Source organism: Pan troglodytes, chromosome 11 (genome assembly GCF_028858775.2).
Source record: "Pan troglodytes isolate AG18354 chromosome 11, NHGRI_mPanTro3-v2.0_pri, whole genome shotgun sequence".
NCBI lineage: Eukaryota > Metazoa > Chordata > Mammalia > Primates > Hominidae > Pan > Pan troglodytes.
Window position 1 is genome coordinate 35,391,585 of NC_072409.2, and position 72,089 is coordinate 35,463,673.

At 33.6% G+C, this 72,089-nt stretch overlaps 1 protein-coding gene across 3 annotated transcripts; it reads right to left on the reverse strand.

Annotated features, from left to right (window-relative positions):
- Nucleotides 1-11,974: 11,974 nt before the first annotated feature.
- CYLC2 (cylicin 2) lies at nt 11,975-39,042 on the reverse strand. Of its 3 annotated transcripts, none has more exons than XM_054657871.2 (8): nt 38,962-39,042; nt 35,887-35,990; nt 29,680-29,720; nt 28,041-28,162; nt 26,452-26,608; nt 24,969-26,334; nt 19,275-19,390; nt 11,975-12,138 (listed from the first exon to the last, which is right to left on the reverse strand). In XM_054657871.2, exons 2-6 carry the CDS (start codon nt 35,901-35,903, stop codon nt 25,640-25,642), a joined length of 1,032 nt encoding a protein of 343 aa, XP_054513846.1. In that variant the 5' UTR covers nt 35,904-35,990; nt 38,962-39,042; the 3' UTR covers nt 11,975-12,138; nt 19,275-19,390; nt 24,969-25,639.
- Nucleotides 39,043-72,089: the final 33,047 nt, after the last annotated feature.

Genomic DNA, 72,089 nt, shown 5'->3' on the forward strand with positions numbered 1-72,089 from the left:
CTGCAATGTCATAGTTTCTGGAATGTCATAGGTTGCTTTTCACTCTGTTGGTTCACTTGTTGTACAGAAGCTTTTTCGTTCGATGTAATCGCATTTGATCATTTTTGCTTTCTTAGCTTGTGCATTTGGTGTCATATCCAAAAATATTATTGTCAAGACCAATGGCAAGGAACTTTTTTCTATATTGCGTTATGGAAGTTCTAAAGTTTCACATTTTACACTTAAGTCTTTTATCACCTTTGAGTTAATGTTAATGTATGGTGTAAGACAAAGGTCCATTTCCACTGTTTGTGTGTGTGGATATACTTTTCCCAACAGTATTCATTAAAAATACTTTTATTTTTTAATTGTGTGTTCTTGGTGCTTTGGTAAAAAATTAGTTGACCATGTACATGGGGTTTACTCTTTTTTTCTTTTTCTTCTTTCATGGAGACAGGGTCTCACTATGTTGCCCAGGCTGGTTTCAGACTCCTGGCCGCAACTGATCCTCCTGTCTCGGCCTCTCAAAGTGCTGGGATTACAGGCATGTACCACTGTACCCAGCCATGCCTGGGTTTATTTGTAGGCTATCAGTTCTGTTCCATCGGTCTGTGTGTCTGTTTTTGTGCTAGTACCATAATGTTTTATTATAGCATTGCAATACAGTTTAAAATATGAAAGTGTGATGTCCTCACTTTTGTGGTTTCATACAAGTCTTGGATTTTTTTTCTCTTTCCGTGAAAATGCCATTAAAATTGTGATAGGAATTGCAATGAATGATTAGGTTACTTGGGTAGCATGGGGACTTTAACAATATTAATTCCCTAAACCCATGAACATGTGATGTCTTTCCATTTATTTTTATCTTATTCAATTTCATCCATATTTTATAGTTTTTAGTATAAAGATCTTTTACCTCCTGGGTTAAATTCATTTCTTAGTATTTTATTTTTTTATTCCATTGTAAATTAATTTTTTCTTAATTTTCTTCAGATAGCTTGTTGTAAGTATAGAAACACAGCTGATTTCTTATGTTACTTCATATCTTGGAAGTTTAATGAATTCACTTATTCTTACAGTTTTTTGATACAGTGTTCTGTGCTTCTTATACGTAAGATCATGTCATCTGCAGAGACACTATTACTTCTTCCTTTCTCATTTGGGTGCCTTTTATTTCTGTTTTTTGCCTAATTGCTCTGGCTAGGAATTCCAGTATTATACTGAATAGAATTAGTGAGAGTCAGTACCTTGTCCTATTCCCGATCTTAGAGAAAAAACTTTCAGCATTTCACCAATGAGTATGATGTAGGTGTATTCCTTCTATACCTAAGTTTTTGAGAGCTTGTTTTCATGAAAATATGTTCAATTCTGTCAAATACTTTTTCTGCATCTATTGAGATGATCATACAATTTTATCCTTTATTCTGTGAAAGTTGTGTATCACATTTATTGACTTAAATATATTGAATGATTTTTTTGTACCTCAGAAGAAAATACTATTTGAGCATATTGTATGATTTTTGTAATGTGCTGTTCAATTTGATTTGCTAGTGTTTTGTTGACAATTTTTGTGTTATGTACATTCATAAGAGATAATGTCCTATCATTTTTGGTTCTTCTGGTGTCATTATCTGGGTTTAGTATGAAGGTAATGCTGAACTTACAAAATAAATTTGAAAGTGCTCCTACTCTTTATTGTTTCAAAGAGTTTGAGAATTTGTGTTCATTATTTAAATGTTTAGTAGAATTCACCGTAAAACCATCTGGTCTTGGGGTTTTCCTTGTTAGGAGGTTTTTGATTACGGCTTTATCTGCTTACTCTTTATTGATCTGTTTAGGTTTTCTATTTCTTCATGATTCAGTCTTGGTATATTATATGTTTCTAGGAATTTAACCATTTCTTCTAAGTTATCCAACTAATTGGCATATAAATTTTCATAATAGTCTTTTATTGTGTTATAATCTTTTGTATTTTAGTATCATCATTTGTAATCTCTTTTCATCCATTTATAATATTGAGTCTTTCTCATTCTTTTTTCCATTGGCTGACCTAGCCAAAAACTTGTCAAATTTGTTTACCATTCAGAAAACCAACCTTGTTGTCGTTGAGTTTTCCATTGTCTTACTAGTGTCTATTTCATTTATTTTTGCTCTGGTCTTTATTATTTCCTTCCTTTGATAACTTTGGTTTTAGTTAGTTCATTCTTTTCCTAGTTCCTTGAGGTATAATATTAGGATTTATTTGAGATCTTCCTTTTTGCTTAATGTAGACAATTATTGCTGTAAACGTCCCTTTTAGAACTGCTTTTTGCTGCATACCATACATTTTGGCATGTGTGGAGATTTTTGTTTACTTTTGTCTCAAGATACCTTTTGATATTACTTTGATTTCCTTATTGACCGACCCATTTATTGTTCAGGTTTGTGTTGTGTAATATCCACATATTTGTGAATTTTCCAATTTTTCTCCTATTATTGTTTTCTAGTTTCATATCAATATGGGTGATAAGATTATTAATCTCACTAAATATGTTGAGATTTGTTTGTATCTTATCGTATGATATATCCTGAAAAATGTTCCATCCAAACAGATACTCAACACTATCCCTGGGAATGCATCTTGTGAGTCATTTGGTGGGTCTCTGGGTGGGCAGAACTAGCCCCAGGCTACAGCTGAGAGGAGCTGAAACTGAGTCACAGTGTCACTTCTGGGGCCATGGTCAAACTGGTGTCTACAGGCCTACCTCCAGAAGTACAAATGTACTGCCTGCTATGTTCCAGGGTGGGCAGAATTTCTCATGGTTCATAAGTGAGCAGGGCTGAAGCTGGATCACAAGGGTGCTTCTAGATCTTCAGTAAGACTAAGGACTACAGTCCTGCTTTTGGGGCCACCAACAGGCATGTCTTCCACTGACTTCTTGGGTGGAAAAGACTGATCCTATACTGCTGCTTGGAGGGGCTAGAGCCAGGTCACAGTTTGCTTCAAGGTCTACAACCAAGATTAAGGTCGACAGGTCTGTTACTGGAGGCATGGGAGGGCATGACTCCTCTATGGTCCCTTAGCAGATAGTTCTGGTGGCAGGACCAAGGCCATATTAGGCTGTTTATTCATCTGTATCCAGGAATATCGTTGATGACCTTGACACTTAAGCATGGGTTGATCTTCTCAAAACACCAGCCTTAATATGGGCTCCATTATTGTTTTGCAAGATCCTACTTGAATCCTTGAAGTCTCACAAAGTCACTCTTGTACCTGGATGGCTGCCAAATTATTGTGGTTATGGGGAGGATATGAGTGGATGAACTTCTTATTCTGCCATCTTCTGATGTCACCTGGCTGCGTTGTTGCAGAACTCATTTCAAAAGTAGGTAAAGGGATTTGCAGCATGCTTTAGGCTGGCTTACCAAAACAGAATATTTGAATAAGAAGACAAAGCATTTTATTTAAATTATTTTCTATGTACATCACTTATCTGCTGTTAAATATCAAATTATACTAGCTCTTAATAGGTTTAAACAACAATGCACACTTACCATCGCACAATTTCTGTGTAAGCACTTGGTGTCAGCTTAACTGAGCATCACTGGCATTGACATGAAGTGTCTTCAACTCCACCAAAAATGTACATTGCTGGAACTTAATTAAATGACTGGTAGACTCAAATGATAGCTTTAGCCTAACTGGGAAAAATCTAGCTTGTTTTCCTTCGTTTGGATTAATTTAGAGACGACTCTAGATAGACCTATTGTTCAAACAGCAGCTTCAATCTTAATTATTTCTCTATGGAGTTTTAGTAAGTTGTGTAAGATATAAATTCTTAAAATTCAACACTGTCTTTTTTGAATATCATTTTTGAATGCTTGCACATTGTTTTTGGGAATGTAAATTAGTATAGCTACTATAAAAAACAGTGTGGAGCTTCCTTAGAAAATTAAAAGAAAACTATTATATGATCCAGAAATTCCACTATTGGGTATATATACAAAAAAATGAAATAAATATGTCAAGGAGATATCTTCATCCCCATGCTTATTGCGCCACTGTTCACAATAATGAAGATACAGAATTAAGCTAAGTGTCCATCAACAGACGAATGAATAAATAAAATGTAGTACATATTCACATAGAATAGTATTCAGTATTTCCAGAGGCAGTGCTCCAATCCTAGGTCCTTTAAATTGCTTTCTTACCTTTTGGCTTTGCAATAACTTCATAAATACTTTCACTATCTTGATTTAAGAATTTGTCAAACATTGCCCATAGTAAGAGCCACCATTTCTTTTTGTGTTTTAATAAAGTTTAATACCTTTTCGCGGGCAAACTTGTGTTTACATCTCAGACATTATTCAATCCTGGAATCAACTTGAGATTACATATGATGCTGATTCCTGCATTTGAGGACAACCAGGTGAATATTTTCTGCTTTATTTTTTGCTCCTAATCCCAAATATAATTTGGGGCAGCCTATCTAGTGTTGCCTAACTAAGAGCAGTAACAAGTTAAAGCTAGAAATGCAGACATAATTACTCTGTGTCATTCATGCAAATCAGCAGCTCTGCTATTAAAATATAGGAAATGTTTTATCCAGCAATGCATAAAGATCTCATTCTGCTTCAGAATTTTCTACCATATCTGGTAAAGTTACAAGTGTACAACTAAATGTCAAGATCATGCACTACAAAGATGCTACTGTTGTCTAAAGCTACCAGTGCAGTGCCCAGAATGTACATATAAAAATGTGTACATGTTATTCAAGGATACATATATAGTTAATTAATGTACATTATATACAGTTTCCTATACTTTATGTGACCCCGTTGTTGCTTGTTTTGGCTAAGAACACACTGACTCATTAGCTCCAAGATAAATATAATAAATTTCTGAATAAACTGTCCAGCAGTGACAATAGCCTTCTGTTACTTAAACTGCTAAAGTCACTGAAAATTAACTTAAATTCAGAGTGAAACACCATCCAAACATGTTTTCCATGTCTGTATCTGCCTCTGTATTTTCTGCCTTGTCTAAGGCATCTATTAAATAAACATGACCTGTCAAAATGTATGTTGTGGAGTTAGCCTGCCAATCCACTGTAGAAGGCTCAGTAGTGCAATAATAATTGCAAAATCTAATATAGATAGTATTACTCTTTTTTAGGCAATAAACTTTTAAAAATGGTAAAGAATCTAAGTGTCTATAGAAGATAAAACAATTAATTAGAAAATATTACATTCAACAATCCTGAATGAACAAAATCACTTCCACACCACCTCAAAAAGCAAATATATTGGGCTGAGATTACTATAAAATAGGTAAGTATAAATTATTTAAAAGTATACCATCTTATTGCTGCTGGACCATGAGAAATATACTACACTGTACCAAGCAATTGGGAGAAAAGAAAAAAAATGTGTGAGGTATGACTCATAATCTATTGCAAAAAAATTGCATTGCAGTGATTTTAAACTTCTGGTTACTTATTTTCGCATGGTGATTGAGAAAGTGAAAGGGATCCCAGTTAGTGTAATTCACATGTTATTTGTGGAAAACTGAAATAAGATTGAAATTACTTTTACATGTTAGCAAACTTTATTAGTCCGTTTTCACCCAGCTGATAAAGACATACCCCAGACTGGGCAATTTACAAAAGAAGGAGGTTTAATTGGACTCACAGTGCCACATGGCTGGGGAGGCCACACAATCATGGTCGAAGGCAAGGAGGAGCAATTCACATCTTACGTGGATGAGAGCAGGAAAAAAACAAACAAAAAACCAAAAACAACAACAAAAACAAAACAAAAAAACAAACAAAAAACAAGAGCTTGTGCAGAGAAACTCCCATTTTTAAACTCATCAGATCTCCTGAGACCCATTCACTGTCATGAGAACAGCACAGGAAAGACCTGCCCCCATGATTCAACCATCTCCCACCAAGTCCCTCCCACAATGCATGGAAATTATGGGAGCTACGAGATGAGATTTTGGTGGGCATACAAAGGCAAACCATATTGTTCCTCTGCTGCCCCCACCAAATCTTATATCTTCACCTTTCAAAACCAGTTATGCCTTCTCAACAGTCTCTCAAAGTCTCATTTCACCATTAACTCAAAAGTCCACAGTCCAAAGTGTCATCCAAGACAAAGCAATTCCCTTCTGCCTAGTAGCCTGTAAAATCAAAAGCAAGTTAGGTACTTCCTAGATACAATGGAGATACAGGCATTTGGTAAATACAGTCATTCCAAATGGGAGAAATTGGCCAAAACGAAGGGGCTACATGCCCCATGCAAGTCCACAGTCCAGCAGGGCAGTCAAATCTTAAAGCTACAAAATGATCTCCTTTGACTCCATTTCTCACATCCCAGTCATGTTGATGTAAGAGATGGGTCCCCATGGTCTTGGTTAGCTCCTCCCCTGTGGCTTTTCAGGGTACATCCTCTCTCCTGGCTGCCTTTATGGACTGGCATTGAGTGTCTGTGGCTTTTCCATTTGCATGGTGCAAGCTGTCAGTGGATCTATCATTCTGGGGTGTGGAGGACTGTGGCCTTCCTCTCACAGCTCCAGTAGGCAGTGCCCCAATAGGGACTCCACGTGGGGACTCTGACCCCACATTTCCCTTCTGCACTGCCATAGCAGAGGTTTTCCATGAGGGCCCTGCCCCTGCAACAAACATCTGCCTGGGCATCCAGGCATTTCCATATATCTTCTGAAATCTAGGCGGAGGTTCCCAAACCCCAATTCTTGACTTCTCTGCACTTGTAGTCTCAGCATCACATGGAAACTGTCAAGGATTGAAGCTTGCACCCTCTGAAGCCACAGCTCAAGCTCTACGTTGGCTCCTTTCGACCATGGCTTGAGTGGCTGGGACACAGGGCACCAAGTCCCCAGACTGCACACAGCTTGAGGATCCTGGGCCTGGGCCATGGAACCACTATTTTCTTCTAGATCTCCAGGCCTGTGATGAGAGGGGCTGCTGTGAAGACTGCTGAAATGCCCTGAAGACATTTTCCCCATTGTCTTGGCCATTAACATTAGGCTCCTTGTTAATTGTGCAAATTCCTGCAGCCAGCTTGAATTTCTCCTCAGAAAATAGGATTTACTTTTCTATGGCAATGTCAGGCTGCAAACTTTCCAAACTTTTATGCTCTACTTTCTTTGTACAACTGAATGCCTTTAACGGCACCCAAGTCACTTATGGAACACTTTGCTGCTTAGAAATTTCTTCCGCCAGATACCCTAAATCATTTCTCTCAAGGTCAAAGTTTCACAAATCTCTAGAGCAGGGACAAAATGCACCAGTCTCTTTACTAAAACATAATACATGTCACCTTTGCTCCGGTTCTCAACAAGTTCCTCATCTCCATCTGAAACCACAACATGTGGAAATTATGGGAGCCACAAGATGAGATTTGGGTGGGGACATGGAGCCAAACCATATCACAAACTAAGAATCAGTGCAGAGAGGTTCGATGACGTAGTGATTAAGAGCATGGGGTCTAGAGATGAAGAGTCATGGTTCAAATCTTGCTTTTACCCCTTATAATCTGTGGGATAGTGGGAAAAGCACCTCTCTGTGCCTCAGGTTCTCTATTTGTATGTTGATAGAATCTGTTTCAGTGTAGTTTTTTGTCATATATAATAGTATCTGTTGTATATTTAATATGATCTAGGCATTTCCTATTTTTTAGTGCTAGTTCTTATTTCATTTTCTCCAGCAAAGAAGTACAGGGAGCTTACAAATTTGGACTGAGTTCCTACTCCTGATGAATTTACCCAGTTGATAAACTATGCCACGCTCATTAGTTACCATGGAACTCCACCATGGCACACATCAGTCATTCTGTACAAACTTACAGCTTAAAAGCTTTGCCTACTTATTACTTTTAAGAGTATGGTGGATATTTTAATGAGGGTTACTGTATACCATTACCATATAACTACTAAAAGTTCACCCATTTTCCTAAAAAGTCTTTCTGCAATTCTTCCTAACCATCAATATGTATAGAATGCCAGTTATATCATCTTCTGTTTTTGCCTCTTTTTTTCTCTAAGGCCCCATCTACTCGTTCCTCAGATCCTTTGGAAAGTCTAAATTTTCCACTTAATTGTGAGGATTAATTTTGTTTTTTTGTTTCAATGTTCTGATTTATATCCATGCCCTATGGGACATATTTTAGGAGCTAATTAGCGGCTCAATAAGCTTTCCAAGTTAAAAATGAAGATAATTATTTTAGAGAGAGAAAGTGACTAAGATTTATTGAGAAAGTAAATTTTCAGGCACGTTTTTAGGTCTAAATAAATAAAAAATAAAAATAGTTAAGATTTGGAAACAAAATATTTCAATAATACACAGGTAGAAAATAGGAAATCTAGAATCTAGACACATGTTCTGTCTACCACATTACAATGAAATGTCTCTTTACAACTTTTAAATATAGAATATTTTTTCTCAGATTACATTTATAATATGCTTTCTAATTATTCAGGCACATATAAATATTGTCTTCAGAATAATATTAGTTCAATTTAATACAATAACAGTATTTCTTGAAACCATTTAAGAGAAAAAGAAATGTAATCAATGGCTATGGAATGTCTTTAACCTTCTGTGTTGCTATTGTTTAATTTTGTATTAAGCCATGTGAGGCTAGCATGGTGGCTCACACCTGTAATCCCAACACTTCAGGAGGCTAAGGCAGAAGGACAGCTTGAACCCAAGCATTCAAAACAAGCCTGGGAAACATAGGGAGAACCCGTCTCTTCAAAAAAAAAATAATAAGGAAATTTAAAGTAGCCGTGCGTGGTGGCACACACCTGTGTTTCCAATTACTCATGAGGCTGAGGTGGGAGGATTGCTTCAGCCCAGGAGGTCATGATCCTGCCACTGCACTCCAGCCTGGGCAATCCACAGTGAGACTGTGTTAAAACAAAACACAACAAAACTGTGTGAATATCAGGGGAAAAGAGAACTTCAATTACCTTAGAATAATTAGTATAGAATTAATCATTGACTAGATTGTTGCTGGGAGATTTATTAGAGGCTGGTCAACTACATAATTTGAGGGGCTCAATGCAAAATGAAAATGCAAAACTCTGGCCAGTGACAGGAAGTCAGTATCCCTTTCTCCCAAAGCTCACCACTCCAAACCATGGCAGCTTGAAAACCACCAAGGGATTGCAGATGCCATGAGAGGATGTTCTTAGTATGTGGATGGGAGTGAATGAGAGGTGCTAGCAAATCTTGTTGGATGGCCCAATAGAGCTGGCTACTTGAGTCAGAGATGGCTGCTACCTTTCCCATCTCCAGATCCTTCAGGGCCCTCACTTGGATCTGACCCTACCTCCTCCCAGCCCACGTTGTCTGGTGGGATTTCATTTGCAATACAGATGCTCAAAAATTAAAATATTAAGATTTTCAAAATGATGACTGCAGAATATTTACTCCAGGTGCAGGGCATTTTGAGCACTGGTCCGGACACAGCTTCACTGATCAAATTGCAATGAAGTCAACCTTGTTTAGATAAATTGATGGAGAATTTAAATACTGGTCCTAAGAAAGAATTATAATGTTTTAAATATTTTTGCTGATTCCTGCTTATAAAGATAGGGAAATATGGCAATCTCCTTATCAGATACCCATCTAGAGAATTAGGCACAGATTATAGAAGATGATCTGGAAATTTCCTATGAAGCTACTATCTAAATAGGGACATTGGAAAATATACAGATGTTTAACAAATTCAATAAAAGAAAGTGATATTCCAGGTCAAGTAAACAGTTTGGTAAAAACACCAAAGATGGAAAGTTTAAAATATATTTTGGGAAAAAAAAAGAATTGTTAAATTGGACCCTTATACCATACTCAAATATCAAATTAAAATAGATTAAAGATTTAAATGTAAGACCTAAAACTGTAAAACTGCTGTAAGGAAGTACAGGAGAAAATCTTATTGACATTGGGCTAGGCAATAATTTCTTAGATATGCCACCAAAATAAAAAAATAGACAAGAAAATACAGCAAACTAAGAAAGCTTCTGTACAGCAAAGAAACAATCAGTACAGTGAAAACTTAACATATGAAATTAAAGAAGTATTTGCAAACCATGTATATAATAAGAAATATACAAAATATATAAGGAAATCATATAACTCAATAGCATAATAATTTCATTTAAAAATGGGTAAAAATCTTAATAGACATGTATCAAAATAAAAAGACATACAGATGGTCAATGGGTATATGAAAAAATGCTCAACATCAATATCAGAGTATTACAAAATAAAATCATAATGAGATATCACTTTGCATCAGTTAGGGTGGCTATTATCAACAAAACATAACAAATATTAGTGAAGTTATGGAAAAATTTGAAACCTATCTCACTCTTGGTGACAATTCAAAAATGGTGCAGCTGCTACGGGAAATTGTATGAAAAGTTTTCCACAAATTAAAAATAGAAGACTATATGATCCAGCAATCTCATTCCTGGGTATCTACCTAAAATAATTGAAATCAGAATCTCTAAGAGATCTATACTTCCATGATCATTGTGGCACTATTTACAATAGTCAAGCTATGGAAACAGCTCATTCATTCACAGTTGAATGAATAAAGAAAATGTAATACAGACATACAGCAGACTATTATTCACGGTTTTTAAAAAGAGGAAAATTTGCCATATGTGACAAGATGGATAAACCTTAACGACATTATGCTGAGTAAGTCAGTCACGAAAGGACAAATTCTGCATGATTCTACGTATATGATATACCAAAAATAATCAAACTCATGGAATTAGAAAATACAAAGTACAAAGGCGGTCACTGGGGACCAGGGGAAGGAGAATGTGGGGATGTGGTATAAAGTTACAGTTATTTAAGCTGAATTACTTCTATGCATATGCTCAACAGTATAGTACCTACAGTCAACGATATTGTGTTACATACTTAAAACTTTGTTAAGAGGACAGATCTCATGTTAAGTGTTTACCACAAAACAAAAGAAAGAAACAAAAAACCCTAGAAACTTTTGGAGATAAATATGTCTATTCCTTGATTATAGTGATGGCTTCAGGATGTGTTCACATGCCAAACTCATTAAATAATGTACATTAAATATATTCAGCTTAATATCAATTTCACCTCAAAGCTGTTTACAAAAAATAAAAAAGGAATGTTGGCATGTTTTGTTGGATTAAAGGAAAAAAATGGAGTAGTAAGATGGAAAGAAAGTAAAGTAGAAAGATGAAAAGAAGAAATATGGGAATAAGATTGAACAATAAAATCAGGGCCAGATTGTAATGGTGTAAATTTGCTTTGAAGAATATTTAAAATTCAAAAGTGATCCCTTTAAGAAGAAATTTTAATGGCTTGATATTAATAATATAGGTTTTAGTTTTCTTGACAAGAAAACTGATGAAGGTTTTGTGTTAACTCAAAAGGGATACATGTTCACAAAATTTATTTGCTAAACTGCAAACTGTCAAGGAGAGAGACGATATAGTGGGAAAAACTAGGAACTAGGGGCCTGAATTCTTTATCTTTAGATATCTTTAGATAATCCAAGCAGAAATCAATCTTTTAAAGAGGGAATTCTGGGAATGGAAGCTTACAGTAAATGAAAAATTTTAAATCTATATAAGAACCAACCCAAATTACAAAAATAGAAAAACATAAAATGAAAAGTGTTGAAATCAGGGCATAATGTCATACACATGACTGCAAACTTTGAGCAAGCCTGAGTGTGGTATGCACTTTAACCCAGCTTTATAATGACAGAAGCTACTAGTTCTGACAAAGAAATTGTGTGGTAAAGGAGAACAGATTTCTTCCATACCTTCCATATTGAACTGATGACCAGGTCCAGGTAGAACGATAGGAAAATTAAGTAATTTTAACAAAGACTGTTTTAATAATTTAGCAAAACCAGTGCCATTGACAACCATGTGTAGATGGTTATGAGGTAGGTCATAACTCACTGAAACTTAGACACAAATAACTATGGTGAGTAGATGTTTTTAATTGATAATTTCACCAGTTGTTTAATGTGTTCAATTTGTAATTAGAGCTGTCAAGCAACTTTCATGACAGGAAGATCACCAACTGAATGAGATGTTTCACTTTTCCAGTGTGGTATAATGTCCAATCCATCTTCATGGTAGTCCTGGAACACAATCAAATCAGAGTCAAATGAGATGCTAAAGCTTTTCCCAGAAGTAGTGGTAAAGTAAAGGGCATCTACCAAATGCTGAAGGTTTGAAAATACACGGACTTCAATTATGTCATAAAGTTCTCCTCATTGTTTAAACAAATTAGAGTTTCTACCAAAAAATGAGTACAAATTCCTCAACTGAAGATACTACTTCAGAACCTTAGGTTTCTGAGTGATTAAAACTAAAAAACTGATCTCATATACCTTCGTTGTGGGATAAATTGTCTCCCCTGAAATTTACATGTTGAAGTCTTAACTTCCAGCACCACAGAATGTGACTGGGTAGACAAGGCCTTTAAAGAAGTAATAAAGGTTAAATGAGGTCATTAAGATGGACTGTAATGCAATATGACGGGTCTTACAAGAGATTAGAACACAGATCCACACAGAGGAAAGACCATTTGAAGACAAAGGGAAAACATAGCCACATAGAGGCCAAGGAGAGAGGCTTGAGAAGAAATAAACACTGCCAATGTCTTGATTTTGGACTTTCAGCCTTCCAGAACACTGAGAAAACAGCTTATTATTTAAGCTACCCCGTCTGTGGTTTGTTGTCATGGCAGTCCTAGCAAACCAATCTACCCCTAGTGCATACATTCTAAGAAAAAGTTACCAACTATATCTAGGAAAAGTTACAGAGGGTCCAATTGATATTCTTTGTCCTGGGTTTAGGAAAATAGATATTGTGAATATGTTAACATGTAGGTTTGCATAAATGGAGGAAATGAAACAGAAGTTTCTGAAGAGATGAATGAAACTTGCTAAACATAATTGAAAAGCATACTTTATTTCAGATCAATTTATTCAGTAAACCAAATTAGGAGAAATTAACTAAAACTCTAATTTGTGTATAAGTTAGAGAGCCCTTTATGAAATAAATAAGTCCATGAAGTTTCAAACTTTCAACATTCTGCAGATGCCCTTTACTTTGTTTAAATAGGAAAATTTAAACTATGATGAACTTTAATATTTTCCAACTTTGTAATATTTTTTGAATTTAGGGAAAGTTGGGTGTTACTAGGACATATTCTAATAATTTTCATTTTTAAGCTTTCTTCTCAAATGCCACCCGCCTTAAATCCCCTTTTGAAATCCCATTCTCCTCTTTACTATCATGCTTAGCCCAATTAATTCTCCATTTCTTCCCCTTAAGTATCATCAAAGCAAAGCCACTTACTCAAATGACTTTTATTGCAGGTATGGGACAGCAGATGAAAACAGCATGAAAAAAAAAACCTTTAAATTACATATTAAACATCATTGTTCTAAAATTAGATGGCTATTACACATAAGGGTAAATTTCAGTTTACTTATATCTTTTATTTCTAGGGTAACCTTTCCACTTGTGATAACTTTCTCCAGCAAGAAATGCCAGCTATTTTCCTTCCCTTTCAAAAACAAAAAGCTTATCTCTTATGTAGATGAATTATTTTTTTCTAATGTAAACTTCCATATGTGCTATGCACTGGGGCCTCATCTTTCATGTTCAGCCATCCGTTATGCCATTAAGTTACTTTACCTAAGACAAAATATCTCTTCCTAAGAGGAAGTTGTCTTTCCTTGTAAATCAACTGAATCAATCCATATGAAATTTTAATTTTTCTTTCTTGCCTCCTTTTATAAACAATGATTAATGACCAGGTACAACAACAACCTGAAATTAATAGGTAACTGATAGAGATTAAAAAATAGTGGCTCCTCTCACAAAACATCCTATACTAGAATATAAAATGCCCTAGTAGTAGTACATAGCAGAAAACAGAACACTGATGGGATAAATGGCTTGTGGACACACATATGCATGTGACAACTACTGAAATTATAATTTATTAAAATCCTGTCTTATTTTTCTGTCTAGAAAGAGCAGCAGGCATAGATCTTCCATGGCAATGTGCTAGAGAGAAAAGCTGTCCCAGAGCTTCTTCCTGGAGCATTGTGCTGAACCTCTGTGGCCAGTGACTGCTGCTTTCTCTGAATCTTATTTAGGCCACTCTGTTTACCCAATAATTTATCAGCTTTTATTTAAGTTGTTCCCAATTAGGTATCTATATATGATATACATTATGCTCCATCAGGTCTGTTTTTTAACCATTAGAAAATAACTCATTTTTAATATACCAGATAGAAAAATTCTATGTCTATACTTATATCTGAGACATACATGTGTATATGTAGATATAGATAATATCAATTATCTATCTAAATCTGTATATATAATTGATACTGTGAATTACCAATTATCTATCAAAATCCATATAGATAAATAATTGATACATATACACATACATATGTATGTATATATACTTACATATTATATATATACAATTAGATATATATATAATTTCCAGATCTGAGCCTTAATGGGAATTAGAAGTTGAGATTAGTTTCTGTCTTTCCATCTTATCTGGTTACAGAGGTATTTAGAGTGGAATAGTATAATAGATATTGGTATTTTGGGGACAAACCAAGATATGAAACTAGAAGTTTAGATGATATATTGGCACAGTTTAAAACTAGATGTAAGAAACACATTTTATAAAAGGCAAAATATTCTAAAAAACATTTTCTAAAAGCCATATTAGTCATAGACAAAAACGAGCTACTCTGAAAGGTAGAGCACTGGTCAAGTAGAGAGTCCAAGGAACACTCAAGAGACATACTTTAGAGGTAATTTATGTTAAAATTAGCTGAAGGAGTTTTATTTTATGTGTATATATATATATTTTATATATAATATTTATATATTTATATATAAACATGTATTATATATATTTATATATTATATAATTACATATTATGTATTATATATTATAATTATATAATATATATGATGTTAATGATATAATATATAAGTATATAATTATAATATATAATATATAATAAGCATATAATATATTATATATTATATGTATATATACAATATTGTATTGTATATATACATATACATATATGTATATATGTATATGTATATATGTAATGTATATATACATATTGTATATGACGTAATATACATATTGTATATGACGTAATATACATATTATGTATATGACGTAATATACATATTATGTATATTACATGTATTATGTATATTACATAATATACATAATATGTATATTACATGTATTGTTTATACTGGATAATATACATATTATGTATATTACATATATTATGTATATTGCATAATATACATATGTATATTACATAATATACATAGTATATTACATATATTATGTATATTGCATAATATACATATGTATATTACATATGTTTATTGCATAATATACATACGTATATTACATATGATGTATATTGCATAATATACATATGATGTATATTGCATAATATACATATGATGTATATTGCATAATATACATATGATGTATATTGCATAATATACATATGATGTATATTGCATAATATACATATGATGTATATTGCATAATATACATATGATGTATATTGCATAATATACATATGATGTATATTGCATAATATACATATGATGTATATTGCATAATATACATATGATGTATATTGCATAATATACATATGATGTATATTGCATAATATACATATGATGTATATTGCATAATATACATATGATGTATATTGCATAATATACATATGATGTATATTGTATAATATACATATGATGTATGTTGCACATATTATGTATATTACATATATTATGTATATTACATAATATACATATGCATATTACATATATTATGTATATTACATATATTATGTATATTGCATAATATACATATTATATATATTACGTAATATACATTATGTATATTACGTATACATTATGTTATGTTACATTACGTAATATACATTATGTTATATTACATAATATACATAATGTATATTATGTAATATACATTATGTATATTATATGTATATTAGGTAATATATACATATTATATATATTATGTAATATATACAATGTAATATATATGTGATATGTATACTATGTAATATATTTAATGTAATATATTATGTAATATATATTACATATTATATATTTTATATTATGTATAAGATATATAATATTCATATCATATATTAAATATGTTTAATATATTGTAATATAATATAAACTATATTTAATATATTTAATTTTATATATTAAAAATTTAAATTTACATATGAAATATTAAATAGATATATAAAATATGTATATAATATGAATAATATATTTAATCTATTATAATATAACGATAATATTATATTGAATTATATATAATACAACATATAATATATAGTATTATATTAAATAATAGATATGATATATAATATATAATATTATATATAACATATTATTTATTATATGTATAATATATAATATATAATACATTGTATTATCTTTATTGTATATTATATACATATTATATACATAATAATATATAAATATATGTAATATAATATATAATTATTATATGTATAATATACATATTATATATAATAATATATAAATATATAACATATAATTATATAATATATAATATATAATTATATAATATATAATATGTAATTATGTAAAATGTGATATATAATACATAATATATTATACGTTACATATGTTATATAATATATATGATATATAATATTTATAATTATATAGAATGTATATTATATATAATATAATTATATAGAATGTATATTATATATAATATATTTTATGTATATTATATATTATATAATTATATATAATATATAATGTAAAATATAATTATATAATATATAATATAAAATATAATTATATATAATATATAATATGATATATAATTATATATGATATATAATTATATATAATATGCATAATATATAAAATATATAATGTACAGGATATATTATATATCAGATATATAATTTAATATAATATATATAATATACTATATATAATATATTTATATGTTTATATAAATATATATCTATATAAGATATATATAAAATATTTATAAATATATTTATATATTGTAAATACATATGTAAGATATACATATATTAAATTTAATATAATTTAATATATACTTAATATAATTTATTTCTTATAAATATAATATATGTAATATATTATATATATATTTATATAATATATAATATATAAATATATATTTCTGTATTATGTATATATTTATATAATATATAATATATTAAATATATATTTATGTAATACATATTTATATAATATATTAATATATATGTTGTATAAACATATAATATTTAAATATATATTTAATATATTATATATAACATATTAAACATATATTTATATATAATATACATATTAATATATAACATTAATATGTTATATATAATATATTAAATATATATTTATATATTATATATTTATATATTATATATAATATATATTCATATAATATATAATATATATATATAATATATATAATATATATTTATATAATATATATAATATATATTTATATAATATATATATTATATATTTTTATAATGTATATATTATATATTTTTATAATATATTTTTATAATATATATATATTATATATTTTTATAATATATATATTATATATTTATATAATATATAAATTTATATAATATATATATTATATATTTATATAATATATATTATATATTTATATAATATATATTATATATTTATATAATATATATTATATATTTATATAATATATATTATATATTTATATAATATATATTATATATTTATATAATATATATTATATATTTATATAATATATATTATATATTTATATAATATATATTATATATTTATATAATATATATTATATATTTATATAATATATATTATATATTTATATAATATATATTATATATTTATATAATATATATTATATATTTATATAATATATATTATATATTTATATAATATATATATATTATATATATATTATATATATATAATATATAATTATATATATATTATATATATATAATATATATATTATATATATATATAATATATATATATTATATATATAATATATAATATTATATATTTATATAATATATTTATTATATATTTATATAATATATTTATTATATATTTATATAATATATATTTATATATTATTTATGATACATATTTTTATATTATTTATGATATATATTTTTATATTATTTATGATATATATTTATATATAGAATTAGTTTTTAAGTTCATTTTTGGTTCTTAATCTTGCTATCAATAAAATCATACCGTTTCCTTTTTTTTCCTATCAACAGAAATGCACTTTCAAAGTTTATGGATTTTTATAAATTTAACTTTTTTATCCAAATGCCAAACTACACCATACTGTGATTTGTTACTCACATATCCTCTCTGTATATACCCTGAAAATCTTTGATTTTGCCTACCGTAAAACTGCTCATATGATGACTATTGCAGCTATGTTCTTTTGCATCCAATAACTGAGAAAGTATAAAATAAACCACATATAATAACTTATTAATAACTATAAAATTGATTATTGAACATATTTAACACCTGGAGTACGTTTCTGTTTATATGTTTGCCAAAATATGAATAAATAAAATTTATTCATATTTTACTTTATTTACACAAGCAATTTTATTTTATTATGGATTAGGGCTCAGATTAGGCTAAAGGAAGAACTTACATTTGAATTATTTAAAAAAGAATAATTATAAAAACTGTCATAAACTATATACAAGGCTTAGAATGGAACTGTGCTCCCTTAGAAAATATTCAGTGTCTTCAGATACCATATTCAATATGTTCAAAACACCGGAATTATTTTATCTGATGTATTTACTAATGAGGAATTGTCCAATGGTTAAAAAAGTAGACCTGAAGGAACATGATATAAAAATACTAAATGACTGAAAGGAGACCAGGGGCTGTGTATGTTTGCCTCATGTATTTGTCTGTATTAAAGGCAGGGCACAGTGGCTCACGCCTGTAATCCCAGCACTTTGGGAGGCCAAGGTGGGCAGATCACTTGACGGCAGAGGTTTGAGACCAGCCTGACCAGCATGGTGAAACCACATCTCTACTAAAACAAAACAAATAAAAATTAGCTGGATGTGGTTATGCATACCTGTAATCCCAGCTACCAGAGAGGCTGAGGCAGGAGAATCACTTGAACCTGAAGGTGGAGGCTGTAGTAAGCCTGAGATCATGTCACTGAACTCCAGCCAGGGCAACAGAGGGAGACTCGATCAAAAAAAAAAAAAAAAAAGAGAATGATCTAAGTATTAGCAAGTTATTACTTTGTGATTTGACAAAGATACATGTTGCAAAGGGAATTGGAATAATATCACTTTCAAAATTCCTTTCATATTTTTCCTGGACTCTCACTTTTTAAAGAGGCCAAACTTTGTATAAAAATTATGCAAATAGCTACAACACTTGCATATAAGTTTAGGATGTTTATGACCCTTAGACATACCTTTTTCTCTAGAGACAAAATTTTCTGTTTATTTCATAAATAAACTTTGGAACACTTTATTGTATAAAACCACAGAGCAATGGTTTTGGATTTTGCCATCTCTTGCAAAGTTGAGCCCTTTTGGAATTGTATTAATGGTGCCTTATCCTCTTAGCCATCACTACCTCCCACATTTTTCAAAATCGGTTAGCTTCACTTGGACCCCATTTTTGTCACTCATGTGGTTTTATCAGGTTTCAAGTACCATTACAGAATGACTGTCACCTTTTCTATAGAAATAGCTTAAGTTCCTCAACCTAAAGTACCAAAATTCAGTAAGTTACTTAGCCATCAAAGCTACGTGACAATGTTAGATATAAAACATTTTTTATGAAACATAAGTATTTCATGTCCCCTAGTACTTGAAAAACCTGTTTTAAAGTTACACTAAAAGTTAAACAAAATGAAGGGGGGTAAAAAATCTTCAAACAGCTTACAAATTCACAAAAGAAAAGAATGGAGAACAATGCATATTGTCCTCTTGGTGCAAAAATAATAAATGAAATAATAAAAACAAAGCCTTTTATTTGTATGTGCGTATATGCATGTATGTACTGTTTCAATGTTAACTGTGACTCTCTCGATGCATATATACCAAGGAAGTCCTTATCTTGGAGGGGTTAGAGAACATTAGTAATCATTACCAGATAATCTTATATCTAGTTGTTATTTTTTGTAATGGTTTCTAGAATCAATATTCTTAGGCATACACTAGTATTCTTCCATTTTTCTTTGACTTCAATGTTTTACATCCTGCTTCTTAGTCCCTTTTTATTATTACATAATGGTTGATCTAGGATTCTATGCATATTTTTAATTTCCATATTTGTTCAATACAGCACATTCCTGCAAATACAACTAATGTAAACTACTAAGCAATGTGCAATACTTACTGAGCAGACACAAAGGGTATAGAGAGTAGGAACAGTAGTAGGAGGAGAGGCTGATTGTGAGCAATTATGAATAGAACAACTGCCTTCTTAAATTCTGTAGTAGATCTTTAAAGTAATAATATAATTTTATGTAATTTTAACGTAACTATACATTTTTGCAAATATACATAGGATATGAAGAAACCGAACCTGTGGTGCTAAAGAAAAATTCTCCCAAATCCACAAACAATTACACTACATAACCACAGTCTAAACGTTGGTGTCATATGAGATTCGTTCAGATTCAAATTCTGGTTTTGCACTATCTGTGCAAATTTATTGTTACTTGACCTTTCTGAGCTTCAATTAAATGGAGATATATTAGGATTGTGAGGATTAAGTGATAATACGAGGAAAGCGTTTAGCAAATAGTAGTAAATAAATAATAGTCATTTTTCCTGCTGCTGTTATTTTAACTTAAAAAAGATTTTGTGGATTAAGCATTTGTGAGATAACTTGAATATGATTATAATTATGCAATAATTTTGTATTTTGCCACTGCTTTTACAAGGATTTTCTTGATTATAAAGTAATTTGGTATAAAACTTTTCACTTGGTACATATTTAACTTGGTATATGACAACTTCTATGCACTTTTTCAGTAATTCTTATTTGTTTAAAATTGATTGTATTGATTTCTCATGAAAATAAGTTTGAATCAATTAGCGATGATAAAATTATTGCATATTTTGATGCCACCAAAAATGATATGGGTTATTTTAAATTTTCTATTTTTGCTATATTGATGTATATATATATATATATATACACATACATGTAAAATGTAATAAATTCAATGTGTACACATATATGTATGTGTGTATAATACATATATGTGTGTGTATATACACATATATGTATGTGTGTACACATATGTATGTTTGTATATATGTGATATATATATAAATTGGTTATTATTACAAAGATAAAAGTGTTGGCAAAGATGTGGAGAAGCATTGCATGTTCTCTCTCATTTGTTGTATCTAAAAATTAAAACAAACTTATGGAGGTAGAGGGTAAAAGGATGGTTATCAGAGTCTGGAAAAGGTAGTGGGGAATTGAAGGAGAGATGAGAATCGTTAATGCACAAAAATTAGAAAAAAATGAATAAGACCTACTATTTGATAGCACATTGGAATGACTATAGTCAGTAATAACTTAACTGTACATTTAAAAATCACTATAAGAGTATATTTATATTGTTTTTAACACAAAGGATAAATCTTTGAAGGGGTGGTTACCCCATTCTCCATTAACATCTAGTCTCTGATAGTACCATTCCTGTAATCCAAGCACTTGGGGAGGCTGAGGCAGGTGGATTGCTTGAGCCCAGGAGTTGGAGACCAGCCTGGGCAACATGGCAAAACTCTATCTCTACAAAATACAAAAATTATCTGGATGTGGTGAAGAGCTCTTGTAGTCCTAGCTGCTGGGGAGGCTGAGGTGGTAGAATCACCTGAGCCTGGGGAGGTTGAGGCTGCAGTGAGCTGTGATCACACCATTGTACTTCAGCCTGGGCAACAGAGAGAGACACTGTGTCAAAAAATAAATTAGTCTATGAAAAATATCTGGAAATGTAAAATGTAAGCTGAGAATGACTATTTTGAAGGAGTCAACAGTGTGATGTTCTAGGAGAATTGCATTCTATGGAGAAGGAACAAGTGTAAAGGCTTAATATTGTAAGGTTACATGTGGTAAAATATTTTTAAAAATCCAATGCAACAAGTACATGGTAGACAAAAGGAATAGTGTTGTCACATGAGGGCAGAGAAATAGTCAGCACACAGATCATTAATGGATTATAAGCCAGAGCAAAAGAAAAGTTGATGGTAAGTGTGGCATCAGTACACTAGAAAACTTTGACCAAGGGAGAAACATGATGGTTTCTATATGAAGAATGGGATATGGCGTTGTGGAGAGACATGAAGCAGGGGCTTCCCCTGCACTTAGAGGGCTTTGGAGTTTTCAAGTAAGAGATAATGGTTGATTGGACTTTTAGTGTACAGAAGTGGTAGAAATGTAATGAATTATACCAACTCGAGTATTTTGTAGGTAGACAGGATAGGACTTACTACTAGTAGGCAGGGTGAAGAAAAAAGAGTAATTAGGGATGACTCACTGATTTTGGATTAAGCTACAGACTGGATACCAGCGTCATTTAATGGGTTTGCCAGAACTTGGAGAGAAAGAGGCATTGGTGGAGGGATGTCAACAGTTCTCTTTGGGATTTGTTAATTTTGAGATACCTGGAAGCTAGTCAACTAGATGCTTAACTAAGTATTTAGATATGGGAATATGGAGCTGAGTAAATAAGTAAATACTAGGTTTAAATTATAAGATTCAACAGCATAAGAATGGTATGTAAAGCCATTTTTTTCATTTTTATTTTTTATTGGAATAACTGAGAAAACAACATAGATGTAAATGAAGAGGTACTGGAATAAAAGGACACTGCTATTAAATTTAACTACATGAAAATTCTTAGTGATGGTGCACCTCAGTAGGATATTAAAGGTAGAAGCTCAATTTTCCTGTCATTTTACATTACATTTCAATCTAAAACCTGACTTTTGAATCCTATTGGTGAAAATAATTTTAAGGGCCTTTTTATAGAGGAAAAAGAGGATTTGAAATGATTTCCTAAATCCTCAGAGAGATGGTAACATTTCCAGAAAAGTTTAGCAATCTCAACACATAATTTTACTATATGCAGAGGAAGATGATGAGCAGGTTCCTAGAGGGATTGGGAGGAGAACAAAGGGCCAGGATTTGACTCCCTCTGCCATTACAGCTGACCCAGGCTAACAAGGTGTGATCACCTGGCAGATCAGGAGTTACAATAACCACTGACTCTTAGTCGTTGATGCAGGAGGGACAGGACCCAATGTTGAGTGTTAAAGAAAAACAATTATTCCTTACTCTTCCTTGGAAGCTAGCTCTTAGGAACATACAGACTAGGAGACCCTTCCTTTAATGTCCAAGAGAAGCTTTATGTTGCATCCAAAGTTTATGTCAGGAAGAATAAAAAGAGAAAATCATTTAGCAAGTTCTGCAGCAACACTGAATTTATTTAAGAAAATGTTAAATCAGAAATAAATGAATTGTCATTTAATTGAGAAGTTCAAGGATATTGCATTTTGCTTAATACTGCTTTTTTTTTTTCCTCAAATCAATAGGACTTATGGGTCACAACAGAGTTTAATACGGTTTTAAAGACAGTAAGTTAATTGTTTCCACATCTAAATAAATATTATGTATATATTCTTACTCTTTTACACTCTGTTAAATTTTGGTTAATTTAGTTTTGTGAAGTATTTAGCCATTTATCAAGTAGCTCTTTCATATGCCTCATTTAAATTTGTTCTTGTCGGTAATAAACAATTTTGAATTTCATCCTTCTTTCAATCAAAATAAATTAATATTTTCTATTTTAAAACTTTGGATGCTTAATTGGTAATAATATCATCTATCATAAGCTAGTAACCTCTCCCTAATGACAGACTTCCTTAACCTTTCCACGGACACTTTTTAAAGCTTCATTTATTTCGTTGTCTCTCCATGTTCTTTGAATATTTCTTAACATGAGAAAGTCCAAACTTCATAAAATTCTAAAAGAAATGTACTCAGAAAATTACAGAGATAATATAAGAACAGTGTCAATTTGAACCTTTAGTTTGATTTTTATTATTTTAAATTTATTTAATTTGATCAGTAAAAGCATATTTATCGTGTACAATATGATGTTATGAAGCATGTATACATTGTGGAATCCTGAAATCTTGCTAATTGACATAAGCATCACCTCACATGGTTATCATTTATGCGATGAGAGCACAATGTTCATTCTCTTAGCATTGATTTTTCAAGAATACAATATATTGTCATTAACTATAGTCACCATGCTATACAATAGATCTTTTGAACTTATTCCTCCTATCTAATTATAATTTGGTTCAATTATTATTAAATCTACTATGTACCCTCAAAAATGAAAAAGACAATAATTAATTCAATCTGGCTTAAAATAAAACAAAACTGGCCGGGCACGGTGGCTCACGCCTGTAATCCCAGCACTTTGGGAGGCCGAGACGGGCGGATCACGAGGTCAGGAGATTGAGACCATCCTGGCTAACACGGTGAAACCCCGTCTCTACTAAAAATACAAAAAAAATTTAGCTGGGCTTGGTGGCAGGCGCCTGTAGTCCAGCTACTTGGGAGGCTGAGGAAGGAGAATGGCGTGAACCCAGGAGGCAGAGCTTGCAGTGAGCCGAGATCGCGCCACTGCCCTCCAGCCTGGGCGACAGAGAGAGACTCCATCTCAAAAATACATAAATAAATAAATAAATAAGTAAACAAAACAAAACTGACTTACCAAGTGTGCTTCTTTTGGATTGGAAGTGGCACATCCAACAACCATAAACATGACTGTGGTTGTTTAAACTTCAGAAAGAAAGACGTAGGCTCATCGGGTGGTAATACATTTTTTTTTCTTTTCTTTTACTTTTTTTTTCTTTTTGCCAAAGGAATGCTATATTTACTTGAAAGTAGGCTTTCTACAAGGTGTTTAACTTCATTTCATGGCTCCTATATTTTTTTGTATCTGTGGATGCAGCTTGAGATTATTTTAAATCTATAGATACAACATCTGTCTCCTTGGATTCTTTAAGCCTTCATTAAACTGTGTGTGTGTGTTTGTGTGTGTGTCCATAGATTTAGTGTCATTATCTTCAACATCCTTATCTGAATATTCTTCTTTAAATCTTTCTAGAGATCATTCATTGAATCCTTCATGTCCCCCAATTTAAGTATATGTATTCTTCAAGTCTTTCAATGGATCCCCCCTTAATTTTTCTTAACATCTTTCTTATATATTTTTATAAATCTCTGCTGAGTTCTCCTTTGTATCCTTCTTTACCACCTTTTAAAAATTATTTAATTCTTTGAGGCCTCTTGTTTTCTCACAAATTCAGCTGCAGACTACCACTATTGTTTCATCAAATATGCTTTTGAATTATTCTTTCGGTTCAAATTCTTATCCAAGGCCTACTTGCCCTTCTTTGCATCCTTCTTTGCATTCTTCTTTGCATCCTTCTTTGCATCCTTCTTAGCATTTTTCTTTTCATCCTTCTTTGAATCAGCAGATTCTTTCTCAGTATCTTTCTTGGCAACTTTCTTGGCATCGTTCGTGGCGTCCTTCTTAGACTCTTTCTTGACATCATCCTTTGAGTCACTGTCTGTACTACTGGGCTTCTTCTTATCTTTCTTACCTTTTTTAATCTCCTTTGCATCTTTCTTGGCATCCTTCGATTCATCACCTTTGTTTGCATCTTTTTTTCCATCCTCATCCTTCTTTTCATCTGCTTTTACAGCTTGTAATTCTATGGCTGAATCCTTGCCCTTCTTTGAATCCTTTTTACCTTTTTTGCTATCTTTCTCTGTACCTCCTTTTTCATCTTCAGATTCTGTTGCCGAGTCTTTGCCTTTGTTTGAATCCTTTTTATCTTTTTCGTTATCTTTATTTGCACCTCCTTTTTCATCTTCAGATTCTGTTGCTGAGTCTTTGCCCTTCTCTGCATCCTTTTTACCTTTTTTGCTATCTTTCTTTGCATCTAGCTTTTCTTCTTTTCCTTTCTCTACATCGTTGCCCTTCTTTGAATCTTTTTTTCCGTGTTTTAATTCTGATTCTGAATCTGTTGTGTCCTTCTGTGTTGTCTTGTCTTCAACTTTCTTACCAATTTCTGGGGATAAATATTCAAATATTTCTTAAAATGGGAAAATCCAAACTTGATAAAATTCTAATAGAAATCTAATCAGAAAATTACAGAGATACTATAAAAACAGTAAGTTATCTCTACCTGCTGCTTTAGAATCCACCTCGACAGTACGAGTTGGTTTGAGAGGCTGCCTCCTGGCAGCTAAATAAACAGATGGTCTCTCAGAAATTCTCATTAAAGAACGGTACATCCATAATGGTTGTCTATGATCTCCTCTTAATTGTTCTTCATCAATTATCTGAAAGATGGTTACAATAATGATGAACAACTTGTGAGTGAATAACACAGTTTGTATTAATATATCCCAAATATATTTTAATTTCAACCATAAAAAGATTTTAGCTTTTGTTAAAAAATGGGGAAGTTTGAGATTTCATCCTTTATTTTGCTTTTTTATTGTCATCCTTTTTTTTTAAACTAGTGAATAATCATGCCCATTTGGAGCTTACTTTCAGTTTATAGGATCTTCATAGCTCCCTCGGGATTTTAGGTTCAAATTGGTAGACTCATGGCATATCTTCACAATCATAGGAGGCTTTTTAAACTGTATGTTCTTGAGAATTCTTGGAGTATCTTGCCCACCTTCTATTTCTAGGTAAATCAGAAACTATTCTCTAATATCTAATAGTTTCAGATTGAGGCATATCTTAGTCTATTTTCATTTTCAGAGTCTCTGGAATTTAGAATGCTACTCATGGTTAAAGATAAAAGCCTGAAACTCCTATTGCTTGGCAGATATAAATTGAGTATGATCAGATTGGTAACTGAAATAATGAAATCTATAACAGGGAATGTTAATTTGAGAGAAATTATGCATTTTGTTTTCAACTTCTAATTAAATATGTACAAAACTGAATGGCAAAAATAGCTAATCTCTGTACAAATATTAACAAAAATGGAAAAATAAATTCAGCAAGAAAAAAAGAACTTTGTTCACTACTAATGGGTTACATTTTTAAAAATAAACAAGTTAATGATACATTTATTTTGTGAAAACTTTTCTTTGAGCATATGCTTATCCCATGTTGACTCCAGAAATATTGCGAAGTATTTATTTTCCAATACTCTGAGTCCTGAATTCTATATTACAGAACTGAGGAAGTATTAAAGGTATAGTGTAATCCCCTGACTCAAATGAGGGATTTCTCCAGCTGTAGAACATTTCCTGAATGTTCACACTAACTCTAACATCAGGAACTCCATAATTTTGTGCTCCTTGGAAACAATTTTTACAATGTGTGGTTATTGAAAAAAATAGTTAATATGAAATAAAGGAGCAACTGTGTACAGTAAAATGCAAATAAAATATATCTATTTTCTTTAAGTGGTAGACTTTGAATTATCTCTAACTGTGCTGTTCAGTAGGGCATTTCATAGCCACATGTGAATTTACTTTAATTCAATGTAATTTAAATGTAAAATTCAATTCCTTAGTTGCACTAGCCTCATTTCAAGTATTTAATAGCCTCGTTGGACTACAGAGATAAATATTCCCATCACTGCAGAAACTTGTTGGTCAGCTTTGATCTATAACACATACAACTATACATGATTTCACAAGCTTACTACTTAGTGATTACTTAAGACTAATTATAATTACTTATTGTGGTTATAATTATTACTGAGTTATTACTTATTACTGATAATTATAAAATCTTTCCAATGCTTACAGAAACCGTATTGTCCCGTATTTGAGAAGGTTTTGATCTCCTTTTGGTTCCTGGCCGTTGTGGTTTGGGAAATAACAGGGCAAAGTGTTGCTGATTCCATGATTTTTTGCTTAATTCACTGACTAAAATAAGGGAGACAAAAAACACATTTTGGAGTGAATAGAATTCCATCAGAGCTGAAATGGCATTACATGTGCAACGTATATCATGTAAATGAATAAACAAGTGATTCAAATTATGACTTCATTTATTTGGTAATGTTTGCAATTTTCTGTTATCAATATGAGAAAATAATTGATTTTTCTATTTTGAGCAGTTTTACAGATAACTGTATAAAGCAGTCATTGCAAAACTAGCATAACTATAATATAAATGGAAAGATTCAGTTTTACTGCTTCCTTTTAAATCTCTCTCTTCCAGTCTAGGTTTTTGCTTTATGCTTTTGGTTAGTATACAATTTTATTAATAACAGAAAATAACTACTTCTGTAGCTCCCATAGTACTTAGCGCAATGCCAGCATAAATATTCAGTAAATACATGATTTAATCTAAGTGCTAAGACTTAAGATCCCCTTAGTTAATAATAACTTTCCAAGCTACAAGAGTAAATGCAGCCGGGCGCAGTGGCTCACGCCTGTAATCCCAGCACTTTGGGAAGCCGAGGTGGGCTGATCACGAGGTCAGGAGATCGAGACCATCCTGGCTAACACGGTGAAACCCCGTCTCTACTAAAAACCAGGTGTGGTGGCAGGCGCCTGTAGTCTCAGCTACTCAGGAGGCTGAGGCAGGAGAATGGCGTGAACCCAGGAGGCAGAGCTTGCAGTGAGCCCAGATCATGCCACTGCACTCCAGCTTGAGCGACAGAGCAAGACTCTGTCTCAAAAAAAAAAAAAAAAAAAGGGGGGCAAATGCTATACACCCAAGAATGGTATCGTTATGGGTGACATATTTTGTAAAGGAAAATGACAAAAAGCCTACAGAATGGTGACTGGGTAGGTGAAGTCGTCTGGAAACTATAATACAAATGATTAAAGTTATTTAAGTTGCCAATGAGGCCAATGAGAGATTTCATCCTTGTATTTAGACACATGCAGCATTAATGTGTGGAAATAATAGACATTTCCTATGAGTTTTCTAAAGAAAATAGGAACAATGGGAAAAATGTACAGAAAAAAATTATATTTAGGCTCAGTATCTGAGGGGAAAATACTTGATATTTGAAGTTCTTCAAAATCAAATACCTTTGCCTTGTCTAGTAAAGAAATTTGGGGCCAATTATAAGCTGGATATAATCTATCAAGAATGTTGTAGAAGAAATTCCTGACATAAACAAGAAGTTATTTATCCAATTTCTACATTGCTTTTCAACTGTAAGATTATCTGATTGTATGAATTCTAACATGTAACTATTTCCGGCTTTCATATACTGAACATGTTTACTTAAACTTCCTTGGATTCAAAACAAAGCAAAACATATATAAAAGGTGTTCACTGGGCCTGTAAGAAAGGTTCCTTGGGAAATAGTTAATTATCAATTTTATTCCATGGCAATGTTTGCTTTATCACTTTGAATGGAGGATAATACTTACCATAAAATTAAGCACACATGTTTTGTAATAAATATTGAATGCTTTCTTACCTGGAATGTAATTATCATATGGCCCAAAGTTTACTCTTTGGCTATTAAAACAAAAAAGAAAGGTTTTAGTTAATTTATATAAAAATCACTGTTTTAAACTGTCATTATTATACTCCAGTACCTGCAACCAACAACTAGAGAAATATTTCACAATCTCAGATATCTTTTGTTATATAAGATTACTTCATCTCCAGGATAATAGAGATGAGCAAATGTGTTTTCAAATTACAACAGTACTAAATAATGGTCGATCAAACAAACTATATATACATACATGTATCACATATATGTGTGTATATTTTCAGATGTGCAATTTGTTTATATGTGTGTGTGTATAAGCAAATTGCACATCTGAAAATATACATTTAAAAAATTACAAAAACACAGTTGAATTATTTTTTCCAGTTCATGCTCCAAATTCTCTCTTAATTGAATTTGAAACAAGGTATCACTTTGTAAACTCTATGCTTATGTAAAAGCATATCCTCAAAATAGTCTCAAAAAACTCCACCAAATCCAAATTATTAAATGGCCTATGTGTGCACCTGTGAATTTGTGTGTGCATGTGTATATGTCAGTGTGGACCACAAAAATTCATAAGGAATTTCATTACTTTTTAAAGAAAATCTGAAAAAGAAACTATATTGCAAATTGTTTTCCATTTATAGGTTCCCATTTGTTTTATTACTATCTTAACGTGTTTGTTCCCACGAAGGAGTGTTTTACAATCTAATTTTTATTTATTGGTGATGGAGACCAATCCTAAGATCTATTAGAGAAATATTATTGTACATTGTTTCATTATATTTTGGATATAGAGCCATCGTTGGTCATGAGTGAGTTTGAGGCTTTTGTGCTCATACACAAACACACACGTGGTGTTTATTTGACAGTGTGTAAAACTTAAGGTTTAAGCATAGAAAAGCAGTATCTTGATACCTTGACTAAAGAATGAAGCTAGCAGCGTAAAACGTGGCACATTTTTTCGTGCTATAAAAATTTGTATTAGCTGAATAATATTTAATATGTTTTCACCAATAAGTTATCCAGCCTATCATTTTCTTAAACTGAGTACATGCACCAAAATTACTTGCCCCATCATATCTGAATCTCTAAATTCAGATCCAGTCAAAGTACATTTATATACTACAGAAGAAATGTTGATACCCAACAATGATTATGAACTGCATTATTCCAAATGCTCTCGAAGAGGAAAGATTTTAAGTTCATGAAACACTATTAAACTTGAGATTTTCAAAATAGAATGATCTGTTAATTTCTTCTATAATTTCTAGGACATATTATTTAATCACCCAGCAATTGAATTTGAAATCAATAATAAAATTATCTAGACAATATGTAAATATTTGAAAATTAAACAGCTCCTTTTAAAGAACCAGTGGTCCAAAAGGGATCACAATGAAAACCTATTTAAAAAGAAGCAACTGAACAATAAGATAATTATGAAAATGATAGAATACTGCTTAAAAGTTCATAGAGAATAACTTACAGTTTTAATATTTTATATTACAAAAAATGTTTAAAATCAATGTTTTACATCTCTCCATTGAAACTAGGAAAACAATATAAGAAAGAAGTAGAGGAGGAGTAAGTATGTTTTAACTCATTTTCAAGGCTAGTATAAATAACCCAAATCCTTTTGAGGTCAATACTAAAAATGCATATTACAGATGAATATCCCGCATTATTATAGACACATAATTTCTTAAAATTTAAAAAATCATACTGGCAAACATATAAAATTGCTAATACATCATGACCATCTGGTTTACTTTCCAGAATATGAGGTTGGTTTGACCCAAAATCAACCAATGCAATCATTCCAATTGACAAAATAAATAAGAAAAATCATCTGATCATTTCAGTATATGCAGAAGAATTTTTTAAAGAAAGTAATATGCATTCATAATTAAAAAGTCAGAGAAAACCAGCAATAGAGAACATAGCCCACAGATTGATAGAATACATCTAGATAATGCCTATTTTTAAAATCAAACTTATTGGAGGAATATTGACTGTCTTTCCTTAAAAATCAGAAACAAGGCAAAGATAAACCTACTGTATCTATTCAGCATTTAAATCCAGATCCTATTTTGTTTCATAAAGCAATAAAAGCACTAAGATTGAAAAGGAAGAAGTAAAATTGTCTTTATTTGTAGAGGATACAATTGGGTAAATATGATATCCAGTGACATCTATAATAATAACTGTTAAAGCTGCCAATCAAATGTAATAAGTTTATATGATACAGAGTTTAATGAACTATACTTGTTTAATGATTATATGATAAATAGTTTAAATGAACTATATTTCTATATACCAGCAAAATTAGAAGATAAAAATTTAGGAAAATTAATTAAAACTTGAAATAACACAAAAGCAAATTATACAGAAACAAGTTATTAAAGTACATATAAAAGCTGCGTAAGTGAATTAAAACTTTTCCTCTAGGAAATAAAGAAAAGGAGGAAAACAAAAGTCCACAGAAAGACTTAGACAAAAATGTTCATAGCAATTTTATTCACAATAACCTCAAACTAAAAGCAACTCAAGTGTCCATCAACAAAGGAATGGATAAACTAAGTGTGCTATATAAATGTAATGGAATACTTCTTAGCAATCGAAAGGAATAAATTACTTATATGTGCAATATAGAAACTTTAATGAATATAAAGGAATATTATATTGAAAGAAAAAGTTCAGAAATACTAGCACATACACAATATAATTTTATTGTATTCACTTCAAAAATAAGCAAGACTCTATAGGGTAACTGAACAGCCATTGGTTGGAGAAAAGCAAGTTGGATTGACTGGAATCTGTCATAATGTATCTTTTTTGGGTGATCAAAGTTTTCTATATATTTCTTAGTGTTTATGAGATTAGAGTTAGTGACAGTTCAATACATTTTAACCTCTTGCATTTTTAGTAAGAATCATTTATAGGAACCCAAACAGCAATAAACCAAATACCCTTGCCCTTACTGACTATGCAAATGTGTGTGATAAGCAATTAAAGCAATTTGATCTTTTGGATTTGATAGCACTTTCCCACTCTTTAAGTCTGGCTCTGCTGGTGAGAGCATCTCTTTCCTTTCCTTTCTGGTACCGTCAAGTAATTATCTAGGTCAGGGTGCATTTGCATTCAATTTTTGACATTCTTATTAAAAAAACTTACAAACTGTCTTATTGAAAATAAACTGTTAGTATATCCCTTATTTTTATTTTGAGATATATTTATATGAATGTAAATGTATTTTCACAATTTTAAAGTAAATCCATAAGATCTAATTTAATGACTTAACCTAAGAAGAGGGAAAAATGATTATTAAGTCAAAAGGTTGTTGTTGTTTTTTAATAGGACTAATGCTTAAATTAAATTAAAGTGTCTGGATATATATAAGGAAACACAGTAATTAAGGCCTCATATTTACCAAGATAAAATGGAATGTAGAAGCTAAAATTCCACCTTCACTTCAAGCTTATATATTCAGTCGCTTCAAAATCATTTTCAGTAACTGTGCATGTTCTGAGGTAAAGAAGGTTTCCCATTGTCAACAATGTAGAATATAATGTATTTGCAACTTTGAAAAGAAAACTAGGATTAAGTTTTCTGAAATAAAAAGTAGACAAGCAAGAGACATGGGGGACTTTATTTCTTAAGAGAAAAATCTATTTCTATTCTACCACCACAAAAAATTTTTTCAGGGGTAAACATTTAACCAAGTTTGTTTTTCTGATTATTTTTCCTTTTAGTCTGGATTATATTTTAATCTAAATACAAAATCCACCCATCTTTACTCTTGCCTGTAACTGTATCTCTGCTTAGATGTGTTTTAAAAATATATAGTGGATTCAAAGTCAAAGGATTTAAATGATATATCTTCCCCAGTTACATGTGAGTTGTTCATAGACCTCCTGATTGTATGCATATTGCCAGATATCTTGCCAGTAGACTAGATTTTTGGAATCTGCATCAGCTGCAGGGAAAAGAAGACCATAAAAGACATGGTAGAAAGTTTTCTAGTAGCTGACTGCAGCCTGAGCTACTCTTCTTGTATTTGCTAGAGGAGTCTCTGTGTAAAGGCAAGGTCAACTGCCCCAGGATTACTGTCTTGCTGAGGAATGGCTCTGTGTGTAGTAAGATTCTCTGTCTTTCTCTAACATTTTCTGAAGCAGTGTTTCTTAGCATGGGTTATTTCGAACTCCTTGCCCAGAGAACATTTTGCAATGTCTGAAGACATTTTCCTTGTCACAATTGTCTATGTGTATGTGCGTGTGATGATACTAGCATCTAGTTGGTAGAGACCAGGGGTACTGTTAAAAATATTATAATGCATCTTACAATGGACAGAATGCTGGATCTCCCCTACCCCCAGCACCTACTAATCCTCTATTCCAACAAAAAGTTTTCTAGACTACGATGTGAGTGGTGCCAGGATTTATAAAACCTTTTCTACATCAAGGTGAATCCCTAGACCAGGATAGTAAGAGACGACTTTAGTAATGCTACTCAATAGAGAGAAAAACATAAAATATACATTAGATACGAGATTGGGAAGCTAATATTGGAATTTTAAATGTTCATATATTTAGATACCCTATCTCACACCAAATTTTTGTGATAACCTCTCCTACCTGTTTCAGAAATCTTAGTTCTATTCAACATTATAAATGGGCTGAGTTGACGAACACAACCTAAATTTGAGGCCAAGGCCAGAAGTGATGAAACTATTAAATGGTATAGTTGAGGTTTGGATAGAGCAAAGGTATTAGAGAAGGAATAAGTGGGAAAGGAAAAACTGAGTTCAAACAGAAAAATTTTCTTTATCACATACAAGTTGATAGCCATGGGCACAGAAATGTTAAGTCCAAAACTAAGGCTCTGCCATTCTTAGAAGAATTCAGTGAAAAGACAAATGGAGTCGAAAATTAATTTTCTGCATCTTAAATTTTGTGTGTTCAATGAATTGGGAGCTGTCACTTGAACTCAAAGAAATATGCTAATTTGTTATTAAGAATTTTTATGTGTGCTTTTCTGGCTAATGGTGAGGCCATTTGATTATGATTTCTATCAGTTTCCTCCTACAAAAACCAGAATGTTTTGGGATTACACTAGAATAACACCATAGAAAATAGCCATAAGACCAAAAAGAGGTTTCTAACCATTGTGGTCAAGTTCTCTGAAAGCTATTTGATGCTCATGATAACAATATTACCATCGATATTTTGCAGTGCTTATATATTTGAAAGTAATTAAAATACAGTGTAATTCTGCCATGTTAGGTGCCAGAACATAGATTTTTGCATAGTAGGCATCAATTTACTCAGCTTCTAAAGTAATCATGACAAATGCATTTAAACCTTTACCAAAAATTATACTTTAATCATTGTTTTATAACAAAATGGGCACCAGTATCTATGGAAAGCCTATTTTATTTTTAATATTCATGTTTTATCTTTCCTTTAACAATACTGCTAAATTAAGGCCCACCCATACTTTATATTACAAAACTCCATTCCTTCACCTTTGTTGCATGCCCTCTGTGAAAGGGTTTACAGAATTGAAACGTGCTCTTTACCTACCTTATTTTGACACAGAATAAATTAAGCTTAAGTAAACTACTGTCATATAACTTACTTCTCATATCTGGATTATCTGCTTTACGTTACAAAGTACTTCCACATACTCAATATTTTGCAAGAGGGATACCATTAGTATTCAGTTGGTCACATTTGGATAGAGCTGCCCCACTTTTTACTAAAGGTTAACACTGCGATATAATGCCTCCTCTAAAATTCAGTCACACTCATCAGTCACTATTACATACACAAAAATTATTCGGAGAAATTTCCAAGTGGTTCCCTGACTGAAAATCTGAATTATTTTATTTTATATTACTCAAAATGCAATGTGATAAAAAAATCAAGTAAGACTAGCGTAAAAAAACAAACAAAAAAGACTTATCCAAAGCCAGGTATCTATTTTACTGAAATGCATGCACTAGCTATATCTTAAATCAAAAAAATCTATTATGTTGCTTGAGAATCTTTGTCTGCTTAAATGCATTATCTTTTGCTTATGAATGGCATCATAATAATATAATAAACATCTCTTCATACTAAAGAAGTTAAATGTAAAGCCAATGAGTATTTCAGTTATTTTAAAACATAAAATTTGACTTACAATCTTGGGAGAGACATTTTCCCCTTATGACTTGCCAGGACTTAAGTATTGTTAAGTTCAAACTGGTGATGTTGAAAGGTGACATCATAAAGAAGCCTAGAGCACTTGGAATTAAAGGGGCAAAACAAAAGGAGACACTTGTGTTTTTATGTTCTCTAAAATTCTAAGATTAATATTTACTTTCACTTATTACTGACTAAATCTATCTAGGAGTTTTAAAATTAATCAATTGATTTTACACTTTAATAAAATATTGGTTTTATTTTTTTCATGTAATTGTAACTTATTGACTGATATGGAAAAAAGGTAAGTCTAAACATTTATCTGTGAGGATCAGCTGTAATCCTAAATTCCCTTTCATTCCTGTAACTTTTGTTAAATCAATGCATAACTTTACATGTCTTTCTCTCATCTTAAACGTATTGTTTTCTCATACATATAATATTTTTAACAAAGCTATATGCTTTTTAAACTTATAAATATATGCATTAGTACATTTTTATTAAACTCATAATCTTACCCCACTAATAAATGAATACTAGTACTATATAGAGGCATTTAAACATGTTGCTCTTATTTAGCTCTTTTTAAAATATCTTAGCTATTTTTTGTCTTAAGAAATAATTTTATTAAATATAAGCTTCTATAAGAGGTAAACTACAGAAATATTAGTAGTTTGACTCAAAGTTTCTAGCTGATCTTACACAATGATAAATTATAGAGGCATTGGAGCTGGGATGGGAGCCTTTCCATAATTTAGATTTCTGTGATCTGATTACTTCACTATCTGACTTAATGAGAATATCTACTGAAGTTTTCCTGAAAAGTGATAGTTTAATAAGTAAAGTATAATGTCTAATTCTATAATATTTTGTTGAGCATTTTATAGTCTATAGTGGCTTTTGAAAATATTAATCTCTAATGCATTTACTCTATCATCATACGTTAAAATCTAAATAATGACTGGGCAACAGTCAATACTTGCCTTCTGCATTATCATCTCTTTAATTAATCTCTTATTGTCATTCTTAATTAAATGTGTATGATCTAGTAATATCTTAGCCAATGACATTTTTATAATGAGCATGTGTCAGTCTTCTATTGCTACATAGCAAATTATTACAAATTTAAGACATAAAACAATACTCATTTTTCATCTCATAATTTTATAATTCAAAAGCTTAGGCAGGTTTAACTAGGTCCTCTGCTTAGTGTCTCACAAGACTGAAATCAAATTGTCAGCTGAACTGTGTCTTACCTGGAGACTCAAAGAAAGAATCAGTGCCTAAGCACATTTCAGCTGGTGGAATTTAATTCCTTGTGGCTGTAGTTCTGATATCTCTGTTTTCTTCCTTGCTGTCAGCTATGAGCTGCTTTCTGTGCTTAGAAACTGCCTAAGTTCCTTCTCAAATACCTCCCCCTACATCTTCAAACCTGAAATATTTCATGGAGTCCTCATAGTTAAATCAGTCTTATCTTTTTTCAGCCTTCCTAACCACTATCAGTTGAGGAAAACCTTTGTTTCCTAAAGGGCTCAAATGGTTAGATTCAAGCAACCTAGATAATGTATTTAACTTAAGGATCAATCGTACTTCATAATGTAGCATATAATGGGAATGCTGTCTCCTGTTATTCACAAATTCTGCCCACACTCTGAAGGAATGGTTGTTGGGAGCCTTAAAATTTTGCCTACAACATATCAAATGTTAAGACTAAAAGTCTACTATAGAATATGAGGATTAATAGAAATATATCAAAATATACCATCCATATATTTATATATATCAGCCATATAAATATATATATAATATCTTTAGATATTGCCAATGTCTATCCAGCATCAGCACTATAACCATATATTAATGTTTTTGTGGTTGTTTTTAAGCTTAGAAATCATGTCTTCAAACATAAATATTCTACTTTATAAATGTGTATATATACATATTTTTAGGGTTTTAAAGATTATACAGTTATTTGTATACATTAACTCATTTTTTCTCTAATAACAATGTAAAGGTTAGGGGAGGTTGTCCTTGAACAAGATGTATTTCCTAAGAGTTTGCAATATGTTATTAACTCAGAAACATGGCTTATAATTTCATCCTTAAAATCAATATATATAATTGTAGATTCTTCAAGCTTGTAATAATTTCAGTGAATCTGTGTTTCACATATTTATATAGCATGTGCATATATAATGTGTCTATATGTATGATTTGTATATCTACTTATTAATCTATCTTTCTATTCATGTATCATCAATTTATCTCCCTCTTCGTTTCACAAAAGATTTAAGACAATAAAAAGGGTGTATAAATGTAGAAATCACCTTATTAAATGCATTCTAAGACATTTTACACAGTATAATACTTTGTATCATTTCCAAAAGTTTTATTTATTATTTACATGTAATAATTGTACATATGTATGGGGTACAGTTGTGGGTTTTCAGTGCATGTATATATTGTATAATAATCAAACCAGGGTAATTAGCATGTTCGTCACTTTAAACATTTATTATTTGTGGTGATCACATTTGTATTAGTCCATGCTTGTGTTGCTATAAAGAAATATCTGAGACTGAGTAATTTATAGAGAAAAGAGTTTTAATTGGCTCACAGTTCTGCAGGCTGTACAGGAAGCATGATACTGGAATCTGTTTGGATTCTGAGTAGTCCTCAGAAAACTTGAAGTCATGGTGGAAGGCAAAGGGGGAGCAGGCATGTCCCACGGCCAGAGCAGGAGCAACAGGTCGTGGGGGTGTGGGTACTACACACTTTAAAACAATCAGATCTCACGAGAACTCACTCGCTATCATGAGACCAGCACCAAGGGGATGGTGCTAAACTATCTGAGAAATCCACTTCCATGTCCAGTTACCTCCCACCAAACCCCACCTATAACACTGAGGATTACAATTCAACATGAGCTTCAGTGGAGACACAGATCCAAACCACATCAACATTCAAATATTTTCTTCTAACTATCTTAAAATATGTAATACAGTATTATTTGCTATAGTCACCCCGCTGTGTAATAGAACACCATAACTTATTTTCATGTATAACTTTGTACCTATTGACCAACTTCTCCCATATCTCCCTTTCGCTATTCTCCCCAGCCTCTGGTAACCATTATTCTACTCCTCACTTCTGTGAGATCATCTTGTGTTAGATTCCACAAATGAGTGACATCATTCAGAGTTTATATTTCTGTGCCTGGTTTATTTCTCTTGGCAAAATGTCATCCAGGTTCATGCATGTTATTATAACAAGATGAGATTTCCCTGTGTTTTATGGCGAATAGTATTACTATTTGAGGCTTAATGGAAATATATCTGCCTCATATATATAATTTTTATGATATCTTAAGATCTTGCCAATGTCTATCCAGCTTCAACACTACAATAACACAGAAGTATTTTGTGGTTGTTTTGAGCTTAGTAACTATGTCTTCAAGCATAAATATTCTAGTTTTTAAATGTATATGTATATATATTTAAGTGTATTATAGTTTATAATTTGTGTATACTGAGTCTTTTTTATGATAACACAGTAAAAAGGTGCAATAGACATGGAAGTGCAGATATGTCTTTGACATACTTATTTTATTTTATTTGGCTATTTGCTCAGTAATGGAATTGCTGTATTGTATGATGGTTCTATTTTTACTTTTTTGAGGAACCTCCATACTGTTGTATGTAATGGCTATAGTAATCTACATTTCTACCAATAATGTGCCCTTTATCCACATTCTTACCAGCATTTGGTAGTTTTTGTTGTTTTAATGATAGCCGTTATAACTGTGGTGAGGTGATATCTCATTGTCATTTTGATTTGCAAGAGCAGTTTTTTCATATACCTGTTTGCCATTTGTATGTATTAAGAAATGTCAATTTAGGTACTTTGCCCGTGTTTATATCAAACTATTTCATTTTATGTTATTAACTTGTTTGAGTTTCTTATGTATCTTGGATATGAACCCCTTGTAAGATATATACTTTTTAACTTCTGTAGGTTGTTTCTACTTTATTGATTGTTTCATTTATCTTGCAAAAGCTTTTTAATTTGATGCAATCCCATTTGTCTATTTTTGCTTTTCCCGCCTGTGATTTTGAGGTCTTAAACAAAAAATCATTGTTCGGTCCAGGTTTGTGAATTTTTTTCTCTGTTTTCTTCTAGTAATTTCATAGTTTTGGGTTTCATAGTTTTGGGTCTTTTTTTTTTTAAGTCTTCAATGGATTTAGGGTTGATTTTTCTTTATGGTGAGAAGTAGGGAGTGTAGTTGCATTCCCTCTGCCTGTAGAATATCCAGTTTTCCCAGCACTATTTATTGAAGAGACTGACCATTCCCCAATGTGTTTTCCTAGTGCGTTTTTCAAAAATAGGTTGGCTGTAAGTATATGCATTTATTTCTAGGTTTGTTTGTCTTCGTTTCAATGGCTATGTGTCTGTTTTATGCTAATAGCATACTACTTTTGATACTGTAGCTTTGTAGTGTGTTTTGAAGTCAGATAGTATAATGCCTCCAGATTTGTTCTTTTTGTTCAAGATTTCTTTAGCTATCCAGGATCTTTTGTATTTCTATACAAATCTTATGATTGTTTTTCTATTTCTGTGAAAGATGCCATTGGTATTTTGATGAATATTATATTGAATGTATGCTATTTTGGGTAATATGAACATTTTAAGAATACTAATTCTTTAAATCTATGAACACTGGGTATCTTCCCATTTATTTGTGTTTTCTTCATTTTCCTTCATTAGTGTTTTATAGTTTTCATTGTAGCGATCATTCAACTCCTTAAGTTTTTCACTTTATATTTTGTTTCATTTCATTTGTTGCTATTGCTTTCATGATTTATTTTTTTAGATGAATCGCTATTGGCATACACAGATGATACTTATTTTTGTCTGTTGATTTTGTATCCCGCCACTTTACTAACTATATTTGTTACTTCTAACAGTTTTTCATAGAGTCTTTAGGGTTTTCTGCATATATGATCATGTTGTTTGCAAAGAGGGAAAATTTGACTTCTCCTTTCTAATTTGAATGACCTTTATTTCTTTCTGTTGTCTGATTTCTCTGGCTAGAACTTCAAATAAAAGGGGTAAAATCGGTATCTTGTTTCAGATCTTAGAGAAAAATCTTTTAAGTTTTCCCCATTCAGAATGATGTGAGCTGTGGGTTTGTCGTATATGGGTTTTAATGTATTAAGGTATGCTCCTTCTATACCTAATTTGTTGAGAGTTTTTATCATGAAAGGATGTTAAATTTTATCAAACCCTTTTTCAGCATCTATTAAAATAATCACATGATTGTTGTCCTCAATTCTGTTAATGTGATGTGTCACATTAATTTGAATATGTTGAACCACACTTACATCCCTGGAATAAAACCCTCTTGATTATGGTAAATGATCTTTTAATGTATTATTAAATTTAGTTTGCTAGCATTTTGTTGAAGATTTTTGCATCTATGTTTACGATGAATATTGGCCTGTAGTCATTTTGTTGTTGTTGTGTACTTGCCGGCCTTGTAGAATTAGTTTGGAAATATTCTCATCTCATCACTTTTTTAAAATAGTTTGATTAGAATTGGTTTTGGTTCTTTAAATATTTGGTAGAATTCATCAGTAAAGTTGTCAGGTCCTGGGCTTTTCTTTGGTAGGAGACCTTATAAATGCTTTGATCTTGTTACTCATTATTGGTCTGTTTAGGTTTGGGATTTCTTAATGATTCAATATTGGTAAATTGCATGTGCCCAGGAATGTATTCATTTCTTCTATGTTTTGCAATTTTTTGGCATATAGTTTATTACAATAGTCTTGTACGGTCCTTTGCATTTCTATGGTTTCAGTTATTATGTCTCTTTTTTTAATCTGATTTAACTTGAGTCATCTCTCTCTCTCTTTTTTAGTTAATCTAACTAAAACTTTGCCAATTTTGTTTATCTTCTCAAAATATCAGCTTTTTCTTTTATTGATCTTTTGTAGCGGGGTTTTTTGTTTTTTTTTTGGTCTCTATTTTATTTATGTCTGCTCTGGTCTTTATTATTTCTTCTACTTATTTTGGTTTAGGTTATTCTGGGTTTCCTAGTTCCCTGAGGTGTAATATTAGATTCTAAATTTGAGATCCTTCCACTTTTTTGAGGCAGTCATTTATTACTATAAACTTCTTCCTTAGAACTATAAAACTTCTTTTGCAGTATCCTATCGATTTTGGTATGATGTTTTTCCATTTTCATTCGTTTCACATTTTTTAAATATCTTTTCTTTTCTTTCTTTCTTTTTTTTTTTTTTTTTTTTTTTTTTTGAGATGGAGTTCTGCTCTTGTTGCCCAAGCTGGAGTGCAATGGCGCTATCTCAGCTCACTGCAACCTCTGCCTCCTGGGTTCAAGCAATTCTCCTGCCTCAGCCTCCCACGTAGCTGGGATTACAGGCACGCACCACCATGCCCAGCTAATTTTTTGTATTTTTAGTAGAAACGGGGTTTTACCACATTGTCCAGGCTGGTCTTTAACTCCTGACCTCAGGTGATTCCCCTGCCTCGGCCTCCCAAAGTGCTGGGATTACAGGCATGAGCTACCACACCCAGCCCTTATATTTTCTTTTTAATTCTTTTGTTGACCCATTAAGCATATTGGTTGATTTCCATGTACTTTTGCAGTTTCCAAAGTTCTTTTATTTATTGATTTCTAATTGTACTCCATTGTGATCAGAAAAGATACTTGATAAGACTTCAATGTTTTTAAATGTGTTAAGACTTGTTTTGTGAACTAACACATGATCTCTCCTGGGTAATGTTTCTTGTGCTTTTGAGAAAAATGTGTACTCTGCAGCTATCAGATGGAATGTTTTGTAAATGTCTGTTAGGTTCATTTGGTCTAATGTGAAGTTTAACCCTGATACATCTTTGCTAATTTTCTGTCTGGATAATCTGTACAATGCAAAAAAAAAAAAAAAAAGGTGATGTTGAAGTTCCCCACTATTATTGTATTGCAGTCAATTTCTCCCATTAATTCTGTTAATATTTCTTATATACTTAGGTGCTTCAGTGTTGGGGACATATATATTTACAAGTGTTATATCCTTTTGTTGTATTGGCCCATTTATCATTATATAATGGTTTTATTTGTACTTTTGAAAACCATTTTTGGACTTAAAGTTTATGTTATCTGATTATGATATGCAGTAGTATTACAACTACTGCACTCTTTTAATTTTCATTTACATAGAATACCTTCTTTCATTCTTTCACTTTCAGTATATTAGTGTCTTTGTAGGTTAAATGAGTTTCTCATCACTTGAGAAACACATTAAATTATAAAGAACAATGTCAAAAAGCATTTCCTCTATTTTTCTTCTAGTCAATATACAATTTCAGTATTACATTTCAATCTTTCATTCATTTTAAGTTGATATTTTATATAGGGTGAGACAAATGTCCATTTTCAATATTATGCATATTCAGTTTAACAAATAACATTTTTTAAAGAGACCATATTTTACCTATCGCATATTTGTGGCACCCAGGTCATAGATTGGTTGAGTTTATATTAATATGTGTGGCTTTATTTCTGTGTTCCTTATTTGGTCCCATTAGTCTATATGTCTATTTTTTATGCTAGTACCATGCTTTTACTTACTAAAAGTTGGTTTTATGTATGTATACATACATATATTTCATATTTTTTGTTTCAATAGCCTTTGGGGTACAAATGGCTTTTGGTTACATGGATGGATCCTATAAGGCCGAATTCTGAGATTTTAGTGCACCCACTAGCCAAGCAGTGCATGCTGTACCCAATGTGTAGGCTTTTATTTCTCACCCCCATCCCAATCTCTCTCTCCCAAGTCTCTGTAGTTCATTACATCACTCTTTATGTCTCTGCATTTTCATAGTTTAGCTCACACTTATAAGTGAGAACATGCAATATTTGGTTTTCCGTTCCTGAGTTATTTCACTTAGAATAAGGGCCTCCAGCTCCATCTGAGTTGTTGAAAAAGACATTATTTCATTCATTTTTATGACTGGGTACTATTTCATTTTATATATATATATATATATATATATATATATATATATATATATCACATTTTCTTTACCTGTTCAATTGGTTGATGTGCACTTAGGTTGGTCCCATATCTTTGCAATTGTGAATTGTGCTGCTATAAACAAGTGTGTGCATATGTCCTTTTCATAAAAGGCCTCTTTTCCTTTGGGTAGATACCTACTAGTGGGTTTGCTAGATTAAACGGTAGATCTACTTTTAGTTCTTTAAGGACTCTCAATACTGTTTCTCATAGACGTTACGCTAATTTAAACTTCTACCAGCAGTGTAACAGTATTCCCTTTTCACCATATCCATGCCAACATCTATTGTTTTTTGACTTTCTAATTATGACCGTATTTATAGGAGTAAGGTGGGATCTCACTGTGGTTTTCATTTGCATTTCCCTGATGATTAGTGATGGTGAGCATTTTTTCATGTTTGTTGTAGCTACGGTGGGTGGGTAGTTGCAATACCCAGTGGTGGGCAGAGATCGCTGTCTTGATGAAGATGGCTGCAGGAGCCCAAGTTAGATGCACTGAAGTCTTATCAGGGTGAAAGGTGAGACCTACTTCAGCTCCTCTGCCAGGCCAGCAGAAAAGCTATTCACTTCATGGTCTCACTTCTGCTGCAGTGTTCTGGCTATTCAGATCAGACAGGCACCTCTTTTCGTCTATAGAAGTGTTAATGCTCCAAATAGAAAGGAACTGTGACTGCCTGTAATGCAAGCCTGAACCTGGAGAGTGCTCCTCCTGAGAAGGACTCACTCTGAAGTGTTTCAGGAAGGCTGCCTATAAGTGCATCCATGCTGAGCTCCTGTGGGTTCTCCTGTGTCTGCAGTAGTGGTCAAAGGGTGAAAGACGAACCCTTCTCTAAGACCCTTCATGGTACCAAGGCTGACTGACTGCTAGGGTAGAGGTGCAGACTTTCCTTGCTGAGCCCGGCACTGCCACTGTGTCTCTGCTAAAAGAAAATTCCCACCAATGAAATGATCTGGGACCCAAGCCCTGCCATCCAGATTATTTGGTCCCATGGGAGTTCCCTTGATGTTGTGCTCCCTCCCTTCTCCTGGCACTAGGAGTTCCTGACAGCCAGACTACAGTGATTGCTATTGTTATTCTGAGTCAAGCCACCCAGTGGGGCTGCCACACCCCAGGCTGGTGCTGGGAAATATCTGCAAGGAATCTGGTGGTGTAACCTATCCTCAAGACTCCCAACAGTGGGAAGCAGCACCAACTCTAATAGGGGTGGCAGGGGAGTGATGTAGACACTTTGAGATTCCTTGGTTGTAGAAAGGCTTAGCGTGCTGGCTTTCTTGAATGCTGGTTATAATAGTAGTGAACTTATCATGTAGACAGACCCAGAACCTTTGGTTATCTAGGGATTTGTAGGCAATAGTGATAGCTGAAGTTGCACACTCATTTTGTCCTTTCTAGGCACAGTGTCATTCTACCCAGAGATGCTATAATTGACTGTGTAGGTTGGCTTCCAGAGAGAAGGTGGTGCTTGCAAAAAGCACCAGCTGCAGTAGTAGCAGTGGGATTTGAGCATACCCTTGCTTGCCCAGGGTGGGTGTTGTGGTTCCTCAGGCAATGAGCAGAGCTATAAATCTCCCCCAATTTCATATCCTTTGTATTAAGCTACCAGTGCAAGTGGAGGGCCAGATGGTGGCTAGGTCAGACAGCTCTGTAATCTGACCCTCCACATGCCAGGTAAGATGTGGCTCCTGTGTGTGTCAATGGCTAGCTCTCAGGACTCTCAGGTAACGTTCCAGAGGGGAGTATAACTGTCTCTGCTGCACAGAAGAGTTTCCAAGGAGAGTGGAGAGGTAGCAGGCAGCAGTAAGTCTCACCCAGCTCCCAGGCGTTGGAAAGGCAAATCTCACTCCTGCAATGCTTCACTAGTAGCCCCAGGTTAAGATTCAGGCAGTCTGCACACGGAACTCAGACCTGCCCAGGCCATAAGCTTATAGCTGCTATGGCTTTCAGGCCATGCCCCTCCTTGTCTGACTACAATGCTGGGTGCTTAGCTTCTGTGCTTTTGTCTGCAGCACAATTCGTGCTCCCTCCCACTTTTCCGCTTTCAGATTCTGGTCAACGGAGTTCATACCTACTTGAGATTTTATCATGAATTTCAGCTGGGTGCTTCTTTCAAACTTCTACCCCTGTCTAAGCTAGTTGGCTTACTTCTCTGAGCTCCCTTCTGACATAAATAAGGAATGGCTTCCCTTGTTCCACACTGGAGATTGGGAATGCCTGCAAGGCATTCCTGCTGCTGCTTGTACTTTTATATTTTTCACTGTTCCCAAAATCAGCTCCAATTCTGGGTAGGGCTATGGCCTTCTGTCATGACCACATTTTCTTGAGTAATAGTACTTAGACTCTTTCTATCCATGTTAATCTCACTTTTTTTTTTTTTTTTTTTTTTTTTTTGAGACAGAGTCTTGCTGTGTCGTCCAGGCTAGAGAGCAGTGGTGCGATCTCAGCTCACTTTAACCTCCGCCTTCCAGGTTCAAGTGATTCTCTTGCCTCATCCTCCTAAGTAGCTGGGATTACAGGCATGCGCCTCCACGCCCAGTTAATTTTTGTATTTTTAGTAGATATGGGGTTTCACCATGTTGATCAGGTTGGTCTTGAACTCCTGACCTCCTAATCCACCCATCTCAGCCTCCCAAAGTGCAGAGATTACAGGCATGAGCCACCGCACCTGGTCATTAATCTCTTTAATAAAAGGCCACAGCCTTGATTTTCTCTCCCAAACATCACATTTTATTCTTCATAACTTAACCAAGCAGAAAATTATTAAAATATTTCAGTTCTGTTCCCATTTAATTATAAGCTTCATCTTTAATTTCTTTATCTCTCCTCATACTTTACTATAAGCAGTTAAGAGAAACCATGTAGCACTCTAAATGCTTTGCTTACACATATATTTCTCCTGCCGGATATCCTAGTTAATTACTCTTTAATTCTGCTTTCAACAAAGCATTAGTACATAAACACAATTCAGCTATGTTCGCTGCCACTTTCTAACAGGGATGACTTTTCCTCCAGTTTCCAATAAGACATTCCTGATTTTCATGTAATATCTCCTTAGTATGACACTTTTCTGTTCATGTTTTTACTAGCATTCTCTTCACAATCACCTAAATAACCTGTACCAGCATTCTGTTCAGAATTACTTAGATAACCTCTAAAACTGAAGCTTTCTCTACAGCTCTCATTCTCTGAGTCTTCATTGGAATATTCTTTAATGCTCTGTTCACAGCAATACAGGATTTTCCCGCATTGACCTTAATATTGTTCTGCCTCCATCCATTACCTGGTTCCAAAGCCACTTTCACATTTTTAGGTATTTGTTGTAGCAACACCTCACTTCTCTGGTACCAGTTTCTTAGACCATTTATGCTGCTATAACAAAATATTTGAGACTGGGTAATTTATAAAGAACAGAAATGTATTGGTTCACAGTTCTGGAGGCTGGGAAGCAACCTGTGTCCATCAACAGATGAATGGATAAAAAAAAATGGTACATATATACAATTGAGTATATCCAGCCACACACACAGACATACAAATGAGATTCCGTCATTTGCAACAACCTGAATGGAACTGGAGATCATTATGTTTAGTAAAATTAGCCAGGCACAGAAAGACAAACTTTGCATGTTCTCACTCCTTTGTGGGAGCTAAAAGTTAAAACAATTGAACTCATGTAGATAGAGAGTAGGATAGTTACCAGAGATTGGGAAGAGTAATAGGGATGGTGAGAGATGTTTAATGGGTACAAAATTATAGTTAGATAGAATGAATAAGATCTAGTATTTGATACTACAACAGGGTGACTACAGTCAACAATAATTTATTATACATTTAAAAATAACTAGAAAAGTATAATTGGATTATGTGTAACACAAAGAAAGGATAAATGTTTGAGGGGAATGAATACCCCATTTTCCATGATGTGATTATTAGGTACTGCATGCCTTTATCAAAACAACTCATATACTCCATAGATATATACACCTACCATGTACCCACATAAATTAAATTTTTTTACCTACCATGTATTCACATGAATTAATTTTTTAAAATATAATACTATCATCTCAAAAGATGGAGAAAAAAGTATTTCATAAAACTTAACATACTTGCATGATAAAAATTCTCAACAATTTCGGTATAGAAGAAATATACCTAAACATAATAAAGACCATATATGGCAAGCTCACAGCTAACGTAATAGCAAAAAGCTGAGTGCTTTTCTTCTAAAATCAGGAACAAGATAGGGCACCCACTATCTTCACTTTTATGTGACATTATACTGGAAGTTTTAGTGAGAACATTTAGGCCAGAAAGAGAAATAAAAGGCATCCAAATAAGAAGGAAATAGAAAAATTGTGTCTTTCTGGAGATTGTATGATCTTATAAAGATAAACTATATAAACTATACAAATTTTATATATAACATATTTATAAAATATTACGTATGTATATTCTAGCATATAAAAATCTTATATATAGAATATTATCCTGTTTCTTGCTATGAGTCTGTTCAGGTTTTGAATTTCCTCATGGTTCAATCTTGGTCGGTTGTATGTCTAGATATCTGTCCATTTCTTTGAGATTTTGCAATTAGTTGGCATGCAGTTTATCATAGTAACCACTGATGATTTTTGGAATTTCTGCGGTGTCAGTTTTAATGTGTGTTTTTTCATCTCTGATTTTATTTATTTGGATCTTCTCTCTTTCTCTCATCACTAAAAATTTAACAATTTTGTTTAACTTTTCAAAAAACCAACTTTTATATCATTGATGTTTTGTATTGTTTTCTTCATTTCAATTTTATTTATTTATGCTCTAATCTTTATTAGTTCTTTTCTTCTATTAATTTTGGGCTTGGTTTGCCTGATGTATAAACCTATAAACTACATTACAATAGCAGAGTGAAGGAAAAATAATATACAAAGTAATTTTATAATTGCAGATAAAAACACTTACATGGCATACATTACTAGAGTTTACATGAAACCCTCAAAAGAGTATTGAGCTAAGCAACAAAACAGAGAATATGAAAGACACAAAAAATATATTTTTATTATTCACACAGGTAAAGGACTTTAACATTTTCTTAATGTGGAAGGATTAGTCATAAACATCTCTGATGTAAATTAATGTATGTGTTGGTCCATTCCAGCTGCTATAGCAAAATATCTTAGACTGAGTAATTTATAAACAACAGACATTTATTAGTCACAGTTCTACAGACTGGAAAGTCTGAGATCAAGGTATCAGCATATTCTATGTGCTGAGGGCCCATTCCTCATAAATGGTGACTAATTACTGGGTCCTCACTTGGTGGAAGGGGCAAAAAGACTTCCTCAAGTCTCTTGTATAAGGCTTAATAAGCTTTAAGCCTTGTACTAATTCAATTCATGAGGACATAATCTCTTCATGAAGGTGCCACCCTCATGACTTAATCACCTATTAAAGGCCTCACCTTTTATTATTATCACATTGAGGACTCACGTGCAATATAGGAATTTTGGAAGAACACCAACATTCAGACCATAGCATTCATCACTGAACCTCAAAATTATATATTTCTCTTATATAAAATACAATCATTCCATTTCTACAGCCCCCAAAGTCTTAATTTGGCCTGGCATCAAAGTCTCATCTAAATATCATCTAAATCAGATTTGGGTGAGACCAAATGTATGATTAATCCTAAGGTAAATTGCCCTTGAGCTGTGAACATGTGACATCAAACAAGTTGTGTACATCCAAATTACAATGGTAGGGCAGTCACAAGATAGCTATTTCCATGCTAAAAGAGAAAAGTGAAAGAGAATAAAGGGATGAAAGACCTCTACCAAATACAAAACTCAGTATGGCAAATATTAAATCTTAAGGTTCCACAATATTCTTCTTCAACTGGAAGTCCCACCTTCTGGACACATTGGGGTAGGGATTGGGTCCCCAGTCCTCCAGGTGGACTTACTCCCGTGGCTTTGCTGGTCACGGCCCACATGGCAGCTCTCATGGGTTGGAGTGGCTTGCCTGCAGCTCTCCCAGGCTGGAGTTTGTTGCCAAAGGCTTTATGGGTCTGGGGTCACTGCAGCATCCTTGGTCCCACAGTTCTGCTAGACTTTGCCCTGCCCTGTGCTCTCTGCAGTATTGTTACAATAATATGCATCTTTTTTATTTGAGAATATTTCCTTATCACATATCAGAATCACTTGGAAGATTTGTTAAATACTGATTGATAGAACCTGTCTCCAGAGTTTCTGATTTATTGAGTCTGGGGTAGAGCTTGAGAATTTTCATTTCTAATGACTTGCTAGATGCAACTGATGCTCTCAGTGAAGAGACCACACTTTGAAAACTATTGCTTTAATCATACTGTTATGAGTAGATAATGGTTTAAATGATGATTTAATGCTGTAAGAGATTGCCGAAGTAGAGGAATCATGATCACTATATATAAACATTTATCAGTAATGACAAATCATACTTTTTGTTTTAAGAAAACTGATAATGTTTTTCATATTCTGCGTCACAAAAAACATCCACATTCAAAATTCACTCATAATTTTGAAGTACTATTTTATAAGGTGAAATCTAGGAAAATAAAATACAGGGAATTGTTATTATGTCCTGCATACATTTCATACTACATTTTATATATCTGTTAAAATCCAAAGAATATAAAGGTGATTGGATAAACATTTCACTCTTGATGACTTGTATCTATAAATAATAGAATTATTACATAATTTTGGTCACAAAGTAATTGAAACTGCATAGCTAGAAGGTTGCTTTCCTTCCTTTGTGCTTAGCTGGAAATTTAATTAGCTTCACTCTCTTTTTCTACAAAGTTTTTCTGCTTAAGTGATAGTAATTAAACTCTCAGTGAAAAGAACTGTTAGAATGTATAAAAGAACATAGCATATGTGCAAATTCTGCCATGCCAAGCACAGGAAAGCTGTGATATAAATGGCAATGATAGAACAAAATACATTGCTTCAAGGATAATTGATTTTAGCTAGTACCTGAAATTCCTTTCCAACTATTTCTTTCAACTCTGGTATTAATATACATCTGTCTTATTTGTTTGGGGATGATTCTTTGAGCGCAAATATCTGTTAAATCCAAGTGTCTTTTGTACTATGAATGTCAAATCATTGTATTTCTGAATATGGGTTTCTGCAGAAACCACTTTGGACTAGATGATTTGTTGGAATATTAAAGATGCCCAGTTCATTTTTTCACATCTATAACAAATGTTTTCTTAAAAAAAAGTTTCTTGGCCCATTTGTGATTTGCAAACATTATAATCATGCTATAAATTTATATGTGTGTGTGTATATATATGTTTGTGTGTGTGTATATATATATACACACACAGAGATATATAAATTTATAGCATAATCTGCAATTTAAACTAAGTTTGTCCTTCAGAAATCAGCAAAGTAATAGCAAAAAAAGTGAGACCTATTTCATGTTGTATATTAATAGAGAATGTAGGTCTTTCAAAACTACTGTGCCTTGGCTGGGCGCGGTGGCTCACGCCTGTAATCCCAGCAATTTGGGAGGCCGAGACTAGTGGATCACTTGCGGTCAGGAGATTGAGACCAGCTTGGCCAACATGGCAAAACACTGACTCTACTAAAAATACAAAAATTAGGTGGGCATGGTGGTGGGCACCTGTACTCCCAGCTACTTGGGAGCTTGAGGCAGGAAAACTGCTTGAACCTGGGAGGCAGAGGTTGTAGTGAGGCGAGATCGCACCACTGCACTCTAGCCCGGGTGACAGAGCGAGACTCCATCTCAAAACAAAACAAAAAAACTACTGCGCCTTGAGAATATTCTAAGAGAAGAATGGAAAAAGTGACCTTTCAAAGGGTTTCTACTCATCTGAGTTTCTTCAGGTTCAGTATTAGACTTACTTAACTTAAAATTGGGCACTGTAAAGTTCACATTTTTGTAATTCAAAAACATGGTTTATGGGATTATAATGTGGATGAAATTAAGATTAGATGGAACAAGACAAACTATGAAGGACAGCATTCATAATAGCATATGGGGATAATATTTACCCTTTTCATTTTTCGTCTCATGTCCAGCAAAATGCCAGAGGAACAACAATACTAATAATAATATTAGTACTAATAATAACAATAATAAACTCCATGCAGGTAAGCCCTAAATACAAGCAATGACTTCCTTATGATTCAGAACACTTTCATTATAAATTTCAGCATAATGTTAGTTTACAAAGAACAGAGATGTCTTGTAAACTCCTTTCAACCATCCTAGAAACACTGAAGACTCCTTCCTGGGAACTAATCTTGAGTAAGATGCTGACTATAGACTGCTGGTCTAAAACAGCATGAGTGCTGATGTTGAATAGGAGTTTTCCTGAAGTCACATAACAAAGAGCAAATAATTTTTAATTTGTATTTTTATCTATAAAATATAATAAGATATTAAAATTAACATATTAAAGTCCAAATCATACACATAATTATATGTTCTTATTATAGAATTTAAATGTGTACACCTTAGGAAATAAAGTGGTAGAAATAAAATTATATTGATTTATTAAGAGTTAATTAAATGTTAATAATTATTGCTTTGTATTCAGTGGTTTATACCTGATGTCTCTTTGCTTATTGATTCTTCAAATATGTCATAATAATTTATGACCATTTTGTTCAAAACAACAATAAAAGTTAAACCAATGAAAACTGGGTTAAAAGAGATGGCTTCTGTCCTCCAGCAGGTGATACTTTACACATGGAAATAAACATAAAAACATACTTTAATATGGTGTGTGAAAAACAGTGTGATATGGTAGATAAGAGTGGATATGGATATATGTTTAACATAACTTTATTCAGAGATTTAACATATAAACTTATATAAATAATAATCGTTTTACTTGCAATGTATAAATTATTCATTCAAATTGTTCTCAAGTGCAAAACTTGGCCTTCATTATTATAAAATTGAATTCAGAAAAATTATAAAATAATTGTTTATGATGAATTGTGTATTCATATCAAATATGCAAATTCTATGGTTAACTCTTAAAAACAAATGTAATGAGAAGACAAACAGTACAACAGATGTCTAATTGCTAGTTCATATTTCTAAAAGGAATTTATTTTTGCTGAAAATGCTAGTTTTACATCTGTACACAAAATTTAAAACATTATGTAGAAAGAATACGCATGATGTATTTATCTAGGATGAAAATATTTTCTGGAGATTTGAGAACCAAGTTTTAATTTTGTTTCCAGCTTACTCTACCATTTTACAGTATTACTGAAAAATGTATACAATTCTAATGATAATATGTATTGTTTTGTTTGTAGATCTATATGGTAACAGAATATTTGAGAAGCTATGAAGAGGGTTAAAATATTTATAAGTACATTATCTGAAAATTATACACTTAACAACACAATCTTGAGGACATATAGTTGGAAAATTTATTTTTTATTATTTTAGAAAATTTTTCTCTTGTCTTATACATCTATGTTTTTACATAGATGAGGGATTTCTTTCTGTCAGGTGAATAATTCATTGTGTTGTCTTCTCCTCAAAGTAACATTTAGCTTGCTCTAGGATTCTGGCTTTTTGTTACCTAACTTTTAACCTTGTCTGATAAAACTGAAATTATGCCAGAGTGAAGATTTGAATGTTTTGCTTAAAATAAAACTATTAGTTTGATTATATCATATTTTATTGGTAATTTTCATACCTACGTTAGGTATCTACAAACAAACTACTCCAACTTATTTTCTTGTATTTCTTGTTAAAGTTATCAAATTAATTAACTCCCCCTGTTTCATGGTATTGTTACTACAAAATCCATCTTTCTATTAATACAATCTATATGCCTGTTTTCATCAGCACCTCAACACACTGTTCCCCTAAGAGGCACTATAACACAATTTCCAGATAGGGAAGGTTTTAATCTGTTTTATTGATTGCTGTATCTTTAGCTCCAATTATGTTCTTGACATAGAGCATATAATGAAAAAATAAGTATTGATTACATGAAGGTCACTGGCCTCTCACCAACCTACACTGACCCTTCTACAGTTTGAATAGTTGTTCCCCCAAACTCCAAAACTCATGGTGAAATTTAATTGCCATTGTAATGTATTAATAAGTGGGATACTGAAGAGGTTATGAAGGCTCCACCCTCATGGGTGGGGTTGGTGTTGTTATAAAGGGATGAGTTTGGCCCCATCTTGCTCTCTCTCTCTCTCTCTCTCTCACCCTCTCTTTGTGCTCCTGTACGTCCACCATGTGATGAAGCATCAATAAGGCCCTTGCTCCATATCTCAGCAACTCAATATTAAACATCCCACCTTCTAAAACTGTGAGCCAGTAAATTTCTGTTCATTATAAATTACCTAGTTGTGGATATCCTGATATAGCAGCACATAATGGACTAGGACAAAAATTGGTATGGTACCAGGGAACTGGGGTGTTAATATAACAAATACTTGAAAATGTAAATTTGGCTTTGGGATTGGAAATGTGCTAGGGTAAAAGAATTTGGAGAAACAGGCCAAAAAAGCCTAGATTGCCATGAAGGAAGCATTAAGGGCAATTCTAACGAGAGCTTAGTAAAAGAAGAGAGCTTCCAGGAAAGTCTGAAACTTCTTAGAGATTACTTAAGCGGTTGTGATCATAATGCTGGTAGAAATACAGGTAGTAAAGGCCATTCTGGTGACATCTTGGACAGAAGTTAGAAAAGTGGTGTTGGAAGTTAGCGGAAAGGCCATCCTTGTAATAAAGTGGCAAAGAACTTGGCTAAATTCTCATTGTTCAATTCCCACCTCTGAGTGAGAACATACGGTGTTTGTTTTTTTGTCCTTGTGATAGTTTGCTGAGAATGATGGTTTCCAGCTTCATCCCTGTCCCTACAAAGGACATGAACTCATCATTTTTTATGGCTGCACAGTATTGAACAATGAGAACACATGGACACAGGAAGGGGAACATCACACAGCGGGGACTGTTGTGGGGTGGGGGGAGGGGGGAGGGATAGCATTAGGAGATGTACCTAATGCTAAATGACGAGTTAATGGGTGCAGCACACCAACATGGCACATGTATACATATGTAACAAACCTGCACATTGTGCACATGTACCCTAAAACTTAAAGTATAATAATAATAAAATAAAATAATAAAAAAAAGAACTTGGCTAAATTGTGCTATAGGGCTTTATGGAAGGCAAAATTTAAGAGTAATGAACTTGGACATCTAGTTGGAGAAATATCTAAGCAAAATGTTGAAAGGGCTGCCTGGCTTCTCATAATTGCATATAGTAAAATGGGAGAAGGGAGAAATTATTTGAAGATACAATTTATCTTCAAAAGGTAAGCAGAACAAAAATTTGGAAAATCTGGAGCTTGGCCATGTAAAGAATAAAAAGATCTGTTCAAGAGAAAAAAAAAGAATGTGGCCAAATGACCCTTTGATAAGATTAGCGTGGAGAGAAAGAAACTAGGAGCTATTCATTAAGACAATGGGATAATGAGCCTGAAAGTATTTTGAAGATTTTTGAGATTGCCCCTCCATCACAGGCTCACAGCACTAAGACCTTGAAGGCAAGGTTTCCAGGGAGGTTCTTGTAGGCCCTTAGAGTTTGTTGCCTGTGTCACCTCAAATGTATGTTCTTCTCCTTCTGGTACAGCATAGCTTGGCAACCCCAGTCATGGCTCAAGTGGACCTGGGTGCAGCACCAGTCACCACTCTGGAATATAGAAGTCATATAAACATTGGCGATGTGCACGGGCTGCTAACTTTGCAGGCCTGCAGAGTGCAAAAGCTGTGGAAGCATGGCAGCCTTCAGCTACATTTCAAAGAATGCTGCAGGGATCAGCTGCAAGGACAGAGCTGTCAAAGACAGTCCTCCCTAGGTCCAATGCCTAGTAGGGCCAGGGGAGGGGGATGGGTCTCTCTGAAGACCTCAGAACTATAAAACTGCTAGTGAGCAACATGAGCCTGGGAGAGCTGCAGATAAAAGACTCCTGCATATCAGAGTCGCTGTGCGGGCTGAGCTGAGTAAAGCCACAGGCTGGGGCTTCCCAAAGTCTCATGGCTTTGGGAACGCTAGTGTGTCTGGAAGGTGGAATGTGGAGTCAAGGGAGATTATTCTGGAGCCTTAAGATTTAATATTAGGCCAGATGTGGTGGTTTACGCCTGTAATCCCAGCAGTTTGGGAGGCTGAAGCAGAAGGATCAGTTAAGTCCAGTTTGAGACCAGCCTGAGCAACATAGGGAAACTTTGTCTTGACAAAAAAATAAAAATTAAATATTCACTGGATATGGTGGCACATGCCTATGGCCCCAGCTGCTTGGGAGGCTGAGGTAGGAAGATTCCTTGGGCATTGGGAGGTTGAGGCTGCAATGAGCCATGATTACACCAGTGCACTCTGTCCTGAATAATAGATAGAGACTCTGTCTCAAAAAAACAGAAAACCAAAAGACAAAAAGATTTAATGTAGTGTGCTCTGTTGGGTTTTGGACTTACTTGGGACAAGTTATCTCTTTCTTTTTGCTTATTTATCCCTTTTGAAATGGAAATATCTGCCCTATGTCAGTCACATCATTGCAGTTTAAAAGTAAAGAACTTGTTAGATTTCATAGTCTCACAGCGGGAGAAAAGTTCACCTTAGGATGAGTCACACCCATATCTGATTTAGATGAGACTCTGGATTTTATACTTTTGAGTTGATCCTGGATTGAACTCAGACTTTTGGGATGGAATGAATGTATTTTGTACATGAAAAGGACATGAATTTTGGGGGTGCCAGGGGCAGAATAATATGGTTTGAATTTTTGACCCCCTCAAAAACCCATGTTAAAACTTAATTGCCATTCTAATAATATTTAAGAGGCAGAACCTTTAAGAGGTAATAAGGCTATGAGGGCTTCACTCTTAGAGGTGAGATCGGTGCTGTTATAAAAGGGTGTACTTAGCCCTATCCTGTTCTCTTTCTTGCCTTTCTCTTTGCCTTTCTGCACTTCCACCATGTAATCATGCAGCAAGAAGGCCTGGACAGAAGTTGTTCCCTTAATATTGAATTTTCCAGCTTCCAGAAGTGTTTAAGTCAATAAATTTCTTTTTATTATAAATTACCCAGTTTCAGGTATTCTGTTACAGCAGCAGAAAATAGACTTAGCCCTGAATTCATAACCTTTTAACTACTACTGAATTCTCATCTGTATATGCCACTTTATTCAAGTCCATTTCACATCTGAAAGTTAATAAAAGTGTGTATTTTCCTACATTTTCATATATTTTAAACATAGAATTTGGGTAAAATGCTTTCAGTTAGTCAATAAAATTAAATGAAAGTTGCCTCGGTTTTAGGATTTATTTGGCTTATCTATTAAAAATAATACATATGAAAGTAGAGTTAAAAGGATTTTCTAGAGTTATAATTTAGAAGTGGATCACTGATGGAAAATAATATTTGAGAATTTTTGTTATTTGAGAAATGTTATTAGTAATTTGAAAAAAATGAATAATCTCAGGTCTGCATAGGATGAATTAATGGTATGCCTGCAACATTCTGATTCATTAGAAAATAAGAATGTTGAATGCCTAATAGGGCCTAACAAAAAGACACTGGAGTTATCTAGTGAGTAGGCATACACTGGCTAATGTGTGATACGCTGAGGACCAAGAAGAATCGCTATAATTATTGTTACATTAACTAAATAAAAATGAGAAAAACATTAAAGAAGTATCATATCAATTCCTCGTTTTGGAAATTACTATTAAATAGGAAAATAAATTAAACACTTATCTTGCCTTTTTATGAAAAACTACAATTCCTATGCACTTGCTGAGTAATTTTTTGAAGAAAAACAAAAATGACAAAACTATAACCACTTGCAATTATGTTTAAAATAATATATATTAACAGCTGAAAAGAGAATTCAGGTTTAAGGAACTTACAAAATACTTTTTTGGTGATTTTACTGAAATTATTAACAGCTTTATTTATGTGTTTCCAGAATTAGTTAACATAATACATACCCGATGAAATGAGCAATTTTCTCTAGGAACATTGAAAAATAAGTTCTATTCTCAGAATATAATAAAAGAAGTTGTACCATAGAGTTTTAATGAAGAATCTCAAATATAAACATATATCCTAAAAAGATTATAGCAATTATAAAACAGCTTTCCACTGTGACATCAACTCTATTCCCACGTAGTGATTTCATGTCATTTCTCTCCATTAGCTATCCATAGCTCATAACTTACAATTAGACTTGGTAAATAATGTACTGTGCTTATTCAATTCTATTCACAGGCTTTTCTAAGTGTTGTTAATTGTTATACTTGGAATAAACACTGGTTAAGATGGGAAAATATTCTCTCAAAATCCAGCATTGTCACATGATTGAAAACAAATGATGTATTTCAAAATAGTTTTTAGGAATATCAGTCACTTATCCCAGATCATGCCAAAGTAGTTAAGTCTCTCAAATAATCGTAGTCTAAGAGTGATGTCCCCTCAGTGAATAGCTTTCCATATCTACCCTCCACTGAGTTGGTGCTACCAAGAAGTGAGTTAACCATGGCCTTCTGGTGTGTTATTTTCACCTTATTTGGTGAAATGCTCTTGATGCATTGGAATGCCTTAATAAATTGACCAAATAACATTGTTGTTTTCTCTCTTCCCATAACTAAGAAGGGGATGCATTATAAGGTAAAAATAATGTAACAAATATAACAATATAGTAAAAAAAAATAACTAGGGATCATAGGTCCTCTTTAACTGGAAGAAATTTAGATATATTTAATTCTAAGTGTTTTTTTAACCTATGATGGCTCATATTTCACTACTATGAGACAAAGGAAAGATCAAGCAAATGTGTTTCTAATATTTCATTGCTATTTCAACTTGAGAACTATAATTTTATTTTTAAGATAATATGGTTTGAATTTCATTTGAAATATTTTTCTGTTATAAGAATTGAAAAGATACTAAATAGTAAGCTTCATAGTCTCTCATACAGAAAACCTTAAATGAAATAGAATGAAATATAAACATCTTCACACTAATACTCTGCCATCTTCCTCATCAGTCTACCTTCCTAGGACCTCATGTACAATTCCTTCCACTCAGCTACATTTTCATCACCTCTCAATTTAAGTCAACCAAATCCCATTTCAGCTACAATTGTATTTTTCCTTCTTTGATTTTTATTACTTTTATTATCATCAATGGCTTTATCTGACATCAATCTCCTACTTAGGCTTCTTTAGGAACTTCAAAACACTTAAAGCTGGTAAAACAATTAGAACACATACAGTCAGTTGTTTCTTGACCTACATTTTTCATTCCAAAAAGAGATTAATCCATGTAAGAGCTTTTAGATAATTATAACTTAATTGATGTGGAAAATATTGTGTGTGCATAAACCACAATAGAAGGGTACAATGGAAATGTGCACTATGACCACGTCACTCCTCCCCTCCCCCAGGCTGACACGGCACCATACAGAGATGATTCTCCTGAGCGCACAGTTTCTATAGTGGGAAAAGAGAACTAGAAGTGAAATTCAGCTTCCCTAATATTCAGAGATGCTTCCTATTAAGTCCATTCCTGTCTCCACTCATGAATAATACAGTGGGTAACAACACAATTAGGCTGTTTGGGGTCAAGTAGAAACAAAGCAAAGTTGTGGAACTCACAGTGACTAGTGCATGTATCTTAGTGGAAGCTGTATGTATCTGCCAGTGGTAGTGTCCAGTTAGAGGTATCAGTTAAAGGCAGAGCTCACCTGCAAAACCAAACTAGTGGCTCCCACAAACAATGGAAAACTCCACCTGTTTGAATATCTAGACAGCCAGTGTCCATGCCTAAGCTCAGATCCTACTACAATGCCTAGCCAAGGGAGAGATGCCTACCATAGTGCATTTTTTTTTTTTTTAACAGAGCACAGGCGCTAGACCTGCCCCACCTAGGAGTTTAAACAACTCTGTTCACCTCCAAAGCCCACCTTGAGGGCCAACCCAGGCAGGGAGGCAAACCTCCAATTTCCATTTCTACCAAACATAGAAGCTAGTCTTATCTGTCCTAACCAGTGACTCCACCCAACCTTGAGGCCCAGCCTGCAACCCTAACTGTAGAACTCAAAAAGCAGTACCACATGGCCTGGAAATATACTCTGTGGCCTGGCCTGAACAGAGGCAATCACAGTGCCCAGCCAGCAGCTTGGCCAGATTGCAGAACACATCCAGTATTCTCATCAGACAGTGGAAGCCAGCAAACAATGCCATCCAAACTCAGAGCCAAGGCAGTGGCCCAGTAATCCAGAGAATCGGGAAGCAAACTCTGCTTGCCTGGGATTGGTACCAGCTGGTCCATTTAGAACCACAAGCTAGACTATGTAAGCGAAGGTCTAATCCTGCCCAAGAACAGGAAAAGGTGGAAAAGGTGGCTGTCTGCTCAAATGTGTGGAGAGCAACAAAAAGACATAAGGATTATGAAGAATCAGGGAATAATGACACCTCTAAAAGAAACTAATAAAGCTTCAATAATGAATCCTAAAGAAATGGAGATATATGAAAAGACTGACAAATAATTTGTAATAATTCTCCTAAAGAAGTTCAATGAAATACAAGAATATACAGATACAAAATTAAATCTATTGTTAAAGAAATAAGAAATTTGACAAAGAAACAATAAAAACAATAAAAAATCTAGAGATGAAGAATACAATGATGGAAGAGAAAAATGTACTTGAAAGCTTCAACAGCTGGCTCAAACAAGCAGAAAAAATACTTAGGAGCTTTAAGACAGACTAATATTATCAAGTCAGAGGAATAGAAAGAAAACAGAATGGAAAGGAAAGAAGAAAGTCTTTGGGAATTATGGAACACTATCAAGAGATCTAATTTTAATGTTTGTAAAGAAAACCAAAAGATAACAGGGGTAGCTACACTTACATCTTAGTCTGTTTGTGGCACAGTAACAAAATACCCAAGATCAGGTAATACATAAAGAACATTTTTTTGTTGTTTTACTGTTCTAGAGAAGTCTGAGATTGAGATGCCAGCACTTTTCTTTATCTGGTGAGAGTTGTTCTCTGTTTCCAAGATGGTACCTTGATGCAGCATCCTCCAGAGGGAAGAAACCCTGTGTTTTCACATGGCAGAATGTGAAAGGCAAAAAGGGATAAATTGCCTCCATCAGGTTTTTTTATAAGAGCATCTAATCTCATTCACTAGGTGAAGAGCTATGATGACCTAATTACTCTTAAAATCTTACCTCTAAATACTATCACATCGGGTGTTAAGTTTTAACAACTGGATTTTTGAGTAGACACATTTAAACCATAGCAACTTAGAGAAAATAGACTTTAAGTAAAAAATCATAAAGACAGACAAAGGGGTCTCTTTATAGTGATAAAGGTGTTAATTCATTAAGAAGTTAAAACAATTGTAAATATATATATACAAGACATTGGAGCCTCTAAATATATAGATATTAGAGGATCTTAAGACATAAATTACAATAAAATTATGGTAGAGGACACCAATACTCCACTTTCAAGAAAAGGTAGATCACTTAGACAGAAAATTAATAAGAAAACATTGGACTTAAATGGTAATTTAGACCAAATGGATCCAACAGACATACAGAACATTCCACCAAATAGTAACAGAATGTGTTTTCTTGTCAAACACACATGGAACATTCTCTAAGATAGATCACATATTAGGCAACAAAACAAGTCTAAACACATCAAGAGAACTGAAATCATATCAACTATCTTTTCTGATCAAAATATCATAAAACTAGAAATTAACAACAGCAAAAATCTTTCAAAAATCACAAATATGTGGAAATTAAGCCTGAACAACCAATGACTCAGATACAATAGCAAAGACTTGGAACCAACCGAAATGCCCATCAATGATAGACTGAATAAAGAAACTGTGGCACATACACACCATGGAATACTATGCAACCATAAAAAAGGATGAGTTCATGGCCTTTGCAGGGACGTGAATGAAGCTGGAAACCATCATTCTCAGCAAACTAACACAGGAACAGAAAACCAAACACCACATGTTCTCAATCATAAGTGGGAGTTGAACAATGAGAACACATGGACACAGGGAGGGGAATATCACACAACGGGGCCTATCAAGAGGTGGGGGGCTAGGGGAGGGATAGCATTAGGAGAAATACCTAATGTAGATGACAGGTTGATGGGTCCAGCAAACAACCATGACATGTGTATACCTATGTAATAAACCTGCACGTTCTGCACGTGAATCCCAGAACTTAAAGTATATATACATATAAAAGAAAAAGTAGTTCAGGCATTGAAAAAAAAGCAAAAATGAAATTAAAAAATAAATCTTGTGACAAATGAAAATGGAAGTACAACATACCAAAACTTATGGGTTGTAGCAAAGTCCTTAGAGGGAATTTTATAGGAATACATGCTATATCAAAAAGAAGAAAGATCTCAAATAAACAACTGAATTGTATACCTCAGGGAAGTAGAAATAGAAGAACAAACTAAACTCAAAGTTCAAAGATGGAAGGAAATAATAAAGGTCAGAGAAGAAATAAATGAAATAGAGACAACAAAACAAGAGAAAAACCAATGAATGCAAGAATTGTTTTTTTGAAAGGATAGACAAAATTGACAACCCTTTAACTAGAATAAGAATAAAAGAGAAGACTCCAAAAATCAGAAATGAAGGAAAATAAATTATAGCTGTTATCACAGAAATATAAAATATCTTAAACTTTCCTATGAATAATTATATGCCAACAAATTGGATAACCTTGTAGAAGTGACGGCAGCAGCAGCAGCCTGACTGGAGAGGCCACCAGCTTCTATGGGGAGACCCAGCTGGGGCTGCACTCTTCATGGAGCCAGCGGGAGTTGGGATCAGGTGGGAGCTGCAGGCACCCAGTTGCAGCTGCAGACCCAGGCATCCCTGTGCTCCCTGGGTCCTGGGAAGCCCACCTCCCCCCACAGACTCAGAAGTGCCTGCTCCCACTCCATGGCCTCTCCTTGCTCTTGGTGCCTGCTCTGATTTTGGAACAAGGTTGAGGCTGAGCCAGGGCGCTGTCATGACCCGTCTGGGTGTGCGTGTACTTAGGGCAACACTGATATGTCATCCCCCTGCCACCTTGGCCCCCTCCAGACTTTGGGTGCTGACAAACATGAGAGTGAGGCTGAGGGGGAGCGGGGGGCTTGGTATGGGCCTTCAGGTGCCTCTTGGCAGGAACAGCCTGGCTGCTGTGGACAACATTACTGATGGTGGTGGGAGACAGACAGGCTCCTGGGCAGACAGGGGCAGGTCCCTCGTGAAGCTCCACCTTCAAGCCAGGAAAGACCTGATGCATGAGGGCCAGGCATTTCCAGGTGGAGTCATGGCCTGGAGTGAGAAGTGAGAAATTATGGTGCTTTTTCTAAGCCCACCCATGGCCACCCATGGACCAATCAGCATGCACTTCCTCCCTGCTGAGCCTACAAAAAATCCCGGGACCCAGCCAGATGTACACAGACATCAGGACTACCAGCTGAAAGAGGCAGCTACCCAATTTGGGTCTCCTTCGTTAGGATGACCTGCCTGAGGAAAGCAGCTACCCACTCTGGGTCTCCTCTCCACTGAGAGCTGGACACTCATCAGGGTGACCTCCTGTGGAAAGGAGCTACCCAGTGCAGGTCCCCTGAGAGCTTTTCTGTCACTCAATGAAGGTCCTCTCTGCCTTGCTCACTCTCCAGTTTTCCATGTACCTCATTCTTTCTGGATGCAGGAAAAGAACTTGGGACCAGCTGATTGGCAGGACTGAGAGAGCTGTAATACAAACAGGGCTGAGATGCCCCTCTTTGTTCACCACATTGCAGCCAATAAGAAAGAGAGAAGATCTGAGGCCCTCTGGGGAGTCCAGACCTATGGGCTCTCCAAGCCAGGGTTTTAACACCCTCTTTGGGGCTCTGCAGTTTCTAGTGTCTCTAAACATTCAGGTGCCACCACATTCCCCTTGTCCAGATGCTGGTGCCCACAGCAGAAGCTGTTTGCTATACATCTGGTCCAGCTGCAGCCTCACATGGAGCCAGTGCCTGTGCCAGTGCTTGGAGCTGCCTTCCCCACCACAGCAGCCAGCATACCTGCCTGTGTGCCATGGCCAGACCCCACGCTCTCTCACTCACACACCCCTTGCTCCTGGGTACCTGGCTCGTCCTTGGTAGGTGTGGGATCCAGGCCAGTAGCATGAGCCAAGCGCAAAGTGCCACGCCCAATTGGTGGAACAAGCCCAGTGGACACAATAAATACTCAAGCTGAAGGTTCCACTGGCCAAAGGAGTTTCTGGCTGGTGAAGCGACACCCCAGGCATCCTGTAACAGAAGGGAATAAATTCCCAGACATATAAAATCTACCAAGACTGAATCATAAAAAATAGAAAATAGAAACAGACTAATGAGCAAAAATGTTGACTCAGTAATAAAAAGTATCTCATCAAAGAAAAACCCAAAAACTGATGGCTTCCTTGGTGAATACAATACATTTACCGAAGAACTAATACCAATCCTTCTCAAACCAAAGCAAAGCTGGAAGCATCACACTATCTCATTTCAAACTATATTACAATGCTATTGTAATTAAAACGGTATAGGACTGGCATAAAAACACATTGTGCAATGAAGAGACTAGAGAGTACAAAAACCACTTCTTTTAATGGTCCATTATGCCAAGATGATCCAAGAAAAAGAACAATCTCTTCAATAAAGGATTTTGGGAAAATTGAGTAGCCACAGGTAGAAGAAAAAAAAAAACTGGACCCTTATCTCAAACAATATACAAAAATTAACTTAAAATAGATTAAAGAATTAAGCAAATGGGGCACTTTGGCTCATGCCTGTAATCCCAGCACGTTGGTAACTGAGGTGAGTGTATCGTTTGAGCCCAGGAGTTTGAATCCAGCCTGGACAACATGTCAGAACCCCATTTCTACAAGAAATATAAAAATTAGCCTGGTGTGGTGGCATGTGCCTTGCAGTCCCAACTATATAGGAGCCTGAGGTGGGAGGGTGGTTTGAGTCCAGGAGGTGGAGGTTCTAGTGAGTTGAGATCGTGTCACTGCACTCCAGCCTTGGAAGCAGAATAAAACTCCATCTCAAAAAAAAAAAAAAATTAGCCCAGCGTGGTGGCATGCACCTGTAGTTCCACCTATTTGAGAGGCTGAGGTGGGAGGATGGCTTGAGTCCAGGAGGTGGAGGTTGCAGTGAGCTGAGGTCATGCCGCTGCACTCTAGCCCGGGCTTTGGAACCAGACCCTACATCAAAAAAAAAAAAAAAAAAAAAAATTAAACACATGACCGAAACTAAAACTAGTGGAGAAAACGAACAGAAACAGCTACATGTAATTGGGTTATTGTTTATTTGGATTAGACTCCAAAAGCTCAGACAACAAAAGCAAAAATAGACAAATTGGATAACATCATACTAAAAAGCTTCTGCACAGGAAGGAAAACAATTAATAAATTAAAAGACAACCTAAAGAGTGAGAGAAGAAAATATTTGTCAACCAAAAAATGTGATAAGGAGTTAATGTCTGATATATAATAAACAACTCAATACCAATAAAACAACCCAATTTTAAAATGAGCTAATGACCTTAATAGGCATTTCTTAAAAGAAAACACACAAATGGCTAACGGATCTATGATATAATTCACAAAATGATATACAAGTGGCTAACAGATATCTATCAAGTACATCTAATAATTTAGAATTGCCCAGTTGAAATTTGAGAGGCTGTGCTCCCTTTAACATCACTAGTCACTTAGAAAAATGCAAATTAAACCCACAATAATTTGTCACCTAATACCTGTCAGAATGGCCATTATCAAAAAGATAAGAAATGTTAATAAGGTTGTGGAGGAAAGGGAACCCTGTACACAGCCATTGGGAATGTAAACTGGTACAGTCACTATGGACAACTGTATGGAGATTTTCCCCAAACAAGTTTTAAAAAAATTAACATTTGATCGAGCAAGCACACACTAGGTAAATATACCCAAAGGAAATGTTGTCATTTGCCACAACAAGCATGTACCTGGAGGACATTACGCTAAGGAAATTAAGTTCTGCACAGAAAGACAAATACCATGTGTTCACATTTATATGTACAATCTAAAGCAATAAAACTCTTAGAAGCAGAAAATAGTGTTGATTACCAGAGTCTGGAAGTTGGAGTGAATTGGAAGATGTTGGTCAAAGGGTGCAATGTTTCATTTAAACAGGAAAAATAAGTGGTAAGTATTTGAGATGATGGATAGTTAATTAGCTTGATTCAATGATTCCACATTATATACATATATCACAGCATCACTTTGTACTTCACAAACATATACAATTATAATTTGTTAAAATAAAATCATAAAACCACTGATCCAATAAAATCTCGTTTTAAAAATGAGGCGAGATACCCAGATAACCGAATTAAATTGATTAGTGATGATTTATCAAATTCCTAATCTCAGCTAAAACTGTTCTGAAATTTCTTTGTAATGATATTCAGCCTGAAAGAATAGTTGTAGTAAAATATGTACCTGGATATATATTTATTTTCTGATAATTATGAAAAACAATAAAAATATCTCGTAATATCAGGTAACCTTAACCATTATCTTGCAACATTTCTGAAAGATAGAAGCTGTTCAGTTTTTAAAAATATATATGAGCAATTATTTTTATGCATTTATTTCTTTCAAGATGGCTATAAAATCTTTTCTATTATAACATAATTGCCTATAAAATGGAAGATTTCCTTCCCATTTTGTAGCATGTAAATAATGTGGGTCATTTATTTATAAATTAAATGCAGACTTTTAGTAGAGTACCTATGGCCACAGATCTCTACAGCTGCTATGCTGAGGTTTCTTTAATTCCTGAGGGGGTAAGATTCTTATTTATGATGTACACAGGTGCTGATGTTTACAGTAGAATCAGTGTTTTTGCTTATATATGTGTGAAAGTGTATGAAGCCAGAATCTGTTTATAACTGGTATATATCTAAAAATGTATATAAATTGCTTATGCACAAGTATATAATTTAAAACTTTCCTACACCTATGATTATAACTTTGAATAATTGTTAATTATATCTACTGCATATGATGGTTGTGAGAATTAAATATATTTTTACATAAAGAATGCACTTAGCTAGTGCTTAGCTTATAAAAAATGTTCTAGGATATTTATTTATTAATTTATTTGGCAGTTTGGAAGTAAAATGTTGAATGTTGTTTATAACAAAATGCTCTTCCCCACTTGTCCAAAGAAGACAAGCTAGAGAAATGACTAAAAATTCTTATCTAACTTATATCATTTTAGGCTTAAACAGAATATAAACCATTCTTAGATTGACTGGGAGAGTCAATACAAAAGTAATGTAAAATGATAGAATTACAAATGAAGTAAAATGGCATGCTTGACAGAAACTTTTGGTATTATATAAAAAGAGGAAGTAAAGGAAAATGAATTATACACACACGTATGAATTTATTTAGCCATTATTTATTGACCATGGATTAAGCATTTGTGTCTTGCCAATGTCTGCAAATTCAAGAGTGAATAAGACATTATCCCTGTACTCCAGAACTTACAGTTTAGTGGTGTTGAGTGTGATATACAAGAGAATAGACTATGACAACATATTGTAATACTTTTGTGAAAAAGTACTGAAATATTTGAACATAAACGACAGTTATTTGTTGATTTTTTTCTCATTGTTTCCTTCAAACAAGCTGTTTTCAATCTCCTTTTTCACATTTGTAGAATATCTTTGTTAAATCTGTAATTTAGAATTGTTGTGTTAAAAGTAAGATGTCATGGTGCCCTTTTTGCAGGTATTTCAGATATCTAGAAACAGTTCCTTTGGGTACATTATCTCTTATTGGAAATGACAGAGCAATGGTAGGCACAATTTAGGTATCCATAGTCACTGCAGTATCAGAAAACATGGCAAAATGAGTGGAAGGTCTAGGCAGAGTTCCTGCTGTCATCCTCACAACTACAGCAAGTTTAGCCCTTTTCAAAGAATCAGTCATGACAGTCCAAGGTAACATACTTCATTCTCTAAATTTGCTCCGGCGAACAGCTGAAAAGAGACAAACTATTGCTACTTTGAATATAATTTCACAAAATAGGTTTATTTGGGGAGTATCAAGCTTCAGTGTTTTCTTCCTTATGGAAGGTTGAATAAAATTTAAGTATATCATAAGGAGTTAGGTTATTACTTTGTACCCCCAAATAGGTAAAATATATAATACAGGTTTTGAGCTTTAAGATACTAGGAAACCATAGGCATAGAGCAAAAGGGCTTAGATATCTGGGAAATATTTCTTTCGTTTCCCCATGCCAGTGATTAAAAGAGGGAAATTATTTCTGTGTGTTACTGATGACCTGGTTCTAGATTCCCAAACCATGGCCCAGGATGATCATTGAATGATAAGCTGCTAAGGATTTGTGCATGTTTTGAGAAAGAGGAAAGCTGCCAGAGGCTTGGTAGTCATACTTTAATACTGAAGTAATGACTCAGTCTCACAATTACATGTTCATCCCTGCTTGTGTTGTTTCAGATCTAAACTTACAGTTCAATGAATTTGCTGATTAGATCTTCTTCAGTCTGTGAATTAAGGGAACCAGAAGTGGGCTCTGTGCAAGAAAGATTTATTTTTAAATTTAGATGTGTCCAAGATGAAATCTATGTAATCAAGACACTTGAATTCCTGTTATTACATAAACATAAAACAGATTTCTGGGAAGATCTTCGGGAAATCCTTGCTTCAAGGTTTGGTCATCTGCAAAAGAAGATGGGTTTAATAAGCTTCTGAGTACAGGGCACTGCAAGGCTTATGCCATCAATTTACTCAGAGATCATTTATAAGTTACAAAAAGAAGGCTGCAAAGACGTGGAATAAACCTAAATGCCTACCAGTGATAGACTGGATAAAGAAAATGTGGTACATATGCACCATGGAATAATACGCAGCTACAAAACAAACAAACAAACAAACAAACAAACAAAAAACAATGAAAGCACATCTTTTGCAGGGACATGGATGGAGCTGGAGGCCATTATACCTAACAATCTAACACAGAAACAGAAAAACAAATACCACATGGTCTCACTTATAAGTGGGAGCTAAATGATGAGAACATATGGATACACAGAGGGGAACAATGCATACTGGGGCCTATCAGAAGGTGGAGGGTAGGAGGGGAGAGAGGATCAAGAAAAATAACTTCTGAGTACTAGGCTTAATACCTGGGTGAAAAAATAATCTGCACAACAAATGCCCATGACAGAAGTTTACCTGCGTAACAAAGCTGCACTTGTACCCCTGAACTTAAAAGCTAAAAAAAGAAAAAAAAAAGATGGAAAGCATACGGTGTTCTGCCTGATAGTTTTTCAATTTCTTAATTTTGTCCTGAGAAATGATACATTCTTATTACAGTGTATATATATACACATATATATGCATGTACATAGATTTTGTATATACATATTATCTTTCACACATGTATGCATATATATAATGCATATATATGTGTGTGTGTATGTGTGTATACATGAACACACACCATCCACACAGAGAAAGAGGAAGAAGGAAAGAATCAAACATTTAGTTACCCTAAAAAGGAAAACTATAATTTCCATTGTCAGTCACCTCGACTGTAAATGATAGAATTGAATCACCTTGTTCCATAGAAGCAGAGAACAGGTCATGTCCTTAGAGATTCACAATGGATGAAAATCTCTTTTATCAACCATTCCTAAGGCAGGGACAAAATCTCTACTCTGGAGACTTTAAGGCAAAAGAGAAAAGAAACAACCTTTCATGGCTGATGGTTAAGAGGAAAGTGAAGGGAGTTTTTTACTATTACTTAGATAAAAATAAAAGAAGAAACTTAAAATAACACCTTTTGGTGGCTGACAGTCTCTTAATGTCCTAAGTTTTGTGCCTACATAAAAACTGAAACAGCTAATCAATGTAGGTGTGCAAAGAAGAAAGTTATCTTCCAAGAGCTTTGATTACCAGTTTCTTAAAATAGAAATGTGAGGAATAAAATACAACCATGAATCTAATAGTGCTTCAGAATCAAGTAGATCTATCTAAAGAATAAAATAAGAGAATAAATATATACATCTGCCAAAAGGAAAACAAAAGAACTAAAGTAATAAACAATTTTTGATTTAGCATCACCTGGTTGCCGTGAGTTATAATGGAAAAGTAATATCCTTATTCCATATTATCATGGCAGGATAATTTGATAACCAAATATGGGACTACCAAAGGCCTCGATAAATTAGGCAGCACCGTAGAATCACTTGTAGAGAGATGCTCTAAGGAAGCATAGGTAAAGAGAGGGATTGAAGATTTTATATAAACATTTAAACCATAGCCTGTCTATGGAATGCACCATTATCAGTGCAAAGTACATAAACATAAGAAAATTTCTATTATCTCACATCATCTAGTTATAACTATTCCATGGAAGGACTCCAGGTTGGGATACTAGAAATCATTATGTTAAAAAAGTTTGTATTGAATTGTTGACGTAATTGCTCTCCCTTTCCTTTCTATTTTCAAGTAGGGATGCAAGGGGATGATTATCTCTTTGATAACTAGAAATTGTAAGTAAGGTGTGGGAGGTAAGTTCTGAAATGTCTCTGAATGATCCCTGCCTCCTTTCATTCATACCTCTGTACCCCTGTGTGTATGTATGTGTTTGTCTTGAGATGTGTGGACGTTGACTTGATTGTAATGAATAGAATATAGTGAAAGTGATGAACTGTTAATTCTAATATTAGACTAGAAAAGACTGTGACTTTTATTACTCTCTCTCTCTCTCTCTTTCTTACCTTCGTGGCTTTCTTTGATAAAGCAAGTCCAGAATATGTATAGAACTCTTCAAAATCAATGTGAAAATAGCTCCATGGAAACATGAGCAAAGTATATGACTGATTAGTACCACAAAACCCCAATGGACAATAAAATACAAGCGGGAACATAAAATTCCACTGTAATTAGTTAAATGCAAATTACATACAAAATGAGGTAATACTGTATGCCACCAGATTTACAAAGTGCAAAAAAATTTCAGAAACAGGTGTTGATAAAGATATAGAGAAAATAATGCCATATATTTAATGGCATAGTATTGCTAGAATAGATTTAGAGAAAAAAGTTTAATAATTCCTAGTGTCCTGAGTATAACTAGTAGAATAGCTCTGAAGAAAAGAGATGGTAATACTTAGTGACCCAACTAGTGTCAATTGTTACAGTTTCAAGTTGGCAATCAGGCACAAGTGACACACAGGCTTTAATCTAACATTATGCATAATTGGCTTTACAGAAGATTATGGGACAAGAAATACTGTGATAAAGCATTTTATCTCATTGGGAGGCCTGGTTCACAGCTGCTTTTATCACATCAACATGCAGGGAGTGTCCAGCTACCGAAATTAAAAGCAAGGTCAATGTAAATTATGTTGACACAAGAAGGCTGCAGTATCCGCTTGCACCAGCCATTTATACTGGGTCAATTCCAAAGATGGACATTTCACAACAACAGGGAAGACGTAAAAATCCACATTCATCTTGATGCTCTACATTCCAAAGAAAGAGACAGGATTATGTTCTCAAGTAGAACTGGAACAATACAGGCCAAATGTTAAATGTTTATTTTTTTACAGTAAATTTTAAAGTGTGTTGCCACCATTTAGCAACCACACATCTAGGCTAAATAATTAATACTAATAACTTCCAGTTTCTATACTAAATTAACTTTCAAGCGTATGCACAATGTACACATGGACAAAACACTGTTTGCAATGGCAGAGTTTTCAAATGACTTAGTTTTCCATTTTAAGGAAACACATAAACATTTATGGTTTATTCCCAAGTTAAAATAAATGATTTACATTTCCCAAGCTATAAAAATATAAACTGCAGGTTGAATGAAAAAAGGAAGGTTGAAAAAGAATGTGTGAAATCTGAAACTTTCAAAACTAGAGAAAAATGACACCGTATCCCAAGTATTTGTCTTTAAA

What these genes read in the sequence shown, in the direction of transcription:
- CYLC2 (XM_054657871.2), bottom strand. An exon ending in ATATGATAATTACATTCCAG is followed by an intron (nt 28,163 to 29,679) that starts GTAAGAAAGCAT and finishes CCCTTATTTTAG; the next exon opens with TCAGTGAATTAAGCAAAAAA. An exon ending in GGTGGATTCTAAAGCAGCAG is followed by an intron (nt 26,335 to 26,451) that starts GTAGAGATAACT and finishes ATTTATCCCCAG; the next exon opens with AAATTGGTAAGAAAGTTGAA.